Source organism: Euleptes europaea, chromosome 1, assembly GCF_029931775.1.
Source record: "Euleptes europaea isolate rEulEur1 chromosome 1, rEulEur1.hap1, whole genome shotgun sequence".
In the NCBI taxonomy this organism is placed as follows: domain Eukaryota; kingdom Metazoa; phylum Chordata; class Lepidosauria; order Squamata; family Sphaerodactylidae; genus Euleptes; species Euleptes europaea.
The window spans coordinates 173738330-173809917 of NC_079312.1; the positions used below are offsets into that span (position 1 = coordinate 173738330).

At 47.5% G+C, this 71588-nt stretch overlaps 1 protein-coding gene across 1 annotated transcript; it reads right to left on the bottom strand.

Annotated features, from left to right (window-relative positions):
- Positions 1–9621: 9621 nt before the first annotated feature.
- LOC130483142 (methyl-CpG-binding domain protein 1-like) lies at positions 9622–59766 on the bottom strand. The gene is made up of 19 exons (XM_056856013.1): positions 59620–59766; positions 56185–56299; positions 55491–55532; positions 53564–53895; positions 51859–51944; positions 42307–42347; positions 40236–40379; positions 39962–40096; positions 37687–37737; positions 36451–36522; positions 35151–35234; positions 33566–33631; positions 31373–31429; positions 28245–28331; positions 24113–24277; positions 14862–15107; positions 13806–13916; positions 11512–11631; positions 9622–10097 (listed from the first exon to the last, which is right to left on the bottom strand). Exons 1-19 carry the CDS (start codon positions 59727–59729, stop codon positions 9636–9638), a joined length of 2526 nt encoding a protein of 841 aa, XP_056711991.1. The 5' UTR covers positions 59730–59766; the 3' UTR covers positions 9622–9635.
- Positions 59767–71588: the final 11822 nt, after the last annotated feature.

Consider the following 71588-nt stretch of genomic DNA (forward strand, 5'->3'; position numbering starts at 1 on the left):
CCAAATCCCGCTTTCTGTTTGATGAATGAGTGAGAGGGAAATGAAGGTAGAAGGAGAAGAGTTGGTTTTTATACCCTGATTTTTGTCTACCTTTAAGAAGTCTCAAACCAGCTTACAATCTCCTTCCCTTCCTCTTCCCACATCGGACACCTCGTAAAGTAGGTGGGGCTGAGTTTGGAGACAGCTGTGACCAGCCCAAGGCCACTCAGCAGGCTTCATGTGAAGGAGTGGGGAAACCAACCGCGCTCACCAGATTAGAGTCTGCTGCTCATGTGGAAGAGTGGGGAATAGGGTTGCCAGCTCCCTCTTTGCCACCAGAGGGATGTTTGGGGGGCAAAGCCTGAGGAGGGTGGGGTTTGGAGAGGGACTTCAATGTCATCGAGTCCAATGGCCAAAGCAGCCATTTCTCCATGTGAAGTGATCTCTATCGGCTGGAGATCAGTTGTAATAGCAGATCTCCAGCTACAACGTGCAGGTTGACAACCCTAGTGGGGAATCAAACCCAGTTCTCCAGATTAGAGTCCACCAATCTTAACCACGACATCATGCCGGCTCTACAAACTGAAGCTGTGCCCCCCCCCCCGCCATCCAAGAAGTCTTCTGAGTCCAGAATGGTGAACAAGAGGTAGCGTTGTGTTCCGCCATCTTGTCTATGCAGCAGCCTCCAATGACTGGTGTAGCCTAATGACAGCCTGTGTTTCATCTCTCTGCTTGGAGGCTACAGTTTGTACCACTTCAGGGACACAGCCTGACTGGAGTTGCCAGCTCCAGGTTGGGAAATACCTTTTGGGGCAAAGCCTGAGGAGGGCGGGGTTTGGAGAGGGGAGGGACTTCAATGCCATAGAATCCAGTTGCCAAAGCTGCCATTTTCTCCAGGTGAACTGATCTCTATTGGCTGGAGATCAGAAGAAGGGTTGGTTTTTATATGCCAACTTTCTCTACCACTTCACGAAGAATCAAACCGGTTTACAATCACCTTCCCTTCCCCTCCCCACAGCAGACATCCTGTGAGGTAGGTGGGGCTGAGAGAGCTCTAAGACAGTTGTGATTATCCCAAGGTCACCCAGCTGGCTTCATGTGTAGGAGTGGGGAAACCAATCCAGTTCACCAGATTAGCCTCCACCGCTCAGGTGGAAGAGTGGGGAATCAAACCCGGTTCTCCAAATTAGAGTCTACAATTTTATAATCCATTTGCTAACAGATTTTTTTTTAGTCATTTCAGACACAACCGTTTTGCCTCCCAGCTGCTAATGGATTTTTTAAAACCTTTTCAGACAACGCTGCTTGTGTCCCACTGGCATCCTGGGGCTCAGCTGTTGTTTATTCAAACTGGTTTCTCCCACTTTTAGTTCTTCCTTCAGCTTCTGAAGTACTGCACTCAGCTGTTTAAAATATTTGAAGCACTTCCCAAAGGACCGCTTATCCCCCCCACAAACACACACCTTTTTAAATGGCGCATTCTTTTTCAGCCTTTTAAAAAACATTCTAAGATTCGTCCTATAGCGCTATAGCACCATAGCAATCCAGTGCATCCAAATGCCGGTGATATAGCAACTCAGTGCTATATCACCAACATTTGAATGCATTCGATTGCTATGGTGATATAGCGCTATAGCACTAATCTTAGAATGTTTTTTTTTTAATGCTGAAAAAGAATGTTCTGCTAAAAAGGCAGAGGAGGAAGTGTGGCACTATTTGAAATGGAGCACTTCAGAGCGCTTTAGATACGGCTCAGAGAAGGATGGAAACGATCTGTATGAAACACCCGTCCCTGTATTGCTCTACTCAGAATTGAGCCAACAATGGATAACATCCAGTTTAGAACAGAGTTTCTGGCAATTGCTAGAGCTACTCTTGTCACTTTGAGATAGCTCTAGGAATCACCAGGAAATAAATGGTCGGAACTTCCAGTAAATAGCCAAGGCCTTATTTTTTTTAATTTTTCTCCCAGGATGCTGCCCCCCCCCCAACCCTCCCACTGGTTGTGAGGCAACCTTTGGAATCAGCCACAGTAACATTCAGCAGCAATGACTCCAAGACGAGCAGTTTGATCTGTCCTGTATTTATTTCTATGATAGCACAGCTATAGGGCTAAAAATTAGATTTCTCTGTGGCCAATGGAACTACAAACATTAATGAAAGAGGAAAACAGCTAATTTCCATTTCCACCATCAGAATTTTCTGCAGCTGGTGAGGAAGGAAGAAAACTTTGCTTCATTTCTAAGGCCTCTGTGGGCTGCTGGACCTCTCTTTGGTTTCTAGGGCAGAAAAACACTGAGAAGAAAAAGGCCACGGCAGCAACCAAAAGGATGACCATTCCAATAATTTAGAAGAGAGAGAAGAAAGAGAAGCATTAAAAAATAATCCCGTGTCTCCTATAAATATCAATAAATTGAGGTTCTGTATTGCTGGTTATGACGGAGGGGGTTATTTTGAATACCAGATGGTCGCTTGAGAGGCATTTTCAGGTAAAACTTTTTTAAAAGATTTTATTTGTCTCTGCCATAGAGGGAAAAGGGTTGTCAGGTCTCTCTTTGCCACCGGCGGGAGGTTTTGAGGGTGGAGCCTGATGAGGGCAGGGTTTGGAGAGGGGAGGGCCTTCAATGCCATAGAGTCCAATTGCCAAAGTGGCCATTTTTTCCAGGGGAACTGATCTCTATCAGCTGGAGATCAGTTGTAGTAGCAGGAGATCTCCAGCCACCACTTGGAGGTTGGAAACCCTAAGTTCGAAATATTACAGCCTTTTATGCCTGGCCGATTCCCTAGCGGTCACCCCTCCAATGACTTGAGGTCTTTGTTTTGATTATGCACGCCGTTCCCGACCATCAGAAGTCGCCTCGCTCCCACCCTCCGTTTCCCCGCATTTTACCCAAGTTTTCAAATTTGAGATAAAACAGGTCCTTGAAAACGTGGGCAAAATGTGGGGAAATGCAGGGGATAGTGAGGTGACCTCTGGCGGTCAGAAACGGCATGCATAATCCCAACAAAGACCCGAAGCTGTCGGAGGGGTGACTGCGAGGGAAACAGCCGTGCATGAAAGACCTAACACACCACTCCCGTTTCTCTCTTAAACTGGGCTGGGGTCACTCTTTCACTAAAGCCATCTCCCATTAAACTTGTAGGAATCAGTCTATACGTTTTAGAGCTATTTTCCTTATATTACTGGTTGTGGATCCTGTCCCGATCCCAAAACCCAAAATGTGTTCCTTTTTCACTCCTGAGGAGAAATTCTCCACCAGACAGCTTACAGCTTCCCTGGCTGTTTCCAAGCTCTCTCGGTTAACCTTAGGGTTGCCAGGTCCCTCTTCGTCACCCCAAAAACCTCCCGCTGGTGCCGAAGAGGCAGCCCTTAGGGCAGATCCCTCCCATGGGCAAGTGAAATTGTTCACCACCACTCTGATTCTTTACAAAACTTGCTGGTTTAAAGAAGTTTGACCCTTGTTTGTTACAACATAAATATATTGAAAGGGATTTCACTTTTGTCCTTCTTTTGGCCCCTTTTCAAAAGCCACATTTAATCTCAACTTTGTTGAGTCTGGAGGCAAACGAGCACCAGTTCCTCTGGCATTTTATAACAAGCTTCGTATGTCAAAACAAACTCTTACCTGAGACACTACATAATCATCTTCCTCTGTATAGCCTCTGGTGCTGTTTCCCCTGGCCGCCCTGTAGGCACACTGAAAGTATTTTCCGTCGAAAAAAAGAATCACAACCCAAATCAATGATGGCAAACAGACCCGCCAGAAAATTTGATCGCCACAGCTCCTTGTACCAGTTGACACATTAAACATATGCACTTCAGCATACCAAGTCAGAATCAGCAAAATAATTGCCGGAACGAGGAAATACAACAAAATGTAGGCAATTTGCAACGTTTTAGCAGGAGGGCATTTATATCCCAGCTCCAGTAGTTCCTCGATCCCAATCAAAGCAATGGTACCAACTACTTTTGCAACTATTTCCTTATACACTTTCACAAATTTTAGGACTCGTTTCCCAGCCATCTCTGTACGCAGTGTTAGAGGGGAAAACCTGAGATTAAAAAAATGTTCTGGCTATTCATTTGAAATTGTTCGAACTTTATCAAACACCCTTGCAAAAGTGAAAAACGAAAGCATTTTCTTCACATGCAGCAAAGACAATTAGATAAGTTATCTGTACGAATGTTTGTCCCCAAGCTTGCACAATGTATAAAGTAATTTTAAAGCAATAAATATCTATTGCATGTGACCAAAGGTTGGCCTAAGGGGGGAAGGGAAGGGTTACCAACCATACTCTTTTAAGAGTGCATGAACTCTTTTGGAGGTAGTAAAAAAGCGTACCCTTACTCTTCACTTATCGAAGCTAAATGTACTCTTTTTGAAGTGACAAAATTAAAAAATTAGATTAGCTAACCTAACTTAATTTATTATTTTATTTTTACTATTTATTTTTTTTAAATCATGTTTGTACTCTGTCTTGCCCATGGAATGATTCTCATCATGCCTCTGAGTTTATTAAAACCCGACCTACCAAAATCTAACAGACACACAACTTATTAACCAGCAAACCAGACAGGACACCTGCAGGAACTTTTATCTTTTATTGAGAAAAGAAATGACTCTTTTAATTGAGCAAGACAGGAAGAAAAGGCACAAAAGAATAAAGTCCTCCAAATAGTCAATATCCGATGTGCCCAAAGAGTCATAATGAAGCAGACATGTCCGCATATACGTAAACGAAATCTTTGAAAGAATTGAAGAGTCACTGTAATAATTTGAAAGTCTCTGAAGTAATAGAAGAGCCACCACAATAATTTGACAGGGATCTGGTAGTCTGCCTGTTTCGCAGTGTCTTCTTCAGAAGTGACAAAAAGCAGTTTGTGCTCATAAGTCTCTGATGGTGGCAAATGATGGTTGTCAGGATAAACCTATCCATTCTTCTCCAGGATTGTCAGTCCCTTTATGACGACATTTGGTAAGCGTTTATAACAGCTGCTTGGGCACAGCATCAGAAGCTATAGAGGAGGTTTCCTCTCATAGTGTAGTGAGGCATATATTTGCAAATGTTATTGGAAGCCATACCTTTCTCAGAACATCATTCCGTCCCTAAAAGGTAAATTGCAGATAGGCAGCCACAGTCCAGATCAGCCACAATCCAGTGGTGGCGGTAGATAAACTGCCAAAAAAAGGTCTGATATTTAGTCTTAGGGTTGCCAGCTCCGGGTTGGGAACTACCTGGATATTTTGGGGGCGGAGCCTGAGGCAGGCAGGGTTTGGAGAGGGGAGGGACTTCAATGCCATAGAGTCCCATTGCCAAAGCAGCCATTTTCTCCAGGGGAACTGATCTCTGTCACCTGGAGATCAGTTGTAATAGCGGGAGATCATCAGATAGTACCAGGAGGTTGGCAGCCCTAAGCCTGACCCTTCCCATAGCCCAGGAGCAAGGGTTAGCCTCCTAGTGAAGCTGAAGGCTCAGAGTAAGTGGCCATTTTCTCCAGGTGATCTGATCTCTATCGGCTGAAGATCAGTTGAAATAGCAGGAGATTTCCGGCTCGTACCCGGAGGTTGGCAACCCTAGAGATGAGGCAGGTTGTTTATGCATGGGAGTTTTACCTGAGGTTTCAAACTACCCCTATAATCCATTTGCTAATGGATTTTTTTGGGTGTCCTTTCAGACACAACCATTTTGCCACCCACCTGCTAACAGTTTTTTTTTTTTTTAACCTTTTCAGATGAAGCTGATTGTGTCCCATTGGCATCCTGGGGCTTAGCCACTCAGCTCCTCCCTTTGGATCCCACCTCTCTGTATAACTAAGTACAGAAGCTCCTGCAGTTAGGTGAATGGAGTGGTACGATCCACTCCTTTGTGTTTCTCAGTCTTATGTGTGGAGGAGACCAGTCAAGCAGAACCTTTCACTTTCCTCGTACCAGGACTGTTGCAAACATTCAATTGCTGTCAAGGTCATTCTTGCAAGAGATGAGAGATTGGATACTGTGGTTACCCAAAATGCAAGACTAGGTTCCCCCCCCCCTTGGTATGCTGTAAACAAAGAGGGGGTTGTCTTACATTTGCACACAAGGAATAAGTTTTACACCTAGGGAAAGAGGACTGCATTTATCCCCACTTGATTTTTTCCTATGCTCAAACGTTATAGCCTTTTGCTGTTCAGCTGTATGTTTTAACTTGTGTCCAAGGACTGCTTATACATTAACTTGCTTCTGCAAATGAAATTATTTAGCCTTTGCAACTACACTCTCTATTTGGCTCTCACTGACGAAACTATAAGAGCAAAGAAGAGAAAGCCGGCTTAGTCGGGAATATCTCTAAAAGTGAAATTTCCTCTTTTCTCTTACCTGATAGCAGATAGGAGAAGGGGATTCTGGATCTGAACAGAAGGTCTGATATCTGGACTATCAGACAGACACCCCTCTTTCTGCCCGGTGGGAGCAGCAGCAAGCAAATCCTACTTAAGCAAGGGAAGGGATGGAATAAACTGGAGAAGAAAAACCCAAGTTGAGGTCTAGTCGCTTGAGACCTGGGCCAGCTAAATAAATTCGACATTCCCCATGGTAAAAAGAGAAGTAGTTTCACCACAGATACAGTAGATTCTATTAATGTAAGGAACATCCCGTCAGGAGGAGGGTGGAGATGAGACATTCAGAGGCAGGTGAGTATTAAAGTAGATTGGGCATGGTGGAAATAGAGTTTCGTGGTGGATGTGGTCAAGGAAGTCCAAAGTTTGCTGCTTTGTTTAGGAATTACCCGTGATGTTTTACAATTCTGAGTACTTCTTGACTTTACCCTACCATCTTACTAAAGGTAAAGGTAGTCCCCTGTGCAAGCACCGGGTCATTACTGACCCATGGGGTGGAGTCACATCTCAACATTTACTAGGCAGACTATGTTTACAAGGTGGTTTGCCATGGCCTTCCCCAGCAGCCTACATTTTACTCCAATCAAGCTGGGTACTCATTTTATCAATCTTGGAAGGATGGAAGGCTCAATCAACCTTTAGCTGGCTACCTGAAACCGATGTCTGTCGGGATTGAACTCAGGTCATGAGCAGAGTTTTTGACTGCAGTACAGCAGCTTACCACTCTGTGTCACGGGACTCCATCATACTAGAAGGGGGCTAATCCCACCTCTTGCTTTTCACTGTGTAGACATCACAGATCTGCTATGAAGATACATGAGCTGATATCTGGCACAAGAAGTCAGTAAATCCCCAGGAGTTCTGAGCTGTTTGTATGCAGCTTTAAGGCTTGGGAAAGTGTGAGAGATGCTAAAAGGGAGCTGGACGAAGAACTTTCTTAATTTGGTCCCCTTAAGCAGGAGGAATCGATTTTTACTGGTCCTTATCACCCTGGTCCTTATCATACCTGGTGGGTACACACTGTCAGCAGGAAGATGCAGACTCCTGTTATGTGTGCGTATCGGTAATGCTTTGGAGTCTGCATCTCCCTTGCTTAACAAGAATGAATTAACACAGGTTGGGGTTTTTTTTTTTTTTGCTTAGCATTGCAAAACCAGGTTAATGGCATGAAAATACATCTTATGTAGTCCTGTAGGTACTTCAACGAACGTGTAGTCGAATATTCTTTGGCGCCATCTCGTGGCAGTTCTGCCATCCAGCCATGTCAGGGTTGGGAAGGAATTAAAGATTCCCCTACAGCCTCTCCTAAGTCAGAGAAAAGGAGGACTATATTACAGGCGGGACAAATGTTGACAGGATCCTGATATATCAACACTTAAGAGGAATAGTTGTTTGTAGCCAGAGCGAGTCTGAGTAGCCGCAGCAAGCAGAGAGGTGCACAGGGCTGGATCTTGGGGGAAGTCTGTGGGGGGCACTTGCCTCTGGGGCAAGGAGAGGGGGCGCCAGCATGGTCATGGGCAGAACGAGGGCCGTTGCATTGTGGGAGCCACTCAGCCGCTGCTCTCCCTCTTTTTGTTTCTGAGGGGCCGGCCACCGTTACCCACCCTGCACGCTTAGCTCCAGTGTGCGCATGGCACCCCCTCCCTCCCCCCTGCGCGCCTTCCCCCGGCTCCATGCTTGGAGGTGCAGAACACAGGAGACAAGGCCCAGAACGGAGCTTTAGAGGAAGAGGGGCTGACCACGTGACAAGCTACACGCTGGATCCAGCAATCTGCAAGAAGGATTGTAGATCTTTCCCACATTCCCCTCTCCCCGGCAGTCCCTTCCAACTCTGGGAAACTCGATTACCTGGGTTATGGGACCCATGCAGGACGGCAGGCTGCACTGACAACAGAGTTAGGGGGAGAAATCATCCTCTTCTCCCTTTTCCATCAGTGTAACTGTGCAGGGAGGTTTTGTACCCTCCCGCCACCAGCCCACATGGTTATTAGACCACAGCAAACCCAGAGAGGACCACTGGGTAAGGGAAGGTAATGAAGGGAACATCTGCAACTATTGGCCACCTCCTCCTGACAGACTGCTGGATCTGTGCTTATAATCTGTGTGTGGTTATCTCTGCTAACTGGGCAGAAAAGCCTCGGTGCCCGAAGAGAGAGAGAGAGAGAGAGAGAAACGGACAGCGAGGCTGTGTTTGCTCGTTAACCTTTTTAATACGTTAAAAAAAAATATAGAGACCAGTTTTGATTTTGAGGGTTTCACTTTCGTATGAGGAGGGGAAAGAAGCACCCCCCCAAAAAAAAACAAAAAAACGAGAGCGCCATGAGGGAAAAGGCTCAGGAGGGTGTTTGCTGCTGTCGCCGCCAACCGCACAGAAGGAAGATGCAAAACAAAACCACGAGTCAGCAAGGGACACACGGCTATGGCTTCTGGAGAACGTCCCTGAACAGGACACGCTGGAACCTCTCTGCAAATGGGAGGGGCAGCCAGCCAGCCGCCTCCCCCACCCTTCCAGCCAGGTCTGTTTCACCTTCCCTGTGTCCCAAAAACAAAAAGCTCCTGGTCCTCCCAATGGAATTAACCGTCCAAACTCAGAAACAGAAAAACATGCCTGAGGTATTGGGGGTAAGAAGGGCTAAGTCTTTGCCAGGCGGTGTTCCAGTTGGAGAAGGAGATGCTGGTCCAAAATCCTACCCTTCCTGTATTCGGAGAGGGTCATACTGCAGATCTAAATGTCTTCTGGAACTGTGCTAAATTCAACATCACGAGGGGGTTAGGCAAGCAGGAAAGGATGCCGATAGCAACAGAGAGGAGAGTCCAAGCCGGACGCGTGAACGAGTCCCGCACATTCCAATCCGACCAATGTCTAGTGCTACTTTGCCGAACGTCTGAAGTTTAAAAGTGCAGGAAAAGTGGTGATCGAGACCGTTGACTGCGCCGCGCTGCGGTTTGCAATGCAACCCTCTTGGCAGGAGGTGAGCAAACAATCAAAGCAAGACCGGAGTCTAGTCTCTGAAAGGAACTTTTCACTGTCTGTGATAAATTCAGAACCAGCTCGCGGGGAGGGGAGAAAGAGAGAGACAGAGAAGACAACAAGAGGAAAACAAAACAGACCTTTTTGTGTCAAGCTACTGAAGAGGAGGGAAAAATATAAAGCTATTTCTGGCAAGGAATGATCCTTTCAGATACCCGAGCCGTTTCCAGTGTCAAAATAAAAACTTCTGCCCATTTGCCACCCTGCAGGGCCAGGTCCTGTCCCCAGATTCCCCCACCCCTCCAGCTCTCAGCGGGTCCCGCTTCCTGACGGCCAAGGGTTAAGCCGGCACTGCGGGCAGCAGCCCGAGTACACGAGAACGTCGCAGGCCTGGGACCGTTCGCCGGCATGCCAGCCTGCCGGCCATCCGGGACAAAGACGATAGGCCTCCAGGTCACCGATCAGTTCCACCACTTCGTCGACCGTGGTCAGGCGGGCGGGGTGGCTGGCGTAGAGTTCGTGCTCAGGGGGCACAGGGAGGTCCCGCACCACCACGTGGAAGAAGAGGCCCGGGCGAATGTGGATGACCGCCGCCGACATGGTGGAATGTTTTGAGCGCTGCACCAGGCGCAGGTTCGGGCCCCCCAGCAGGGGCAGCACCTCCCAGTGGGCGGGGAGAGGAATCTCGTTCAGCTCGCCCAGGAACTCTCGCAGGACGCTGTCCAGCTGGCTCAGGGGCTGCACCCCGCCCAGACTGTAGATCTCCATTATCTAGGGAAGGACAGACAGGAAAGATGCAGATTAACACATGGCATGGACAGAGGGGACAGGAAGAAGAGTTGGTTTTTATATGCTGACTTTCTCTACCACTTAAGGGAGACTCAAACCGGCTTACAATCGCCTTCCCCTCCCTGTGACAAACACCCTGTGAGGTAAGTGGGGCTGAGAGAGCTGTGACTAGCCCAAGGTCACCCAGCTGGCTTCATGTGTCGGAGAGGGGAAACAAATCCAGTTCACCATGTTAGCCTCTGTCGCTCATGTGGAGGAGTGGGGAATCAAACCCGGTTCTCCAGATCAGAGTCCGCTGCTCCAAACCACCACTCTTAACCTCTACACCACACTGGCTCTTTTCTCCCTCTCCCGTAACACTGGAACATGGGGCATCCACTGAAGCTGAAGGGTGATATGATGACATCTTCAAGTACTTGAAGTGCTGTCATGTAAAAGATGGTGCTGAGTTGTTTTTGGCCACCCCAGAAGGTTGAACCAGAACCAACAGGTTGAAATTAAATCAAAAGAGTTTCCGTCTAAACATCAGGAAGAATTTTCTAACAGTTAGAGCGGTTCCTCAGTGGAACAGGCTTCCTAGGGAAGTGGTGGTCTCTCCTTCCCTGGAGGTTTTTAAGCAGAGGCTAGATGGCCATCTGTCAGCAATGCTGATTCTGTGACCTTCAGCAGTTCATGAGAGGGAGGGCATCTTGTTCATCTCCTGGGCATGGAGTTGGGGGTCACTGGGGGTGTGTGGGGGTTAGCTGTGAATTTCCTGCCTGTGCAGGGGGTGGGACTAGATGACCCTTGAGGTCCCTTCCAACTCTATGATTCTATGATTCAGACCAAGGTCCATCAAGTCCAGCAGCCTGTTCGCACAGCAGCCAAACAGATGCATCTAGGAAGCCCACAAACAAGACGACTGCAGCATCATTGTCCTGTCTGTGTTCCACAGCACCTAATATAATAGGCATGCTCCTCTGATCCTGGAGAGGATAGGTATGCATCATGACTAGCATCCCTTTGGACTGGTAGCCATGGGTAGCCCTCTCCTCCATGAACATGTCCACTCCCTTCTTAAAGCCTTCCAAGTCCAGCAGTCTGCTCACACAGTGGCCAACCAGGAGCCTCTAGGAAGCCCACAAACAAGACAACTGTGGCAGCATTATCCTGCCTGGGTTCCACAGCACCTAATATAACGGACATGCTCCTCTGATCCTCAAACTTTATTGTGGTTCCATTATACTACTACTTAACACATCCTTCCATTGTCTAGCACCCAGTCCTGACTCCTGCTGCCACCCAAAATGTGGGGTATACCAGCCCCCTTCACAAAGTCACCCTTCCTCCATCCCCCGAGACAACAGAGAACACCACAGGATGTCTGAAGACTGCCCCGGACTCGTTCATCACTCACCACCGGGGGGCGTATTTGTTGCAGCTGCTCCACTTCATCGTCCTCCTCGTCATCCAGCACAACCACCTCGCTGCCTGGGGTCTCCCTGGCACTCTTCGGCTGGGGCAGCCCTGCCAGCACCTGCAGCAACAAACAATCATCAGTAGGTCCAGCATGGCAGATTTTATCTTTCATGCTTGTAGATGTATACACATCCTGAGAAGCTTGACATCATATACAAGGTGTGAGCTGTGGGCCATGTGTTAATACACACGGAATGAACATTCCTACACAAAGCCACACATAATAGAAGGGTTTTGCATATTTTTTACCTCGTAGTGGTTAAGAGCAGTGGTTTGGAGTAGTGGAGTCTGATCTGGAGAACCAAGTTCGATTCCCCATTCCTCCACACGAGCGGCAGACGCTAATCTAATCTGGTGAACCGGGTTGGTTTCCCCACTCCTACACATGAGCAGTGAAAGCTGATCTGGTGATCTGGATTTGTTTCCCCACTCCTACACACGAAGCCAGCTGGGTGACATTGGGGGCAAGTCACAGCTCTGTGAGAGCTCTCTCAGCCCCACCTACCTCACAGGGTGTCTGCTGTGGGGAGGGGAAGGGAAGGTGATTGTAAGCCAGTTTGAGTCTCCCTTCAGTGGTAGAGAAAGTCGGCATATAAAAACCAACTTTTCTTCTTCTATTACGATAAAGGAGATGCCAGGATGTGTATTATATAATAATTTCATGTTTGACCACTGAGGAAGGCCTAGATAAGGTCGAAACGTATCTTAGTTCGGTCACTGAATAGATATACATCAACTGTGAATGTGTTGTAAGTAAATGTTTATTGTTTTTAGTTAGCCTCCATTGTTTGCCCTGTGTTTTTAACATAATTGTGCACCATAACAACAAAACAGATATATTTGTTGATATTTTCAATAGCGTTTAGCTCAACCCCTTTGGTTTCGTTCTACTTTCAGGTTGAGTTTCTTTTCTTCCCCCTCCTTTTTTTTTTTTTTTTTTTTTTTTTTGCAGTTTGATGTCACACAGGCCTTGGGCTTTTCTTTTGTTATGTTCACATTTTTAACAGTTCGAGTCAAGGGGTGTTATTTCATCAAAACGGGGGTGTTAAAGTAACCTTGTGCTGAGTTTGTCGCCAGTGACTTGATGGGGCTGGGCACTGAATGCTGTAATCACACAGCTTTGTGATACATTTTTTAAACTCTTTATTTTAAGTTTATTTTATAATAAACAACAACAAAATAAAAATACAACAGGTTAAACATCGTGCAGTTGAGATACGTTTCAATACTTGGTTCCAATATATGTTCCAATACTATACATCAGTATTTTTTACAGAAATCGTACCATTTGTTGTATTTGCTTAGCAGAACTTAATAAATGCAAATCATACAATAGTTTCCTGGGCATTGTATACTTCGTGATGCCCCCTTTCCCACATATTCTAGAAAAGGCAGCCATCTATTTAAAAAGTTTATAGAGTAAGGTAAGTTATTTGATACTTTGAGTTGAGAAGATACCTTATCTAAAATTCAAAGGTTCCACACCTTCTCATACCTCTGCCCAGTAGAAGGCGTCTTTGCTTTTTTTTCCCCCCAGGATGAGGCAATCAGAAATTTTGCTGCCAGTAGCAGTATTGAAATCAGTTCCCTTTTTTGGGTAGAGAGTTGTTGTATGTCAAATTTTTCTAGTAGGACAAGGCATCATGATGGCTATTGGAGCAGGAATTTTAGGGTAAGGGAGCCCAGATTTGCAGTACTTTGCAGCATTGTGCGATAGGGAGGTTCTCATTTTGAGCCCTTCTTCAAGCTTCAGTGTTATTGATTACTTCACATTTGCTGCCACCATCTTTCTGAAGTATCTCCGTTTCACTTTCAATCCAGAAGCTTGAATCCATCGGTTTGCCGTTGATGGAAGGGCTTCTGCCTGCAGAGCATGACTCTCGCCTTCTCCCTCCTGCTGCAGCTGAAAATTCCCCCAGGAATGCTGCTCTTGGGGTACAGAAGATTCTGCACTTTATTTCAGAAGGCAGTTTTGGGCTGCGGTGGGAGGGGCAGGGGGAAAAGGTCGCTTTCCATGGGCAGAAATCTTTCCATTGGATCCAACCCACTGTCTACCATCCTTTCTTTGACAAATGAGTACAATTGTTCTGTCTTCCTGTGCCAAGTTTCTTAAATACTTGAAGTTTTATTTCCCAATTGGGTGGCCCCATGGCAATACTAAACAGCAGCCAACAACAAGAACATTAGGGTATGTTTCTTCCCCTCCCCTCCCTGCCATGACCCCAAACTTACTGGAGAGTCACCCATTGGGCGATGGTCTCCACCCGGTTCTGCATGCTCTCGCTTGACCTTGGGAGATGTGGCAAGAAGGAGGTTGACGGCAGGTAACCTGGTATCTGACTCCTGTGAAAATTAATTAAACAGAGCCCATTAGGAACATGCCATAGATGTTGCAAGAACTTAAGAAAAGGCCATGCTGGATCAAATCAAGGCGCAATGGAAAATTTTTAATGAGCTCTGGGGGCGGCGGCATTTTTGGAGATGGAGTTCCCAAATTTTCAGGGTAGCTTTAAGGGACTCTCCTTGCATGAACCCCGACATTTGCTGAAGGCTGGGTCAGGGGGTCCAATTTTATGGGGTCCCGAATACGTCACCCCCACTCCTTCATAGAGAAGCATTGTAAAGTTTACAATGTTTCTCTATGGAGGAGGGGGTGACGTCTTCGGGACCCCATTAAATTGAACCCCCTGTCCCAAACTTTACCAACCTTTGAGGTTTATGCAAGGAGAGCCCCTTGAAGCTACACTGCAAATTTGGTGACTCTACCTCCAAAAATGCCTCCACAGCATTTTCAAAAAATATAGTTTATGGGGATATTTTGGCTTTATTTCCAGGTTTACCGGAAAAAATCAGGCCCATTATAGTCCAATGGGCCCGAAGTTTTTTCGGTAAACCCGGAAATAAAGCCAGAATACCCCTTTACCTGTCTAGGTATTTGGCTTATTCCGGGTTTAGCAAAAAAGTCAGGCCCAATAAACCCGAACCCGAAATTTACCTAATTTTTTTCGGGCACAACTCAAGTAGCTACTTGTCGACCACAGTAGTTGGTGCACAGGGATATACGGAAGGAGATGGTTTGTTTTTATTCCACTTACATGCTTTTTTTATTTTGTGAGTCACCTGGTAAAGTATGGAAGACGGCACGTAAAAATAGCGCCGCTGCCCCCCCCAAAGTACAGGACATCAGTATGCAGTTTCAGTGCAAGACACTTCAGCCACCCAAGGACAACTCAACTGGTCAAGCACGGGCACCTGCAAGTGTAACTGGGCGTGAGAATTTTCACTCACCTTCCCCAGTGTCTGGGTGGGTGGGTTGGGTTGGCAGGGGGCTTCTGGATCCTCTTTGACTGGCTGTTTCACTGGTGGCTCCGCTTTGACTTCTTGTGGCGCAGCAGGAAGGTCCCTCGCACAGACTTGGGCCAACTCTTTCGCTGCCTCCTCCTCCTTCAGCTTTGGCAGCTGCTGATCCCACATCTCTGGCTTCTGCGGCTTGGACAGGTCGAGCGGTTTGCTGCCAGAGGGCATCTCCTCCGTCTGTAGTAAAATTGGGAAGGAGGGAGGGGAGTGCGATCAGACCTCTCTGCATCTCGGAGCGTACTACGAAAGACACAGGATGTGGCACCCTGTGCAGAACTTGGCATCTGGAGGAACATAAGGCCCCCCCACCCATGACTGCTGAGGAGCTGGAAGCCTCAGGTGTGTCTGGTAAAATCTCAGAGGACAGTCGGGAATACAATTAGAGCTTCCAGGAAAGGGTGGGGTTTCCTGACATCTCTGAACTGCCATGGAGAAACGGTGAAGTTAATGTGAACCAAAATGCATTTGAGTAAATTATGCAAATAAAAACAGGATTGTTGTTGTTTTTCCCTCCCTAGTATAGAATCTGGACCCTTGGCCTAAGCAAAGTAACTTATCACGGGGCTGCACAAAAAAAAAAAAAATAACAGACCAACATAAAGCCCCAGTGTACGTTTTAGCTTCATGCAGTTTAACACAACTGACATTTTCATGAATGAAGTACTGCTCCTATTTCAGAGGAATCTCACTAAAAATCCTTTCCACCGAAGATTAAATACATTGAAGCTCTTCAGTTCTGATTGAAACAAAGGAGTGTTTATAGCGTTCCATTTGCAGGCTCGCTCCTAGCCTATAGATTTTTCCCTCCACATTTTCTTCCTAGGAGTTGCTGCAACCATGAGGACTAGAAACTTGTTATTTGACTATACCGTGCCAAGACTACAAGGATTCTGAGGGCTCTTAAAAAGTTCTTTTGCACGTCGCTTGGGATTAGGACATGCGTACACAGGGTTATGCAGTGGGGGAAAGAAGAGGCCCTCTAGAGCAAAGCTTCTTAAACTGTGGGTCACAACCCCGGACGGGGTCGCTTAACTGAATGTGGGGTCAAGAAACAAGCACATCCATCTCATTAGCATGCAAATTTGCTTTTGTCTTTAATGGTAAAATTATATGTATACCAAAGAATTGTTTTAAAATAAATTTCTTTATAATTTATTATCAGTAAATTTGTATACCTATTTTATATACCTATATACCCGTGGTCACGTAAATATTTCTCGGGCAAAAAGGGGGCGTGAGGGGGGAAAGTTTAAGAAGCCCTGCTCTAGAGCACTGATCAGGATCTAGAGTATCTGGTTCTCACAAGCCACATGGCGCTCTTTTTAAAAATTTATCTACATTATTCATAGTCCGCCTTTCTCACTTGGACTTAAGACAGATCACTCATTAACTGCTTGCGCCAATTCCCAAGGAACCTGTACAACAAGCAGAAAGCTCTCAGCGCCCGTCTGGCACAGGTGATAATGGGGAAAGCTATGCAAACGCTGTACTTTTCCTGTGTGCCCGTTTTATGCAGTCTAGGATGAAACAATGATCTGGGAGCATCAAAAGCTCCCTGAAAACATAACAGGGGTGGGGGTGGGGGGCGGGAGAAGAGAGTCCTGATTTCCGTTGACCAGACAGCACCAGGGATATGCGCCAAGCTGCATGTTGCGGGTGCCTGGGTGCAAAAGCTTGCTTCCCTTATTGAACACCTCCTCGCAAAAATTACATTGAGATCATCAACTCACGCTTTACAGAGGACTCCAACGAACGGGGGGCGGAACGAGAGAAGACCCTTACCAGGTACCAATCTGGGTTGATGGACAAGTGCTAGATTTCAAGGCCAACTCACCATCTATCATTCAGAACCCACTGCCGGGTGCACACAACTGTGTCTATTCACAGACTCCGGTACCCAATTTTGTACTTTGTCTGCCTCTACACAGCCTGCTCTAGCCCTGTGGTTTGATCTCTCACACATACCCCCCCATACCAAAAATGCTTTTAACAGAATTGGTCCTAAAATGCTTGTAATCCATCAATTACATGTTAAGATGAACCTCACCACAACTACTAGCACTCTAAAGGACTTGGGTGATTTTCAGGAGGGAGCTCTCTTCTGGGTGCTCCTGAGACTGGAGGCAAGAAGAGCAGCAGGGCCTTCTTGGTGGCGGTCCCCTCACTTAGGAATCCCCTGCTTGCTTCAAAAATACGGTTAATGCTCGCTTTTTTTAAAAGTACCATTTCATCCTACAATTATGTTCCTTGCCTCTAAGCTGAACATGATTCTTATGTACCTTTGGGCAGACAGGCAGCTGCTGGTGATACATATTATTTCCCCAGACTCAACATACCTCTAGCCATTCTAAAACAACATTCATCTCTAGACGGACAGGGGTAAAAACATGAGAAATAACCATGAGCTCCCAGCAGCAAGTCACGGGTCTGTGGTCGAACAATCCTGGACTAGCCCCCGCAAGGCTGGAAAAGCTTCGGGACCCCCCTACCTTCTGAGCCTTCAGCTTCTACCTTTCCTTGGCCACAACCACCCCAGCAAAGCACACGGGAGTCCACGGCAGAGAGAGAAAGCAGAGAGGAAGAAGAGACTAGTAGACAGAGGCGGTCCTGGCCAGGAAGGTGGCGGCTGATTGGGCCAGAAGGAAACATAAGGAGATTGGAGGAGGAAACCCAGGAGCGGGGGGTGGGATGCGTGCGAAACATGTGGAAAGTGACAGATTTCACCCAGGACACTCCCCGCGGTCCGTGACCTGGGCGGCAGGCAGCACAGACGTGATGGAAGAGAACAGGGCAAAATGAACGAGGAAAGCGAGATGCGGCCCGCAGTCCGGCAACATTACCCAACATCCAGAGAGATACATGACGGCAGCGGGGCTGGCCAAGGAAACCACCTGGTGGTGTTGGGGAGGGGGGCAGAGCATGGTGGCTGCACCCGGGAACGCGTGAGGAGGGGGAGGGCAGTTACCTCCGGCTGGAAGCTGGCTTTCGCCCGGCGCTTCTGGCCACGCCCCTTGGCTCCCCGCCGCCCCACCTGCTTGATCCTGGCTGGCTTGCGGCTGCGGCCGCCGAAGGCGTTCCTCCTCCTCCTGACCTTCCAGCCCGCTGCCGCCACCGCCGCCCCCTCCGGGCTGCTCCACTCCTCGGGAAGCAGCCGCTTCTAGGGAAGGGAAGAGAAGAGGGAGAGACGAAGAGGAGCCGGCTGTGGAGGAGGCAAAGCGGCCGAGCGCAGAAAAAGGAGCTCCCACCGCCCCGTCCCGAAGCAAGCAGCGCCACAGCTTGGCCTGCTCCTTCCTGCGACCGTGGCGACCCATGCAATCCCCCGCCCCCACTTCCTGTGCCCCACAAAAGCTTAGCCCCCTGGCAACCCCCCCCCCAGCTTCCCAAGCACATCCAAGGCCTTCCCCCGATGCAGCCCAAGGCACAAAGCAGCAGATCCTCCCTTCAGCCTCCCATGAGAAGGTGCACGGCTTGGACACAAGCACAGCGAGGTAACCCCACCCCCCACCCCCCGAGGCACAGGAAGAGTCAGCAGAGAGGAAAGAGACCATAGATTGAGACCAAAGTCATGAAGACAACTCAGATCAGTGAGGGGGCTGTGGGCAGGGGCTTTGAAAATCCTTTCAATAAATAAACCCTACATTCGGCACCCCGATCCGGATGGCCCAGGCTACCCTGATCAAGTCAGATCTTGGAAGCGATGTAGGGTCACACCATTGGTTAGTAACTGGATGGGAGACCGCCAAGGAAGACCGGGTTTGCTGTGCCGAGGAAGGCAATGCCTGTTTGTCTCTGCCGTGCCCTAACCCCGTCAGATCTCAGAAGCTCAGCAGGTTCGGCCCTGGTTAGTTCTTGGGTGGGAGACCACCAAGGATGTCCAGGGTCGCTACAAAAAGGCATGCAGCGGCAAACCTCTTCTGAACATCTCTTGCCTCGAAAACCCTAAGAAGTGTCGCCATAAGTTCTCTGCGATTTGATGGCACTTCCCACCACTAAAGACAGCAGCCTGGAGGCTAAGGTCTCTTCCTGCTCACACCCCTTTGTGAACTGTGGAGCACGCTCTCCTAGCGCCGGGCACGCTCCGGCTCATTGAAAGACTGGTGCCTCATGCCCCCAAACCTGCTCTGCAGCAGAGAACTGCTTTTGCAACGGAGAAGGGCTCTGCACAAGCAGACAGGTGGGTTAGGAGCCGAGTCAGCAACCTATGCAGGGTTCAGCAAGTTTCTAGCCCTCAGGTTGCACAAACTTCAGCCGATTTTGCCGAAAACTTGAAAAAAGAAAGATAATGGCAGGGGAGGGGAAACTAAGTGGTCAGGACTACTCAAAGAGACTTGAATGCCAGCCATTCAGCACAGCCCCCGAGCCATTTCCCCCTGCTCTCGTCCTCAGCGCTTCCTCCCGCAGCGACAAAGCTGGCTCCGAGGTAGAGCATCTGCTTGGCATGCAGAAGGTCCCAGGTTCAATCCCTGGCATCGCAAGTTAAAAATGACCTGACAGCAAGGGATGTGAAAGCCCTCTGTCGGGAGAAGCCCTACCAGTCTGAGTAGACAAGGCCGACCACGATGGGCCAATGGTCTGATTCAGTATAATGCAGCTTCGTATTTCCCAATAGAGGAAGTTGGAAAAAAGTTCTCCAAGCCAGTAGCTGCACAAACATACACACTATGTTAAGCAGACATGTGCAAATTTTCTAATCTCGCATGAATTTACCCCACGGCTAGGTTGAGCATAGGAGCCCCGTTGCACAGAGTGGTAAGCTGCAGTACTGCAGTCCAAGCTCTGCTCACAACCTGAGTTTGACCCTGACGGAAGTTGGTTTCAGGTAGCCAGCTCAAGGTTGACTCAGCCTTCCGAGGTCGGTAAAATGAGTACCCAGCTTGCTGGGGGTAAAGGGAAGATGACTGGGGAAGGCACTGGCAAACCACCCCATAAACAAAGTCTGCCTAGTAACCATCGGGATGTCACCCCGTGGGTCAGGAATGACCCAGTGCTCACTCAGGGGACCTTTACCTTTTACCTTAGGTTGAGCATACAGATCCCTGGCTCCCCTGACTATACATTAAGAGACAGATAACGACAGATAGCCATGTTAGTCTGTCTGTAGCAGTAGAAACAAGTAAAAGTCCAGCAGCACCTTAAAAATTAACATTTCTGGTGGGGCAAGAGCTTTTTTGAGTCACAACTCACTTCTTCAGATATCTCATGAAAGCTCATACCCTGCCAGAAATTTAGTTAGTCTTTAAGGTGCTACTGGACTCTTGCTCTTTTCTGCTGCTATAAATTAAGAGAAGTGTCCAGAAGTGGTGTTAGGAGGCCAGTTTTGTTTACAGAAAACTGGTCTGATGCATTTCGTTACTAATCTTCCATAACCCCTTTCCGTTATTTCCCTTTTTGTTTTGCTGCAGACGGGTGCAGTTTTCTTGTTTCCGGGCTTGGACTGTGCACACGCAGAGAGCAGCACACGAGCGGGCTGGGAAGGGGGAGCAAGCCAGATTTTAAAGACCAGAGACAAGAAGCACAACGCATCAGGTCAAAGACGAGGATAGGCACGCACCATCCACGAAGAGAACAATAAGAAACAAGGGTCCTGGCCGAAAACCAGGCCACACAGTGAGGCAGAGTCTTGGTGTGAAATATTTACAGCCTTTGTTACCCTTTCTGCGCCTGTCCGCCTTCACTTCTGCAGACAAGCACAGAGGCCTCTATACTTAGTTGTGACTCAAACATTTTGCTGCCTGAAGCAACTGTCTCGGCACCTTACTGCCAATGCCCCCCCAGTGCACCCCCATCCTCCCTCTAAAACCAGCATGGCTTCTCCAAAATTCTCATGACATTCATTCACCCCACAAGAATGCAGGAAGCCCAATGGGAAATGCACTCTAACCTGGATGGCCCAGGCTAGCCAGATGCCATCAGATCTTGGAAACTAAGGTGCTAGGTATCATACCTGCAGAACTTCCTACACGTTTTAAAGAAATATTGAAATACGCCACCACCACTGTGAGGGTGGTTTTAGCGAGGAAATGGAAACAACCACTCATTCCGGACATAGAAAAATGGAAGGTCAAATTAATGGAATACTCCACTATGGCAAAAATGTCCGATATGATCAATAACAATACCGCTTTTGAGCAGCATTACAAGACATGGAAACCATTTTACAATTATGTCGAGGCTCATGGTTAACTACGAGAAAGTAAAAGATGAGATTTCAGTTGACTGTACTACAATGCAATTCTAACTATTTATAGATATTCATTAATCATTAGGTTTGTTAACATACTAACCAGACATAGATAGTGATTATTCTCTGCATATGTTATTTATATAATCTGCCCAAGTGATGAAAAATTATGGTAATGTTATTTGCCTGTGCTGCGCTAGAATTTTTATCTTCAGGGTTTTTTTGTTACCGTATGTTCAATGCTCACATTTTACTCCTTCCCCATTTTCCTTCTGTACCATTGTTATATCTTATATAATAAAAACTTAAAAAAAAAAACCAACTAAGAAGGGTCAGCCCTGATTAGTATTTGGACGAGACCACCAAGAAAGACCAGGGTCACTACACAGAGGCAGGCAACGGCAAACCACCTTTGAATGTCTCTTGCCTCGAAAACCATATGGGGTCGCTGTAAGTCAGCTGCGACTTGATGGCACTTTTTACCACCAGAGGGAACGCACAGCTTGCTGTGCTGGTTTGAGAGGCTTGGGGGAGAGGAGCATTGGTCCCTCCAACTCCTGGACAGGTGTGGAGGAAACAGTGAGGCTGGCAGGGGGTTATATCATCCCCTCTCCCAAATCTGCCACTTCAGGTGACCACCTCAACTTGCACACACACATACAAAAAGCGTCACAGCACCCCCACTTTATTTTTTGCGCATGCCTGTAATCGATATATCGATATCACAGCGGCATTTTTAAAGGCATTAAAATACTGTTCTATCGATATGGTATTGTAATTATAGGTTTAGCAAGTTCTCTAATCCCAGCTTTCATTTCAAAAAAGAAGTAAGTCTCTAGTCCCATCTTTTGCAAAGAGATAAGGAAAAAAGCGTATCGCCACAAGGAAACAGCCTAGAGACTTACTTTTTTTAAAAAAAAAAAGAAAGCTGGGAATTAAGAAAACCTGTTAAGCCTATCATTCCAATGGTATATCTATATATTGAAATATGGGTTGCAATTAAAAAAACACTTGTCTTCAGGGTTATTAAGGATTGTCAGCATTTCAAGTGAGAGACCAAACTCTTCCTGACCACATAAAGTCGTAACCCAAGAGTTCCTTTCAGTTTCTGGACAGCCGCCTAGACTCCGCTGAAACTGCTTTTCAAAACCCAGACCCAGGTCTTGCGTCTCTTGTACGCAGGGGAATAAAGCAGGTGCTCCTCAAGGGGAAAGCAGGGGCACTGAGTTCGAGGAACAGTAAAAACATTTACCCCTTGCTGCACTTTTGACAGGCTTCTTTACCAAATGCTGCGATCCCACACCCCTTTCTTGTATCTTTCCCTCCTACAGGCTGTTCAAAAGAGGGCAGAAACTGTCTAGTCTGAACAGAACGAAGTGGGCAAATGTGTACCTCACCGCAGGTTCTGCTGCAATACCTATCCATCCCCAAGCTGACAGCAATTAGCCTAAAATGAAGGGCACCATGGCAGCGAATTGAAAGTTTGGACTGGTTTCTGTATCAGGCAAATCTGGAAGGCCTGATCAAGACTGACCTTTGGCAAATTGGGCCCTTAAAGCTTCTTAATGGCTAACTCCTTTTCCAGTTTTATTGAAAGATTATGTCCACAGCGGCTAAACAGCAAGGGAAGAAAGAGGTATTATGATCGTCTAAGGCCCTGGCTCCATATTCTTCCCCAGCCCCTTGAGGCAAGGTACATAGCCATGAAGAATGGAGCCTTAGTTGTGGTTGCACCCAGACTTCAGAATGCACTTTCTGGCTTCATGTGTCAGACTCCTACATCATAAGCTCCTATTCATGATCACATCTGCTTTCAGTGATGTTTAATCTGACTGGCCAGCCGCCTACTCCTGGTTCTTACATATTATTTGTACAATCATTATTATAAACTTTATCCAGCCATCTTCTCTGGTACAATGGCAGGATATAAATGCTTGAAATAAAATATCTCAGGTGCTTCAAAATCCAATTCCATTTTTCCTGTACTAAGAGCCAAGAACACAAAGATTACCCTGACTTTAGGACTGGGAAAAAGATACAAGGAGGAGCCAGCATGGTGTAGTGATTAAGAGCAGCGGACTCTAATCTGGAGAATCGGGTTTGATTCCCCACTCCTCCACATGAACTCTGCTGGGAGACCTTGGGCCTGTTGCAGTTCTCTCCGAGCTCTCTCAGCCCACGCGGAGACAGGCAATGGCGAACCACCTCCCAATGTCTCTTGCCTTGAAAACCCTACGGGGTCGCCACATCTCAGCTGTGACTTGACGGCACTTTTCACCACTTATAGTACAAAGGGAGAAGATGACATGATAACGATTCATTCATGTTACAATTTAATCAAGTTACAAGCCACATAAGAACTATGTACCACTCCCTCAGTGCCAGGAATGGAAGTCTCCCAATCAAGCTGGCCAGCAAGAGGTTCAGGAAACACAGGAAAAAAGTTCTTCAGCTAACGCATATTTAACTTAAACTATCATAAGATACTGTGTGCTGTTGACCAGACCTATGACAGCTCACTGGAACTTACATACAGAGAGGCAGCATGCATCGAACTTTCAGATTCCGGGAATGAACTGCGAGAACGAATATATTGCATACCCAGCTTGTGAGATTCCTAAAAGTATCTCGTCCTGGCTCCTGGACTAAACAGTTCTTGATTTGAACCAGCAAAGCATTCTCTTACAGGATCATTTTAGATGCACGGTCGCACAACATGCATAAGAGAAGGCAAGACAACGGGGGAGGGAAACACACCATCCAAGCAGATTACCACTACAGGCACATGCTGGGGTGAGATCCGAGACATGCAGGGTTCTCGGGGCTGGCTGGAAAAGTAGTCTAGCTCCTAACGTCTATGGCAAAGATCAGGGGTTGTAAGCGGCTAAAGTGCAGATTGGATGCAAAGCAAGCTGTCTTGCATTTACGCAGGAAGAGGGAGAGAAGGCAGGACAGGGAGACGGGAGAGAACCAAGAGAGCTGAACGAGGAGAGGGACCAACCATCGCAAAACGCAGGCACTGTCTCCAGCGGCACTTCTGGCGCTTGAGGTTTCCCCCGCCAAACTTGGGCTTGTCCCGGCAGAAGTCGCAGCGGCCGCAGTCGGTTTTCAGCTGGCAGGCTTCACACTCGCCACACTTCCGGTTCCGCCGGCTTTTCGAGGCGTGCTGTGGGGACGGGAGAAAGTGATCAGAACCAGAGGAGCTGCAAAGAGCCTCCTGTGATGCTCAGGGGCACAATCTCAAGAGCTCGTGTGGTTACTGAAACATGCAGCAGGAACCTTGACAGAATTAAGGGGTGGTAGCAGTGAATGCAGAACATGTTTGTGATGTTGCCGAAACACACAGTGGCTGCATTATCCATCTTACGACCTTTTGCCTGTGGCAGGTGGGCTTCCTAAGGGAGTTGCTAGAGATAGCACCGAGCTGCTCCCCAGGATGTTGGTCACCCCCAGGGTTTCTTGTGGTGCTGAACATACACTGATGGGAGCTGTGTTGGCGGTGACAGACCAAGAAAGGGATCTTGGGGTGGCAGTGGGTAGCTTGATGAAGATGTCAACCCATTGTGCAGCTGCTGTGAAAAAGGCACATTCCATGCTGGCCATAATTAGATGATGAATAGAGAATAAAACTGCTGCTATCATACTGCCCTTGTAAAAATCTATAGTGAGATCACACTTGGAATACAGTGTACAGTCCTGGTCACCACACCTAAAAAAGGATACTGCAGAGCTTGAGAAGGTGTAGAAAACAGCAACCAAAATGATCAGGGGGCTAGAGCAACTGCCTAATGAGGAGCGGTTAAAATGCTTAGGGCTGTTTAGCTAGGAAAGGCGGTTAAGGGGAAATATGATACACGTCTATACAGTTATGCATGGTATGGAAAGAGTGGACAGGGAGAAGCTTTTCTCCCTCTTTCATAATACTGGAATGCGGGGTCATCAGAAGCTGGAGGGTGAGAGATTCAAAACATATAAAAGGAAGCATTTCTTCACACAACGCATAGTTAAATTGTGGAACTCCCTGCCCCAAGATGGGGTGATGGCTGCCAACTTGGAAGAATTGAAGAGGGGAATGGATTTGTTCATGGAGGCTAGGGCTGTCCAAATGGATACTTGTCATGATGCATACTTATTCTCTCCAGGATCAGAGGAACATGCCTATTATACTAGGTGCCGTGAACCACAAAGTTTCTATGGCAGTTTACAAGAAAAGGTGAGAGGAGAGCCCTTTGGAAACAGAGTGGGAGAAGACAGACAAGCCATTTGGATGAACTGCAAAGGGACTGATGTAGGGGGTGAGCCAGGTACCACAACAGTGACCTGTGCAGCTCTGGCCAGGTGGGAGCGGAGAATTGGGCAGCAAGCACAGAGAGGCTGGAGGGACTGAACCGGAGAGGAAGCCATTAGGACAAGGCTTATCTGTTCTGCAGAAAGAACAGTATGACCCCATCACCTAAAACACGCTGACTTGATAACGTTACATTTAAAAAAAAAACCTCCCCAAACGTACAGTAATACATATGCCAAGTCCCATGCTGTGGAGAAACTTATTTTGCTTTGGAGGTTTGAAACAAGAAAAAGTTTTAAAAAGTTTTAAAAAGTTTTAAAAAGTTCTGTCTCTTAGTGGCGTTCGGGTGGAGGAGTTTAATGGCCAGCCAGCCTCACCCAACAAGGCTTCAGAAATGCAAATGGTAGGCATGGCTAGATACAGTGAGATGGTAAAGTCTCACGCACACACAGCTCTAGCTAGAAAGGCGACACCCAGCAGAAGACACAAATTTGGAAGATTTAAGATGCTAGAAAAAGCTCCGGAAAACCTTCCTGGAGGGTTCAGGGAAAGCTTCTTTGACCCGGCTTGACCCAGCCAGTGGGAGGAGAAAGAGAGACAATAAAACTTCAGGGCACGAGGAGGAGGATCTCTTTTGGGCTGATTCCCTTGGGGCAGGCAGAGCTGGAGTCTGCTGGAGGCAGTCATTGCCATGTGCAGGACTGCAGGCTCCAAGGTAATAGGTACCCTTTAGAACCACAGTAACCTTTGTAAGCCAGGGGTGTCAAACATACGGCCAAGGTAATGGGAACCCTTTAGAACCACAGTAACCTTTATAAGCCAGGGATGTCAAACATACGGCCAGCTCAGGAAGCTCCCCCCTCCCAAGTCCCGATCTGGGCTGGTGAGGCATGGCCTGGCCCGACCAAGTGACACTTATGGCCTTGTAACAAATGAGTTTGACACCCCTGTTAATCTAAAGAGCCCGCCTCAGGTTAACGTCCATTAGGGCAAAGCTTCTTAAACTATGGGTCGGGACATCATATGGGATCGCGTAACGGAATGTGGGGGTCACGGAAAATTTGGCAACAGTAAATGGTAAAATTATATGTATACCACAGAATTTTTTAAAAATAAATTTATGATTTATTATCAGTAAAGGTTTGATCTGTATACCTGTTTTATATAGCTATATACCCGGGGTCACATAAAAAATTCTCAGGCGAAAAGGGGACGAGAGTGGAAAAAGTTTAAGAAGCCCTGCACTAGGGCATTTATAGAGAGAGGGACAGAGAATTGTCCTCTACACCTTTTTTGTTATCCATTGCTCAGTCTGTTGCTGTGCTGAGAGTATGTGTGTGGACATTTCCTTTTTAATCAATGCTTTATAACTTTGAATGCTGGTAGCAGTTCTTTGTGCCTCGTGGATCTCCATTGCTCAGGGGACGCTATTTTAAAAGGAATGCCAGGAAGACGGGAAGGGACAGCCAGTTGGCAAGTGGCGACTCCCCCAATGACACAAAAGGCAGTAAGCTGTCCCCATGGTAAGCTGGGAGTCCAGGTCCTCTCAGCAAGTAATTCCTACAAAAGCCAGGGGGTGGCAGTGGTCAAACTGGAAGAGGGAGAGAAATGCCCCTCCAGGTGGTGGGGAAGCCAGGTCGGTGGCACGTGCCAGGATGAGACCTTCGATGGCCATTGGCGCCCAGACGCCTTGGAAGGCCGATGGAACAGCCCCTGTAGGTCAGAGTGGGGCCGTTCCGTCACACATGCATTCCGAGAATTGCTAACTAAATAATCTGATCTCAGGGGAAAGAGGTAGAGGAGACATCAGTGAATGCTTACGGTCACTATTGGAGCCTGGGGTGCTGAGGAATGAGCTGCCAAAGCCCCCCCTCTCTCGCCTGCTCCCAACGTGGATGACTTTTTGCACATCACTTTGAACGCGGCCTTCTCAGCAGACTCAAGTACTACTTACTACTTTCCTTCCAAGCTCCCATGACCCACAGGTTTCGAACAGTTAATGGAAAAAAAAATTCCTATTTAAGGAAAATATGATGGAGAGATACTTGGCCACTGCCAGTGTTATACTTGGATCTCCATCCACCAGCAAAAAGGGGACTATTTTATCGCCTCTTACAGTGGCAGGTAGTTTAGTTAAAATAGGAGTAATCCACACTGGAGTTTGAAATGGGGACACTCCAGCATCATGTGAGAAAGCGTATTTTCCTCATGTTACATGAGCAAAATCTTGCTGAATAGGGTAAATTACCATACCTTCCATTTAGCACTGCTGAAGGCAGGGGAATTCAGACGAGCAAGCGTGGTGTAGTGGTTAAGAGAGGTGGTTGGGAGTGGTAGACTCTGATCTGGAGAACCGGGTTTGATTCCCCACTCCTCCACATAAGCGGCGGAGGCTAATCTGGTAAACTGAATTTGTTTCCCCACTCTTCCACATGAAGCCAGCTGGGTTACTTTGGGCTAGTCTCAGCTCTGTTAGAGCTCTCTCAGCCCCTCACAGGGTGTCTGTTGTAGGGAAGGGGACTGATTGTAAGCCAGTTTGATTCTTCCATAAGTGGGAGAGAAAGTCAGCATATAAAAACCAACTCTTCTTCTTTAAGCATAAAGGCTCTTCAGAAACCTGCGACTGTTAAAATACTGAAATATGGTGGACAGACTCAACTGGTTCCCGCCACGCAACTGGCGAAGGGGGAGAAGTGCCTCAACCATTGACCCTCGTGCACACATAAATTAAAGGCTTTCCAAGAGACTGCCTCAAGTCACTTATTTTTTTGGGGGGTGCTCCTCAGAGTCACAGTTTAGCCCTTCCCAAAACAAGCCCCCATGAGAAAGCTGAGGAAGTATTTACCACGCTATTCTTGACTTTGGCCACAGGATGCTTTGGCGGACGGCCAACCTTCTTCCGCTCTTTCACTGTACCCAACTGCATCTTTTGCTGGAAGGAAAGAGATGAGCTAGTGACAACCGAGAAGGCGCTTGGAACAGACTCAAAACTGTTCCTCAGGAAGAAAAACTCCAGCTCTGCAACGTTTCCATGCTGGGGAAAGGCGCCGTGTTTTTCTTCCTTCCCCTCCCCTGCCCCGCCTATGACACATACACGGCAAATTCCTCTGCATAGCTCTTCCAGCCACTGTGGAACTTGCGTGAGAGCGCACCCCAGAACAATAGCCAAGGCACTGCTAGGGATTAAGATAAAAAAGGCAGGAAGCCGCACAATGGTTTCAACTCAATTTGCCATCAGAACTGTAGAAAAGGTTGGACATTCAGACCCAGGGAGTGGGCAGTGTTCAGCCCTTGTGAAGTAGAAAGGGGCTCCGATTTTCCAGGAGCTAAGGTGCAATGTACCTGCAGTTTTCCACCACGGAGCATTCATACATTCACTTACAGCATGTAGCTGTTAGTGTAACTAACAACGGCAGGCTTTTAGTCTCCAGCTATGATGCAGTATACACTGGGTTTTATTTTTTTTAGGTGAGCGGTAACACTGAAAGCAGGCAGCACGGATCTGCCTGCGTGACGGCTCAAAGGGTCTGGTTTTCGGATCAGTCCGGATATGGGATGTCCGGATAAAGGATACTCTACCTGTATAAGAGCATTAGAGAATTCTGGACTTACAAGCAATAGATTTTCCTATTTCCTTTTCCTCTCCCCCACTGCCTAGCCCTTTCCCCCCATTCTGGGGAGAGATCAGTTCCATCAATCGTACTGCAGACAGCTTTTTGTGATTTTAGCACCATGGGGGGGAGTATTACTCCCCTATTTATTGAATCTGATATGAGTTATGTTAAATGCATTTAAATTATATTGAAGGTTTTACTGATTTTATTTCTGGGTTTGTAAGCCGCCCTGAGCCTGGCCTTTGGGCTGGGGAGGGTGGGATAAAAATGTAATAAAATAAATTTTAAAAATAAATGAAGAGAAATTTGCCATTTATGGACCAGATCCATTTTTCAGCCTATTCGGACAGGTCTGTCTCCTCCCCAAAATCTCTCCCTATAACCCACTTCTTGTTGAAGGCTTTCTGGGATCACCGAACTTCACCTGTTTTTACCAATTGTCCTACCCTTCCTGCTCATTTATCAAAACTTGGATGTACCTTCTACCTTTGGCCCACCTACACTTCCCATGGCATTGTAAGCCTCTTAGACATAAAGCAACGGATGGTACAAAGGAATAAAACTGAATGAATGAAGCACCCCCCGTGCATTTCGCAAGAGCTTCTTCATCGTGTTCTGACCATGAAAAACAAGAGGTGGGAAGATGAGCATGAAATCAAGAGGCAGGCCTTGAAAACTGTTCTTTTTCCTGCCATTTTTCAAATAAATTAATTAAAAGCCTGAACTCTAAAGTGGCCGGGGTGGACTGAGTTCTCCAGATCTGAAGGGGCTGAGGCTCAGTGGTAGAGCCTCTGATTTGCATGCAAAAGGTCCCAGGTTCAATCCCTGGCATCTCCAGTTAAAGGGGCTAGGCAAGTAGGTGATGTGAAAGACCTGAGCCTGAGACCCTGGAGAGCCACTGCCGGTCTGAGTAGACAATACTGACTTTGAGAAGGGGCTGTGGCTCAATGGCAGAGCATCTGCTTGATATGCAGAAGGTCCCAGGTTCAATCCCCGGCATCTCCAGTTAAAGGAACTAGGCAAGTAGGTGATGTGAAAGATCTCTGCCTGAGACCCTGGAGAGCCACTGCCAGTCTGTGTAGACAATACTGACTTTGATGGACCGAGGGTCTGATTCAGTATAAGGCAGCTTCATGTGTTCATGTATTCAAGATGCTGGGCATGGGAATGTTGGATTGGGGCAGATTCCTACAGGCTTTGCTCTCTTAGCTTATCCTTAGCTTGGGTTCTCTTCCTGTGTAGTTGATTGCCAGTCTGTGTAGACAAAACTGATTTTGATGGACCAAGGACCTGATTCAGTATAAGGCAGCTTCATGTGTTCCCATCTTTCACCTGCCTGGTGAATGGCACCCTGTGTAGCAGACTGCTGGGGAAGCTCCTGCCCCCACCACCAATTGACCAGGTTGTAAGTGCCAGGGGTTGAGCAAGGGGCAAGACTGAGCCCGGTTCTTCAGGCCCAGGTCTGTGCCTCGGACCCTGCGCTGGCTTGGCAGTAGAAGGGCATTTCCTACCCATGCCCAACACCTTGACAGGCCTCTTGTCAAACTGTAAAACCAAATCCAGAAAATACGACCTAGTAGACCCCATGAAATATTGACAATCTGATTTGAGAGAGAATCTGTGGTTGTTGGCTGCAAGGGGAACTCTGAAAAGGGCAGCTGAGCGGGAAGCCAGAGGGATACCAAGAAGGACTTCCATTGAGCACAAATAAGCATTTGGCACAGTTCAGTCTTTACTCTGCCAACCTGTGTACCCTTTTTCTGCCCTGGTCCCTGCCTGGAGGAATCGTCTCCCAAGTGAGATCAGGGCCCTGCGGGATCTTCAAGAATTCCACAGGGCATGCAAGATGGAGATATTGTGTGGGGCTTATGGTTGAGGCGAGCGACAGTTCTCTCTATAAATACTGGCCTCCCTAATCCTCTTCCCTTCCCCCACTGCTGAGCCCTTTCCACCCATTTTAGGGGGGAGGTCAGATCCATCTATCGAGCCGCAGACAGCTATTCTGTCATTTTAGTGCCATCGGGGTGGGGAGTATTATTCCCCTTATTTATTGAACTGAATTGGGTTATTTTAAAACATCTTTAAATTATATTTTAATGTTTGATTGATTTCATTATTCTGAATTTTGTAAGCCGCTCTGAGCCTGGCCTTCGGGCTGGGGAGGGCAGGGTAAAAGTGTAATAAAATAATAAAATAACACTTCCCATCCCCACATGGCCCTCCATCCTCCTTCCAATCCCTCTTACGCATGCATTCAACCAAGCCGGTCTGGGCTTGCCAAAGTGGTATTTAGGTCATTGTTAAAAGCCAAGGCAGACCTCTTCATTGCAGAAGGCTTCTCCCTCTACCATGGACTCACCCTATGCCGTATTGGGATGACACCTCCAGGATCCCGTTCCATGGTGGGCTTCCATTTCTAGAGTGGGGGGAGAGACAAGGGGGAGTTGTAAGTTAGCAAACAGAAACTAAAGCACCTGGGTTTTGACACAGAAGGGACCCCAATTAAATTAACGAAACACAGAAGTTGGAAGAAAGATGGGATTGAAACAGAGTTGAGATTGTTCCCCAGCCCCAGCTCACTTCACCAGAGAAGGCAAACATAATCCTTTCCAAGGAGATTCAGCTAGGACAACACTCTTCTGTGCTACGAAACGGGAAGGCGGTAAATGATAAAAGCCCTCCAAACCAAGCACCCCACAGAGTAGACCCTCGTACATTCATGAGGCCGCGGAATTAACTCGAAATCCGTTTGTAAGTTTAGAAGGTGTCGGAAACATTCGGCCTCCACTTTTTGGTCTTAAGGGAGAGGGGGCAGGTGTTTTTGAGCAGATTTATAGTATGATAGACCTCAGTGGTCCAGATTGTTGCAGAAACGCCGACAGTGAGCATCTGTCGGTGCATCCTCACAATAAAAAATTTTCAAGTGGCAACAAACATATCTGAAAAGTCAACAAGGTATAAAATACGTTGTACCCTGACAGGATAAGAGTAACAGAAATACTTTATTACTCAAAACATTAAGGGGGTCACACCAAGTTACACGATGTTTATATAAATTTTATTCATACATGTAATATGTAATTTTTAGGCTTAGATTATTTGTAGTAGCTGTTGTTTTTTTATTAGCTATTGTGGCTGTTGTTTGGTTGGTTGTTTTTGCTGGTCAGTGACCGTATTAATAAATTATTATTATTAGTCAACAAGGTATTTGTTACCCAGGATCCTAAGTCTAAAGAGACATATATTAAGACACTATGCTAGGAGAGGGTGGAAAGAAATCAGCACAAGCGGTAACCCTCCTACCAAATGGTGTACCCGTGTTCATAAGTAACCCCCTTCTCAAAAAAAAAATACCTTACTGTGATGGACTAAGGGTTAATGTCTGTCAGTGACTGTATGTGAGAGGGACATACAAGGAGTGGGAAGAGCTTAAGAGAGAAGACCCTGAGCTGCTGGGGGGGAGGGAAAGGGGTTTTTTTACTCTGGGTGCCGGTGTGATGGGTTGGGCCTAGAGTGACGGGGGAAAACCAGAAGGGTGACAAAAGAGAAAGTTTGGGAGGGGAAAAAGGTCCCTACTCTAGTCACAGAGGGGAGGAATAGTCTCTGAGGAAAGAGGTATTCCTGGCCCAAGTACTGTGAGAGAATTACTTTAAGCGCTGTGAAGTAATTCCACAGAGAGAAAAAGGAAGGAAGGGAGAATCTCCATACTTCCTAGTTTTAGGCACCAGAGTATACACATGAACCTCCGTGTGCAGGTTCTGGGAGTAAGCTCCCTTAAGACTTGGAAACCTGGGTTAAGTCATATAACATCTGTGCTGCACTTGTTGAGCAACTCATTATTTATATAGGAAATGTGTACCTTTCCTTAATACTAGGTTTTCCCCCAATACCTTTGCCTGTGAAGTATAATAAAATTCAGTTATTTTATAGCCTCTGGCGTCTCTGTTATCTGAGGTAAAACAAAACAGGAGACAAGGGGATATAACCCCCCTCATCACACTCACCTTATCTGAGGTAAAACGAAGGAGACAAGGGGAGAGATTTCCCCCCTCATCACACTCACCTTATATGAGGTAAAACAAAACAAGAGACAAGGGGAGAGATTTCCCCCGTCGCCACACTCACCTTATCTGAGGTAAAACGAAGGAGACAAGGGGAGAGATTTTCCCCCTCGTCACACGCACCTTATCAGAGGTAAAACGAAGCAGGAGACAAGGGGAGAGATTTCCCCCATTGTCACACTCACCTTATCGGAGGTAAAATGAAGCAGGAGACAAGGGGAGAGATTTTCCCCCTCGTCACACTCACCTTATCGGAGGTAAAACGAAGCAGGAGACAAGGGGAGATTTCCCCCCTATTCACACTCACCTTTGCCTTGGCAGAGACAGAACCAAAGAACCGACTGTACAGGCATATATGAAATGCAACCCAGCACAAGGGCATTGCCCTTATCGGTACAAACTGGAATTCATCTTTTGCCTACGCATGGCCCCATGTGTCCTCCAAAGCCTGCACCAACACCCCTGCAGGAGAGAGCATGCAAACCACTCACTGTGGTGGCAGAGTGCCTCCGACGGCGGCAGCCTGGGGCCAGCTGAGCCTTGGGAAGGGGCCCGTCCTGATAGCCAGAGAGACAGAGACAGAGAGACAATGAAAGTAAAGAGTGAAAGGGTGAGGAACAGTCCATATGTTCCAAGACGGCGCAGGGGCCAGAAGGCAACTTAGGTGTGAAAGCTTGGTACAAGAATATCAGAAGCGTTGCCGACACAAAACTCTTGTGCGCTTAAGAACACATGAAGCTGCCTCATACTGAATCAGACCCTTGGTCCATCAAAGTCAGTATTGTCTACTCAGACCAGCAGCGGCTCTCCGGGGTCTCAGGCAGGGGTCTTTCACATCACCAACTTGCCTAGTCCCTCTAAACTGGAGATGCCAGGGATTGAACCTGGGACCTTCTGCAGACCAAGCAGATGCTCTAACACTGAGCCACAGCCCCTCTACCACTGAGCCACAGGGAGGCAAAGCAACATCCCTGTTACAGCAGAACCTCAATTCGTTCGATCAAGTTAGTTACATGCAGTAGAAAGATCACAATGGATAGCTGTGTTAGTCTGTCAGTAGCGGTAGAAAAGAGCAAGAGTCCAGTAGCGCCTTAAAAGCTAAGTGTCCAGTAGCACCTTAAAAACTAACTCACAAAAGCTCATACCCTGCCAGAAATTGTGTTAGTCTTTAAGGTGCTACTGGACTCTTGCTCTTTTCTATTGCAGTAGGAAGGAACTAGAAAACTAAATCCAAGATACACTGGAATAAGGAACAGACAATGTACGAAATTATTATATAAACAATATACAAGGCTTAGAGAAAGGACTCTGCTAAGATCCGAGTTTCGTAAACTGTGCTCAAGCATAGAAGCACTTTGGGGAAATTTGAACTCTATTTCTGATGCCACAAGTAACAATCTCATAAAATATACATCCTCTATTCTAAGCCAACTGAGAATACACACTAAGGTAAGGGTGCACAGACTCATTGCAGAAGAAGACGAAGAAGAGTTGGTTTTTATATGCCGACTTTCTCTACCTTTTAAGGAGAATCAAACTGGCTTACAATCTCTTTCCCTTCCTCTCCCCACAACAGACACCTTGTCAGGCAGGTGGGGCTGAGAGAGTTCGGAGAGAACTGTAACTAGCCCAAGGTCACCCAGCTGTGTAGGAGTGGGGACACCAATCTGGTTCACCAGGTTAGAGTCCGCCCATCATGTGGAGGAGTGGGGAATCAAACCCGGTTCTCCAGATTAGAGTTTGCTGCTCGTAATCACTACACCACGCTGTGGTGTGCATTAGCCCGTTGCTTTAGACCTGTCACACACTTGGCCAAAAGAGACTTGGCCATTCCTGACACAATTCTGCCACAAATATCAACTCCGAACCCTCTGCAGCAGAAAGCAAGTGCCACCAAGTCTGCATTCCTGGAAACTGCATGCATGTCACTGCCGTCTCACTAAATAGCGTGAGCACTACCAACAAATTGAGACCGGGAGCCTGGGAAGACGTGTGATGGCAGGTTATGCTACAACTTCCTGCAGTTTAGTTCAGCCAGCTTCGAAGGGGGCTCTGAGCCCATTATTTCACACCCACACTCACTGCGGGCACCGGTGGCGCTGCTGACAGTCTCTTGCGGTGCCGCCTGGGGGCCCGTTGGGCCGCGGGAGGGGGCCCGTCCTGGCAAGCGGAAGGAAAGAGGGAAAGAAAAGAGAGAGGAGCAGAAGCACTAAGCAGCCGGAAAGTTAAACGCCAGACATACACTCCTAACAGGTTATTTAGTAATCTCTTGCATTGGTATCCCTGCCTCTAAGGAGTTCAGGGCGGCATACAAAGGGGTTATCCCCGTGTTATGTTCATGATAACCCTGTGAGGTAGGTTCAACAGAAGAGACGCAAGATCAAAGTCACCCAATGGGGTTAACAGCTAGTCAGGTCGCTGTGGTTCACTCTCTCATGATGACCCCCCCCCCATAGCCACAATGGTTTTTTATATCCACAATCCTAGGGTCTAGGGTTCCCATTTGCCTACTTATGGCGGGAGACCTCCAGGTAACCGCAACCCTTACCCACCGATGGTCACCTGGTCGGCAGGCAGAAACTGGGGGTGGGGGGGACATGATGGTCCTGGGTTAAAAAGAAAAATAAGGCCTTTACGCAAAGGGATTTCTGACCATAGAATTCCTGGTGGGGAACAATAGTAAGCTGTAGACTTTTATTCTTCCATTGTATTGAATCATTGTTTTAAATCTGGAACTTCTGTTAAATCTTGTTATAACTTTTGTTATACTGGTCAAAAACCGAAATACATTTTTATGGTCCTGGTGGTTCCTAGAGATACCCAGAAGTGGCAATGATAGCTCTAGGAATCACCAGGAACTCTATGGTAAGAACTCCCTTTAAGTAGACAAGGCCTTGCTTTTCTAATTTTTCTCCCAGGACACTGCCTCCCCTCAACCCTCCTGCCAGTTGCCATGCACCGCCTGGCAGTCTTACTAGGGCCTCATCTAACTTCCCTCCTAGGAGCAGGGCATTATGATGCCCACTAGCTAGGGTTGCCAGGTCCCTCTCTGCCACCAGCGGGAGGTTTTTGGAGTGGAGCCTGAGGAGGGCGGAGTCTGGGGAGGGACTTCAGTGCCACAGAGTCCAATTGCCAAAGAGGCCACTTTCTCCAGGGGAACTGATCTCTATTGTCTGGAGATCAGTCGTCAAAGCGGGAGATCTCCAGCTAGTACCTGGAGGTTGGCAACCCTACCACTAGCTTACTCTGCCCTGCAACTTTATGGTATTGGGGGTGGAGAGAAAGAAGAAAAATTCAAGCCCCAGATTACGCTGCATGCGCGCGCGCGCACAGACACACCCCGATCTGAACCACAGGCACATCCGGAGCCACTCACTGTTGCTGATGCCGGCCGCTTCTGCCGCCGCCGTCGCACTTGGGGGAAGGTATCCTTTGGCAGGGAGGCTTCCTGGTGTTAACCGGGAAAGAGCCAGGAGAGGCTGTTAAGGCACAGCACTCCTGGGGGGGGGGACGCACACACAAGACCACGAGGCGACTCCCAAAGACCACCCACAAAATTAGACTGGGCCATGCACAAGCCTGCATCCCCGCATCACTGCCGCTCATGTCAGCCGCTGAGCCAACAGGTCAGGACCCTACTGCTCTAAGAAGGGACCTTTTATAGCGCGCTGCAGGAAATGCTTATTCCTCCCCACGTGCTAAATCATGGAATCATAGAGTTGGAAGGGACCATACAGGCCATCTAGTCCGACCCCCTGCCCAATGCAGGATCAGCCTAGAGCATGGGTTCTCAACAAGGGGGGAATTTCCCCCTGGGGGGGAATTTTAGGGTTCCGGGGGGGGGGATTGGGACCACTATTCAGCAAAGTGTGATGTCCTGTAGATTATGTACAATCTGGAAAATTGTAGTTTGTTTTTCATTTAATCTGCGACATTCAATAACGTTTATGACTATCTTGGGAAGGGGGGAATTATATTCTGAACAATGGTGAAAGGGGGGAATGGAGCGAAAAAGTTGAGAACCACTGGCCTAGAGCATCCATGACAAGTGCTTGTCCAGCCTCTGCTTAAAGGCTGCCAGCGAGGGGAAGCTCACAACCTCCCTAGGTAGCCGATTCCACTGCCAAACAACTCTTACAGTAAAGAAACTTTCTCCTAATATCCAGCCAGTACCTTTCCTCCCGCAATTTATACCCATTATTGCAAGTCCTGTCCTCTGTAGCTAACAGGAACCGCTCCCTGCCCTCCCTGCCGTTCAGATACTTAAAGAGAGCAATCCTGTCCCCCCTCAACCTCCTCTTCTCCAGACTGAACATTCCCAACTCCCTCAGCCTTTCCTCGTAGGGCTTGGTCTCCAGGCCCCAGATCATCCTTCTCACTCTCCTCTGCACCCGCTCGACTCTGTTTGATCAAAAGGGAAAGGGAGCAGGAAGGAGGCCAGAGATGGATTCCCAAAAAACAAAGAGGGCATGTGTGTACAGCACTACAAAACCACAGAGAAGGAGAGAAGAGCAGGCAGAGGTTAACAGTACAGAGTTAGCAAGAAGATGCCAAGAAGGGGGGAGATGCCGAACCGGAGGGCGGGGGAGAGACACACATTGCATTCACTCACCACCATAAGCTTCTTGGAGCTGTAGCCATCCTTCTTAGGCGGGATCTTCTTCTGGAAGGAAAAAGAGCAGCTTACTGGCAGAGTCGGGGGCGCAAGCCGCAAAACGCGTCCCAGGATGGGGCGACCCACAGAGGCAGAGAGCAGCAGTTGTGCTAAACAGCACCTGTTGAGGCTTAGATTCCTGTTCTAGGATAGGGGAGATGGGGCAGCATTGGTTGGGGCTGAGAATTGCTAAAAAAAAAATAGCTCCAGGTATATGATGATGATGATGAAGAGGAGGAGGAGGAGAAGAAGAAGAAGAGGAGTTGGTTTTTATATGCCAACTTTCTCTACCACTTAAGGGAGACTCAAACCGGCTTATAATCACCTTCCCTTCCCCTCCCAGCAACAGAAACCCTGTGAGGGAGGTGGGGCTGACAGAGCTGTGACTAGCCCAAGGTCACCCAGCTGGCTTCATGGGTAAGAGTGGGGAAACAAATCCAGTTCACCAGATTAGCCTCTGCCGCTCAAGTGGAGGAGTGGGGAATCAAGAAAGTTCGCCAGATCAGACTCCACTGCTTCAAACCACGGCTCTTAACCACTACACCACGCTGGCTCTCAGGGAAAGTTAGCACGCACTGTTAGAAATATCTATTGGTCGTAATACTGGACAATATGGAATGTGGAAATATTAGTAGAAACGACAGAGGAGAATTATGTAAGCTGCTTTGTGTACCAACTGGAGAGAATGGCGGGTTATAAATGAAGTAAACATATCATTAAAAAAATCTCCTTCTGCCCTGAGGTATCTCTCCAACAATGGGGAACCTTATGGATGAAAGATAAAATTTACAGCAAGTCAAATATTAAGAGAAAGTTGGTATAAGATGTATTATCGATGGTATATTACCCCAAAGGATATTGAGAAGATGGATAAGAATTATACTGGGAAATGCTGGAAATGTAAAGAAATGGATGGTACCTTCTATCATATGTGGTGGACGTGCAAAAGACCCAAAAAAACTGGAAAGAAATACATGGTGAAATCCAGAAAAATCTTAAAAATAAAATTTGCTATGGAAGCCAAGAGTATGCTATTGGGCATTTTGCCCAAAAACATTCCAAAACTGTTTAGATACAGAAGAAGAGTTGGTTTTTACATGCTGACTTTCTCTACCACTTAAAGGAGACTCAAACCGGCTTACAATCACCTTCCCTTCCCCTCCCCACAAGACACCCTGCCAGGTGGGTGGGGCTGAGAGAGCTCTAACAGAGCTGTGACTTGCCCAAGGTCACCCAGCTGGCTTCGTGTGTAGGATTGGGGAAACAAGTCCAGTTCACCAGATTCCCCACTCCTCCACATGAGCAGCGGAGGCTACTCAAACCCAGTTCTCCAGATTAGAGTCCACCGCTCCAAACCACTGCTCTTAACCACTACGCCACGCTGGCTCTCTATACGATAATGGCGGCCAGTTATATTTGAAACAATATAACTTGGGCACCATGTCAGGGACCTCTGGCCAACTCTGACTGGCAACTGAATACAGACTCCTCTTGTAATTATATCCAAATGTGCACAGAAATTGTGCACACAAATAGTAACTAAATGCTAAGAAGTGTATTATGTATCTTAAATACATCCAATTTACACATAATTTTTTACTTCAATACAATATAGCATCCAAAATCATCAAGGTAAGTTCAAAAAGATCCAAATACTATCCTTTCTTACATTTCAGGGATCTCAGGCGAGTTTCAAGGTAGAAGAGGAAGACAGCTTCTTTCCCTTTTATGAATCTAATAATTCTTCTATATTGTTTCTTACTTCTGATCCTATAGCATTATTCTGGCGTACTTCATGGACCTTCCTAATGCCAGACCTCAGGCTTCAACTTGTATACCCAGTACACACAGTGTCAGTTCCTGGTAAGGATACTGCTATATTGTATTGAAGTACAAAAATTATGTATATATTGGATGTATTTAAGATACATAATATACTTCTTAGCATTTAGTTACTATCTGTGTGCCCTTCTGTGCGCATTTGGATGCAACTCTGACTAGCAGCAGCTCTCCAGGTTCTCAGGCAAAGGTTTTCCACATCACCTGTTGCCTGGTCCTTTTAAGCGGAGATGCCAGGGATTGAACCCGGGACCTTCAGCATGCAAAGCACAGGCTCTTCCACTGAGCCACAGCCCCTCCCTCCTTCCTTTAATTTCCATCCTGCTTCAATTATTCCCTCACCACCACGCTGAACTCCCTCCAGGGCGCACGCCCAGCCAAGACAGGAACACACCTTGCGCCGGAGACAGCGGCGCTTGAGACACTTCCACTGACGCTTCATGCCCGGCTTCTGCCTCCGCACACAGATGTAACAGCTGCCGCAGTCTTCGGTTATTTTGCAGGCCTGGCACATGCCACATTCGAGACCCTGCGAAGAGGGTTGGAAATGGGGACGGACAGTTAAGGCTTCCGACACCTGGGGCTGAAGAAGGGGGCTGAGCATAAGGAACCGCAGAAGAACCGGAAAGGGGACCCGAAGGAGGAACAAAGCAGGGAGTAGCCAGTACCTTTTTGACAATCCTCAGGCATCGTCGCAGCAGGCATTTGATGCCAATGCGGAGCTCGGGGCTCTTGGCTCGCACGACACACACTGTGCAGATGCCGCAGTCCTGAGACATCTGGCAGGCTTGGCACACCCCACAGCCAACTTGCTGCAAGGGCAGAGGGGGGTGGGGTGAGCAAGGGATCTAGGGAAGGAAATTTCGTGACCCCCCTGCTGCTTCCGGGCGGCACGCGTTATAGAGCCCAACCAGCCAGGCTGCTCCCGCCGAGCGAAAGAGACCCCCTTTGCCTCCGTCGCTCCAATTTGCAGTCCTAACTGCCCCGAAGCCACATTATTTTTAAAAAGAGATGCTCGCTGCAGAGTCAGATATTGGCCCAGTTTGGCTTTTCTCAACCTTTTTGCCCTTGCGGAAGCCTTGAAATAATATTCATGTCTCAGAGAACCCCTATGCAGGATTACATGTGATTTACGTATTATTAGCCCATTCATCACTATTTCTCGTGGAACCCCCACGATTTCTCATGGACCCCTAAGGTTCCAGGGAAGCCTGGTTGAGAAACGCTGGTCTGGCTGGACCAGTGCCTAGCAGCAGCTGTCCGGGATCTGAGACCCCCAGAAAGGACTGGCTGCTGAAGGTTTTTTAATCCAAAGATCCCCCGGTACCAGTGCGGGGATCCCTCCCGTGTAAACATGAACACATGAAGCTGCCTTGCACTGAATCAGACCTTTGGTCCATCAAAGTCAGTATTGTCTACTGAGACCGGCAGCGGCTCTCCAGGGTCTCAGGTAGAGATCTTTTCACGTCACCTACTTGCCTGGTCCCTTTCACTGGAGATGCCGGGGATTGAACCGGGGACCTTCTGCATGCCAAGCAGATGCTCTACCGCTGAGCCATGGCCCCTTCCCAAACATATCTTTTGGCACAGTATTATGGCCCCTCCCCTGAAACGTAATCATCCCAGAATTCTGCTGTTACATACAGCTCCCAGCAGCCTCCTAGCCTGGGGACTGATCGTATCCCTACTTACTTGGCTTTCGGCATCGTTTGATCAAGGCCCTTCGCGACACCGCACAATTCCCTTCCTGATACAAAAGTCCGGAGGCCCCCACTGCCTCCCAATGACCAGCTACACACTGTAGTACCTCTGGCTCCCAGCCACAGTATTCAGTACCCATCCCGTGCTGTGCTGAACCAGCTCTGGCATTTTGACTACAAGTATTATTTTTTTCAAAGGGCTGGCTGTTTCCAGGCTAGACAAAGTGGGTAATTATGTCGTTTGAACTGATAAGGAAAGTGGCATTGAAAAGACAACACTTCTTCCACCAACTGGATGTTAAAACCAGCCTCTGAAGCCATTCCCTTTCTGTGTGCACACACAGAGGAGGGTTTTAAAGCACCAATGATGAAGAAGAAGAGTTGGTTTTTGTATGCCGACTTTCTCTCCCACTTAAGGAACAATCAAACCAGCTTACAATCGCCTTCCCCTTCCCACAACAGACGCCCTGTGAGGTAGGTGGGGTTGAGACAGCTCTTATACGAGCTGTGACAAGACTCATAGAATCATAGAGTTGGAAGGGACCACCAGGGTCATCTAGTCCAACACCATGCACAATGCAGGAAATTCACAACTACCTACCCCCATATCTACCCCCCCCACTAGCCCGGTGATGTATGTTTTACACCAAATGCCTCTGGTTAGTTGACCTATCTGTACTTTTAAAATCCCTGCATGACAGCTCCATGAGAGATATACCAGGCGGTGCGTGTGTAATTCAATAAAGAAATCCCATTCTTGCATGTACAGGGTTGGACCCAGACAATCTGCACCAATTCACCGTTTCCACTGCAGATTCCTCCCCTTGTGTCAATTCCTTGGGTCCCCTCCCCGTCCCCCCCAAAGAACAGTGGGGTGGGAGAGGGGAGGAGGGGAGGCAGGAAAGTTCTGTTCTGCTGATGGCATAGTTAGGCTGGATCTGACCCACTGGTAGTCCTTCTGACCAAAGAAACAGCAGGGTTCCGTCTTTCAATGCCAACATTTAAGCGAACAAAATTATGGCTAAGGCCTAGATCTCACCTTGAAATATCTCTGCTCGCGGTTGAAGTCTCTTCTCTGAGCTAAACGGGATGGGAGAAGGGGGAAAGAATTAAGATGTGAGAGAGAACAAGACCAACCCTACTGAGGCACTCAACTACACAGGAAGAGAACCCAAGCTAAGGATAAGCTAAGAGAGCAAAGCCTGTAGGAATCTGCCCCAATCCAAAATTCCCATGCATCTTGAATACATGAACACATGAAGCTGCCTTATACTGAATCAGACCCTTGGTCCATCAAAGTCAGTATTGTCTACTCAGACCAGCAGCGGCTCTCCAGGGTCTCAGGCAGGGGTCTTTCACATCACCTACTTGCCTAGTCCCTTTAACTGGAGATGCCAGGGATTGCACCTGGGACCTTTTGCATGCCAAGCAGATGCTCTACCACTGAGCCACAGCCCCTCTCCATAGCTCTCCAGGGTCTCAGGCAGAGATCTTTCACATCACCTACTTGCCTAGTCTCTTTAACTGGAGATGCCGGGGATTGAACCTGGGACCTTCTGCATGCCAAGCAGATGCTCTTACCACTGAGACACAGCCCCTCCCCTGACCTCTCTTGACCTGCTCTTCGCTACTTCCGAGACGCGAAAGATACACGATGTACAGTAAAAATAGTGTTGCTTACCTGTAACTGTAGTTCATCGAGTAGTCTTCTGTGCAGTCCCACATGGGAACTGTACATGAGCAGCCCAGGCAGCCCATGTGGGACTGCACAGAAGTTACGACAATGAAAAACAGTGTTGCTTACCTGTAACTGTTGTTCATCGAGTAGTCTTCTGTGCAGTCCCACATGGGAATTGCGCATGCACAGCCCAGGCAGCCCATATGGGACTGCACAGAAGCTACGACAATGAAAAACAGTGTTGCTTACCTGTAACTGTTGTTCATCGAGTAGTCTTCTGTGCAGTCCCACATGGGAACTGGACTTGCGCAGCCCAGGCAGCCCATGTGGGACTGCACAGAAGCTACGACAACGAAAAACAGTGTTGCTTACCTGTAACTGTTGTTCATCGAGTAGTCTTCTGAGCAGGCACACATGGGAACTGCACATGAGCAGTTCCCATTTGGGGCTACACAGAAACTGTGATGATGAAACACAGCTGCTGCAGGCTGACACTGCCAACATCCTTTATGCCAACCAGTTAAAAACTGGTGTTTTTATCTGAACGTAGAGCCTGGATCTCATGACAACAGACGGTTTTGCCTGTAGCCAAGCAGTGGACCTCCTCCAAGCCTGTGCTACCTGGAGATACGTGTTACCGCCATTAGACAGGAGTCAAGCCCAGACGTTATGGACAGAGGCCCCGCACTAGCAAGAAGGAAGAACCAGAGGGAATCCATTTTCTCTCTGTGCCCAGATCGTGTCTCAAGCAGCTGTCATTTTGCAAGAGAAGACCTGACACGTACGCAGTCATTACCCCACCCTCCACCCCTCCATCTGCATGACTAACGACTCATCGGAAGCCTCTGAGATAGCAGCGGCCAGAGATCGCACCTCAGGCAACCAGGAAGTGATTCACCCCGGAAGCAGCTGTTTCCACCTTTGTGTCAAACTCAATAAACCCATCAACGATTGTCTCCCGGACCTCCCAGAACTGCGCAAAGCCCATAGGTTCTAGTTAGCCCGTCTCAATCACCCCCTGCCCCACCCCAGTAGCCGACCATTAGAGTCATTATCACCTTTTGTTCACACTGGGAACCACCAGGGGGAAAACCCAACTTCCCCCACCCCAGAAAGAGAGTATATCTGGGCTCACTCTCATCCATACACCAGCTCTCGCTCTCTCCCTCACACACTCGCTGTTATTCTGTCGGTCTGGGTAGCAATGCCAGACCACACAGCTCCCCAGCCTCGCTGGTTAAGCCAAGGGAATCCCTACCCCTTCCCCCTCCTTTAGCCGCATGGAATCTCGGAAATCTGCTTCTGGACCAGGTGCAGTATTACCCGTCTGCAGAAGGCCTGACACATTGGCAAATGTCTCTACTCCTTTGACACCTTTGATTTCTAGACTCTGTATGTTGAGTGCGTGTATGTTATTTTTGCATGCGTGTGTGAACATATAATTTGAGTAAAATTCTTTTAAACCTAATTCCATTGCTTCTGCCTCATTTTCTGGTCATGGTATGGACTCTGGTAGACAAAGGTTGCATCCTGCTTAAGTTATGTCCAGTGCCGGTTATTGAATGGTAATTCCCCCATATAATAATTCGTAACTGGGCATTTTGGCTAACAGATTGATGAAGGATGCGGGCAAAACTGCACGTCTGAATGCAACGCTAGCTGACACGCGGGCATTTCAGGAGCGCAGACGTAGAAGAAAGTCCGTGACCTTAAAATTAGGTGTGTATGTGTGTTACTGTGTAATTGGCTCTAGCGAGCACTATCTTGTGGGTTGGCTCTTCCCCTCTTTACCACCTTCAACTGAATGATCCAGCTGCCCATCGGAGGCCAGATTCTCTGAGTTTTCCGACATTGCAAGGGGGTTGTTCAGTGAAGTCCTGGGAACCACCTCTCAAAAGAGACTCCCTTCTCCGAAATCTATCTGGTTGGGTTTTGCAGTGTAGGGAACGCACGTAGACAACTTGCACCTACACATAGGCATATATAAAATCCCTGTCTCATAGGGACCTCTTCGTCGTTTTTGAAAACTTTTGCGATAGATTTTTGGAAAAAGGTTTTTGTTCACTTTTAAAAACCTCTTTAAAGAGTGGAGTCAAGCTCCGTAATTCGGTATGGCACCGACCCTTCGCAGAGAAGGAGAGCGATAACTCAATAATCCAGGGAATCCTGCACTCTTCTTTCCTGGCAGAGGCAAGCTCTGGCCGTGACTGTCTCTCGCTCCTGACGAGGAGTGTAGTTTAGGTGAGTGGAAGCATCTAGTGTGAGGACTAACCAAAACCTAGAACGAAGGAAAGGCCACTCCCGCTATGCATAGGCACGAAAGGATAAGCTTTCGTTGCCTCCGGGTCTGATTAGACACAGCTGCTATTCAGAACCCCCACTGGGACCAAAAAACAGGGCTGGTATTTGGTCCGGGGAACGTAAGACAGACAGAGCTGCTGCTTGCCCCCTCCCCCCGAATGCTGACAGAGCTTCAGCACAAAAAAACCCGAGGATCACAAGTCAGACAGAGCTGCTGCTTGCCCTCTGAAAACTAACAGAGCTGCAGTCAAATTGCAGACAGACAGAGCTGCTATTCAGGAACCCACCCACCCCAACCGGGATCAAAAAAAGCAAGCTCGGCAAGACACCGTCCCCTCAGAGCTAGGGGGAGCTACCTATATTTTGATCCTGGGAGAGCAAGTCAGACAGCGCTGCTGCTTGCCCTCCAAAGACTGCCAGAATCGCAGAAGAAACCCCCCTCAAAACCCAGGGAACAAGAAAGCCGGAATGGAGCTCCTGGTAACCCTCAGTCAGGAAAGGATCAGAAGAGAAGGAGGCGCAGTAATCCCTCTCCCTCTCTTGCTCCTGTTGAATCAAACGGGCCCCGGGTTGTAGAAACACCCGGAGAGGGAAAAGGGTGCTTGCGAAAATATCAAATTTGGAAATGTAGTGATTGTAGCTCAGTTTAAACTCCCGAACCTCCCTCCCTGCTGAGCTGCTAACCCACAGCCAGCAAGGGCATGCCCTTGTGTTAATTTCCACTTGGATCCCAGAATTGTGTGCGAATGCTAATCCCCCAAAGTTCTGGGAGGGCAGAAAAATCTGTTGTTTTATTTGCATTATGGTTTAAATATAGGATATAAGTTCTGCTATTTTTCTTTTGAGTATTACTGCGCAGTAATGTCTGCTCCGTTTACTTCCTTTTAGCGCATCTTGAAAACTGTTGATTGTGTTTCATAAACTGTATTTGAAGTGGCCCTTGCCACCTTTCTCAATTTTGAAATTCAAAAGGGGCTGGGAAGAGTCCCGTGGGCTCTGCTCTCCACCCCCACCCCCCATCCTTTGCCTGTATGTTGGTGGAAATTGAATGTTATAGTATGTAGAAAGGGGGTATGGAGAAGAAAGTATTTGGAAAGTGGTAATTAAAGGGATGGCTACTGCCTGAGGCTGCAGCTCAGAGCACACATGCCACAGAATGGGATGTCTGATAAGAGAATCGGTGAAAGGTTTTTGAATTGCGCTAGAATAAGATGGTCTCAGAATGGTGACTATGTGTTAGTTTTCCAGTCTTTAAGTAAAATTGTATTTACTTGCTCTATTGAAAATGATAGGAGTGTACCTACACACCCTGATTCTTCCTCTTTCCACCAATGATTTTTCTGCTCTATATGGGTAATGTGGGGTCTCACACCTCCTATTGCTCCCCAACCTCCCTTTACTCTGGGGAATAGTTGCTCCTATCAAGGGCAGACTTTTCCTTTGGTTAACTTCTATTCTGATTCTGGAGTATTACAGATTAAGTTCTTGTTCCAATTTGGTAAATGATGAGATTTGTATAGCATGGGACTTAAAGCAATCCCATGGAAGTTTTGTCTGTTTGGTTTTTGTGTTAAGCCATTGTAACTTATCTGGATGCTTTCCCTTTAAAATTACAGAGTGCTCCAATTGTGCTCTAATTCTTCAAGGTATCATGAAGGAGGGCAAGCCCCGGAGCTTTTGTCCTGCCCCCCTTCATGCTCAGGTTTTGCCTCATTACCAGGCGCTATGTTTGCCTCACGCTGCAAAGCTGGGGGATTTTGCGTGTGCATCTCGCTGTCCAACGACTCTCTGTACATGCGCAAAAACACGGGTCCCTTTTGCCTTTCACCTTCATTTTTCTATAGGAGTTTTCATGCTTGGCTGACCCCCCGCATGTCCCTGCAATATCCCCATGGATTTCTAATGTACATGGGGCATCATAGCTTTATTTTGGAAGTTAGTTTTTTTGTTTGTTTTTTTAATGGGTTTAAAGTTTTCACTAAAATGGAATGCAACCCTTGAGCCCCTGGACTCAAGGAATTTTCATGGCGAGAGACTTACCCTGTCTTTGGTCTCTCCTCCTTACTGGCTGTGTCACAATAGGATCACACAGTTCTTTTTTTGTATTGCTCTATTATTATTTTTGCCAAATGTTTTGAACATTACAATTGTAGCTGCCTTGCCATATAGCACTCTGTACATGCACAGAGGAATCATCACCTTTATTGTCCCTATTGTGACCGTTTAACACTTTCATTTCCTGATGCTATCGCTTGTGTTTAGGCCCCCTGGGGCTTCTACTCAAATTTATTCCAGCATGTTTCTTTCCTCCTTTTAAGAGACACCCTGCCAGTCGTTCCCTCTGCTAAATCCTTTTTCTCTGAGCCTTATGTCGCAGAGAAAAAGAGGGGGGGGAGACATCCTTTTTTGTCTTATTCCACTTCGCTCTATTGTCTTATCTTAAGTCAGTTTCAACCATTTTTGGGAACACTTCCTTCCCTTTTGAATTATGGGGTGCCTCTAAAATTGTAGTCAACGGGTGTTTTTATATTCTTCAAGTATTATGGGAAAGGGGACAAGCCCCAAAGTTTGCTTGTCCTGCTCCCTTCACTAATTGGTCCGGTCCTCTTTTGCTGCCAAATCTGCAAAATTGTCTCATTGGAAGTTTTTTTGGCACTGTTCAAAAGCGTATTTAATTTTTGCCATTTGTCCCTTCTCATCTACTTAATTGCTCTTCTTCACTCTAGTCTGTCCGCTGTAATGCTATCTCCATTTCTGCAAGCCTGTGTGTGGATTACTTACCCCACATGTGGAAAAGACCTCTAGGATTTAACTTGTCTTACATGAACTTTGATATTACCTATCTCTCTACCTAATCTAAATAGCCATGTTTTTCTCTGCGACTCGGCCCCCCCAGTTTGGGCCTGAGCGCAAGCGCACTGGGTCGCCCCTTTACCCTTCTTCAGCTCGCTTTTTAACTAGATGGACGCCTCGGCTGCAGCCTTGTCTAGGTTGCACTTTGCACATGCCCAGTGTCACCACACAGCCTCCCAGCGTGGGACGCATCTCAAGAATGCACTCCACCGCCACTCAAATCCTATCCTCTTCACGCATTCAGAGGAAATAAGGGGGGGAGAGATACCCGGTTGATACCCGATTTTGTTTTTATAATTTTAATTTTTATTAGATAATATCCGAGTTTGGTTTTTTTTTTTTTGGGAAGCCCTGATTTTTTTTATTGCTATTGATTACTTTGGTTTTATTGTTATTACTTCACATTCACATGGACTGCCTGGACCCAGCTCCTTCATTCCCTTATGTGCCAGCCAAATGGCCAACAGGGATATGGAGAGGGCGGGAGAAAAGCAACCCACACCTGGAAGTTCCTTCCCCTCCCGTCTGTTTTTTATGCGAGCTTAGCAATTTTTTTGTCCGCCAACAGCCCAGGAAAACGGGAAGAGGAACTCCTCTTCCTCTATATACAGCGATCAGTTTTATGTCTGTTTAATACAATGTGTACTGTTTTTTGTGAAGTTATGTCAATCCAATTAAGGCTGCTCAGTTATACTGGTCTTTATCATTTGGACATCTGCCTGCTTTTAGTAACCAAGCAGCATCTCTCTCCTTGGGAAGCAAGGGACGGAGAAAAACAACAGTTCGTAATCAGGCTTTAGTTAACTGTACTACTCTGTTCTCAGCAGCCGCTGTTAATTATGCATGCCTCGCTAGCCCATTCTTCTGGCTAGATTTCTCCCTGCAAAGGTCCTTTCTACCCAAAGAATGGATTGCATTAAGCTATCTCCGCATCAATGATTTTTTTTGTCTGCCCTGCTGCAAAGCAGAGCTCTAGTGAAGAACCTCTCCAGCCACTAATGTGTCTAAGTTCTATCCTTTAGCATGCAGGTCTCTGCTCTCAGGCCACCGCAGCTACTGATGGACCTCCCTGCTGCATGCTCCTCCATTGTTCCTCTATGCCATCTCCTGAAGGGAGACTCCAGGTCTGCAGGGACACTGGTCAAACTCCTGCAGCCACCCTGCTGGCTCTGTGCTCTTCCAGGCTACTTGGGGAGGGAGGACAGTCAACGTTGGGCTTACAAGGACACATGTGGGAGGGAACAACTGAAAGATCCATCATAAGTGACTTTGTATTTCAATGCTGATCGGGCATGTTTAGTCTTTGTATTTCTGTTTTAAACAAGTATCTCACCTCCCACAAAAGTGGGCACCGGACCACCTCTCCCGAAATTTTTCTTTGTTCATTTGTTTTGTTTCGTTCGCTTGTCTATAAACCAGAACAGAAATGGCCATAGAAGCGCCACTGGTTTAACGTGTTTTAAACTTGTAAAATGTTTTTTTTTCCATCTGCGCCTCTGTACTGTTACCAACATGCATTGCGCCCTAATGATCTGCATAAGACATTCCCTCCTGGGAGACTCCAAAAATCTGGATTCCCTACACTCACTATCCCCTTTTCAGGATATAGCTAGCGTTGCATTCAGTTCTGTGTAACCCTAATATATGCGCGCTGCTGTAATTGGTTCAAGCGAGACCCTGTGCTGACATTCTTATCCAGGGCTCCCCCTTTTGCCAACCTCCCGTTCAGACCTGAACACTCCAGGAAGACACCTGCTGATTGAACGGCTGTTGCAGTTCCAATAGCCCTCGCCTCCAAGAGAGACCATTCTCTATGTTGCCTACTCTCTCACCTATTAAGTTACGTGGGGGTGGTGGCCCAAGGAGGGTGCTCAGAGGGAGTGACCGGCTTTATCATACTCTCTGTGCAATAATGGATTGCGAGGGACTGCCCCTCACAATCAGTGGATTCCTGTAAATAGTTGGGAACCTAGGGTGCCCCATGCCAAATGTTCTGTATGTGTGTATAAGTTTTTGTTTTGTTGCCCAGAAGCTAAGTTGTGCCCCAGTCTAGACAACTGGAGTATGTAACCATTCAAGCTTAAGACCCTAGTTTGCGAACGACTAGAGACACACACTCTTTTAGGTTTTCATTAAAAAAATTTCTCTCAGCATTTTTTTTGTGTGTGTAACGTTGTCACGTAAATCAATCCCCACGCCCCCTCGGTCTGACTTTCCCATGTCAGCCCCCGAGGAAGGTGAAGGGAGCCAAAAAAACTACACAAGCCCAGCCCGAGCCGCTCGAGACAAATGTTGCCAAGTCCAGCCGGCAGTACTCAAAGAAATCGCCAAGCCCAGCCCTCCTCCAGACGGTGCGCTTTGAGCGCTCTTGGACTCGGGGGGGGGGGGTTAATAAAGCAATCACCGAGAAAACAGTGGGTAGTTTAAAATGTAATTTATTTGTTTTTGCTGTGCTTGTAGTGTATTTTGTTTTGCGAAATTGCTCCCTTTGCAACCGTTGCAATATTGTATGCACACCCCTTTTTAGGATGATCCGTGGTTCCATGCGCTGTCACCGTAATCTGGTCCTGGGTTTTTAGCTTAATAAATGTGGTTCCCGCCACCATGGGTTTGCGCAACCCGGGTCCGGCTTCTCCAGTCAAGATCTCCTCAACCGATGTGTGTCGCCATTTCGACAGAAGTCTCTACGGCGACAAGGGAGGGAATTGTAGCCAAGCCGTGGCCCTCCTCCAAGCCTGTGCTACCTGGAGATTGTGTCTCCAGCAGCTGTCATTTCGCAAGAGAAGACCTGACACGTACGCAGTCATTACCCCACCCTCCACCCCTCCATCTGCATGACTAACGACTCATCGGAAGCCTCTGAGATAGCAGCGGCCAGAGATCGCATCTCAGGCAACCAGGAAGTGATTCACCCCGGAAGCAGCTGTTTCCACCTTTGTGTCAAACTCAATAAACCCATCAACGATTGTCTCCCGGACCTCCCAGAACTGCGCAAAGCCCATAGGTTCTAGTTAGCCCGTCTCAATCACCCCCCTGCCCCACCCCAGTAGCCGACCATTAGAGTCATTATCACCTTTTGTTCACACTGGGAACCACCAGGGGGAAAACCCAACTTCCCCCACCCCAGAAAGAGAGTATATCTGGGCTCACTCTCATCCATACACCAGCTCTCGCTCTCTCCCTCACACACTCGCTGTTATTCTGTCAGTCTGGGTAGCAATGCCAGACCACACAGCTCCCCAGCCTCGCTGGTTAAGCCAAGGGAATCCCTACCCCTTCCCCCTCCTTTAGCCGCATGGAATCTCGGAAATCTGCTTCTGGACCAGGTGCAGTATTACCCGTCTGCAGAGGGCCTGACACATTGGCAAATGTCTCTACTCCTTTGACACCTTTGATTCCTAGACTCTATGTTGTGTGCGTGTATGTTATTTTTGCATGCGTGTGTGAACATATAATTTGAGTAAAATTCTTTTAATCCTAATTCCATTGCTTCTGCCTCATTTTCTGGTCATGGTATGGACTCTGATAAGACAAAGGTTGCATCCTGCTTAAGTTATGTCCAGTGCCGGTTATTGAATGCTAATTCCCCAATATAACAATTCGTAACTGGGCATTTTGGCTAACACGCCATCTTGCCCTATGACTTCTTAGCTTACTGGACAGGGCTGTATACTGCCCCTCAAAGGTCACAAGATGCCTTACAGTGCTGGAAAAGACCACCACTTCCCTCCCCTCCCCTCCGCTGCCCCAGGCACCAACCTCTGCAGTCTGGGCAGAGCCAACGGCAGCGCCTCTGGGATGGAAGCATCACTCCTGGGAACTGGCCTTGACAGCTGGCGCAGCACCTGGGAAGAGGAAAGACGTCGAGTGTTAAGCAGGGGCAACTCCATCGCTCAACAGCAAGGCATTTTTGGCCCTACTGGGTTGGCTGTGCCAAAAGAAAGCTTTGCCGTAACACAGCATGGCCAGATTAAAGAAGAAGGATTGGTTTTTATACTCTGCTTTTCTCTACCTTTTGAGGAGTCTCAAGCCAGTTTACAATCACCTTTCCCTCCCCTCCCCACAACAGACACCTTGTGAGGTAGGTAGGGCTTAGAGAATTCAGTAAGAACTGCCCAATGACACCCAGCAGGCTTCATGTGGAGGAGTGGGGAAACCAACCCGGTTCACCAGAGTCGAGTCGCCACTCATGTGGAGGAGTGGGGAATCAAACCAGGTTCACCAGAGTCAAGTCCACTGCTCATGTGGAGGAGTGGGGAATCAAACCCGGTTCTCCAGATTAGAGTCCGACGCTTTTAACTGCTACACCACTCTGGCTTCCAACGCCATCTAAGACAACTAGCGTGAGTGGGACACTTTCTGTCCAGGTGCTGCCTAATGCGCTTAAAAGCCAGTGTGGTGTAGTGGTTAAGAGCAGTGGTTTGGCACAGTGGACTCTAATCTGGAGAACGGTGTTTGATTCCCCACTCCTCTACATAAAGCCTGCTGGGTGACCCTGGGCTAGTCACAGCTCTCTCTCAGCCCCACCTACCTCACAGGGTGTCTGTTAGGGGGAGGGGAAGGGAGATGATTGTAAGCCAGCTTGATTCTCCCTTAAAAACCAACTCTTCTTCTTAAAAGAACATTAAAATACACACACACATGCCCAAAAGTAACATTTCAACCATTCACAGTGCATTTTGTTTTCAACTAAAGCCGGCTCTGCAGAGCAGACTGGCAACAGCTGACGCTCTTGCTGAGTGCTGCTGAACACTCCTGAAAAGGTAACGTAGGAGTAAACAACCAGGTTCTTGAGGATTATGGGGACTAGGAACAAGAGAGCAGTTTAGCCCTCCAACACTCTTTGCACTTTCCTTTGCAGGCACGGCAGATCAGCGCTTTGTGTATTTTAAAAGCGCCGACTTATGGCGACCCCTTTTGGGGTTTTCATGGCAAGAGACTAACAGAGGTGGTTTGCCAGTGCCTTCCTCTGCCCAGCAGAATACCCTGGTATTCCTTGGTGGTCTCCCATCCAAATACTAACCAGGGCTGACCCTGCTTAGCTTCTGAGATCTGACAAGATCAGGCTAGCCTGGGCCATCCAGGTCAGGGCAGCAGAAAGCTACCGGGACAGATATCAACGAAGCTCTTGTCTGTGGGAGTGAAAGACTGCCAGCAACAAACGGCTCTTCTAGCCTCAGTCTTTCATAGTATAGAATCATAGAGTTGGAAGGGACCTCAAAGGTCATCTAGTCCAACTCCCTACACAATGCAGGAAATTCACAACTACCCTCCCATCCACACTCCCAGTGACCAATATTCCATGCCCAGAAGACAAAAAAAACCCTTTAGGATCCCTGGCCAGTCTAGTCTGGAGGAAAATTGCTTCCTGGCCCCAAAGTGGTGATTGGCGTAAGAACCAAGGAAGGGTACCAAGGGAGGCTACACATTGCGACAAGGAGGAAGAGAGTGACAAAAGACTCACGCAATTGTTTCCTCGGGGATGATTTCTGGCATCGTCGCATCTCCCGTTTGGCCTTCAGTGAGGATGGGGGGAGGATGTTTCCGATACCGTCGTTTGGGGGGTTTGGGGGTTAACGGATCTGTAGGAGGGTTGGGGGTTAACTGATCTGTGGGAGCTGGAGGCTCCAGCTGCGGGGTTGGAATACTGGCAGGGGTCTCAATTGGGATCTCCAGCTCGAGCTTCGGAGGATTCTCATCCAAAGGCGGCTGAAATTCGGGCAAGTCGGAAGGTTTCTTGAGTGGAGGGGTGGCTTCAGCCAGAGAAGGGAGTCGCCTCTTGCTACCCTTCTTGACCTGCAGGCAGGAGAAACAGACATGGCCATCAACCACATGATATGCGTTGGGCGACACCAAGCAACAGATTTGTCCACATGCAGGCTTTTGGTAACGACAGAGATTTGCAAAGCATGTGGCTCTACCTTTTTAGGGGGGTGGAAAGGAAAGGAAGGGACAGCGGCTAGAGGAGATGCAAGTTTCTCCTTGACACCAGCACAACACAGGGGCCAACAGACAGTAGGCCCACTTTATAGAACACATGAAGCTGCCTTATACTGAATCAGACCCTTGGTCCATCAAAGTCAGTATTGTCTACTCAGATAGGCAGCAGCTCTCCAGGGTCTCAGGCAGGGGTCTTTCACATCACGTACTTGCCTAAGTCCCTTTAACTGGAGATGCTGGGGATTGAACCTGGGACCTTCTGCATGCCAAGCAGATGCTGTCCACTGAGCCACAGCCCCTCAATTAACCTCCCAATGTGTTGTCAGCATCAGAGGATGTTTGGACGCCATGTGTTCAAGAAGTGAACTCTTTCCTTTCCAGAAGCGCTCTGCTTCCCTTGAATCCCAGTATAAAGGATTTTCAAACCATTCACCAGACCAATGTGGAATTCCTCCTACCTCATTCCTTTACTACCTCTGCCCCAGGTTAAGAAAAGAAATGCTAACAGACAGGGTAGCTTTGTTCTCTCTCATCTCCATAAACCCATCCTTGTTCTTGGCATTAATCTGAAATACTACCGCACTGTGTACTTAAACTCATCAATGTGAATGAGAACACTACCTTTGCCAATAACTATACATGGGGGAAGGGGGAATCCTGCCCTTTTTATAGCCCCTTTCAACCACGCCAAAGTAAGAGTTATGACAGAAGGCAAGTACATTTCATGCTACGTGTCCTCAATTTGCACCTCCGCAAGATCCATGCAGTGTTGTTTTTGGAAGACTCGGCCACAGTGAAGTCTCAGAAACATGGCTTATGTGGAAGTTTCAAATAGGGCTGTGCATTCAGATATGCTGAATTCCCATCTTCTGTCGGAAACAACTGAAAACTTCATTGGATAGATGGGGGCACCCCCTTTGGGGGCCTATAAAATCAGACCCCCTAACTCAAACTTCACCAAACTTGGGGGGTTCTTCTAAGGAGAGTCGCCTGCAGCTATATGGCAAATTTGGTGCCTCTGCCTTGAAAAACAGCCCTCCCCAGAGCCTCAAAAAAATTCCCCATAGATTTTAATGGACTCAAGAATTTTCAGAAAGTCGAAAAAACCCTGAAAATACCCATTTACTGGAATGGGTATTTGGCTTTTTTTGGCTTTTCCGAAAATTTTTGGGTCCAATAAACCCGAATCCAAAAAATACCGGGGGGGGGGGGGGGGATTGGTGCGCAGCCCTAGTGTCAAACACACTGCAAAGGTTTCGTTACCATAGACGTAATCAGTAGGGATCTTATTTCCTTCTACCCAGCTACACAGAAGCTTCTTCCAACTGTCAAAAGCGCCCACATTTCTGGCATTCTCTCCTCTTCACCCTCACCCACACCATACTGTTTCCTAGGCATCGTTCAACCCAGGCGTCGCGCAGCTTCAGCATCAAACTGTCGACACAACTCACCTTCCGGTGGCTTTCTGCAACAGGCGGAGGGGGTGGAGCGGGCTGCACCAGAAGAAAGAATGCAGAGCAAACAGTTAGGTTCCAGGTTCTATTGGGATCTTGGCTGCTTATCAGTTAATTCTGAGTTCAGAGAGCTAGCACAGTCCAACTGACGAGATGTGAAATCATGGTCTGCACTAATCTAACCGACCTGTAATTCCAGATGTCACAACAAAACGGACCAACAGCAGGCTGGAATGTATCATCAATGCACCAAGTTTCTATAGACACAGAAAGAGGACATCTCGCCCAAGCAAGTGCAGATAACACATTTGGCTCCCTCCAACAGAGTTGAACACATGAACACATGAAGCTGCTTTATACTGAATCCCTTGGTCCATCCAAGTCAGTATTGTCAACTCAGACCGGCAGCGGCTCTCCAGGGTCTCAGGCAGAGGCCTTTCACATCACCTTCTTGCCTAGTCCCTTTAACTGGAGAGGCGGGGAATTGAACCTAGGACCTTCTGCATGCCAAGCAGATGGTCTACCACTGAGCTATGGCCCTTCCCACTGAGCTACGGTTCTTAAAATACATGGTATGACTACAAGAAGTCAGCTGGACATCCGTTCTCCATTGTGAATGCAATCGCAGGTGGCCAATTCACTTATAAAGACCACCTCTGCTACCTCAGCCAATGCTATCTGGAATCAGTACCTCGGCATTCGGCTCAATGAAAATGCCTTTCTTGAAATCAAAGTCGGTCAGGTCCCTCGTACACCCCAGCAACCGCGTCAGCTCCACTCTGCTACGGACCTTCTCTCCTCTCGGGCTAGGAGAAGACAGAAACAGCTGTTAGAGATATTTTAAAATATATGGATGCTTCTAAAAAGTGACAATTACACAGCTCCTCTTCAGGTGAAGAGGAAGAGTTGGTTTTTATATGCTGACTCTCTCTACCATTTAAGGAAGAATCAAACCGGCTTACAATCACCTTCCCTACCCCTCCCAACAACAGACACCCTGTGAGGTAGGTGGGGCTGAGAGAACTGTGACTATCCCAAGGTCACCCAGCCTGGCTTCATGTGGAGGAGTGGGGAAACCAACCCAGTTCACCAGATTAGCGTCCGTATTTCGGATCTTCCCGGATTTTGGAATATTTGCATATACATAATGAGATATCTTGGGGATGGAACCCACATCTAAACACAAAATTCATTTATGTTTTGTATATGTTTTATATACACTTTATGCACATAGCCGGAAAGTGACTTTAAACAATATTTTTTAATAATGTTGTGTACATTGAACCATCAGAAAGCAAAGGTGAGAGAGGCTTGGCAAACTGCTGAGGGCCTGTGAGTAATGCCTGCGTGTCGGCTTGAAACTTCCAGTTTTCGGGCCATTCCGGTTTTTGAATGTCTAGTTAAGGCATACTCAACCTGTATGTTAATTTTCCATTGCCTGGATGGTCTTACATCTATCCAACTATTTAGCATTTTATATAGCATCTCTCTCAAGTGTTCACCAATTAGCATGGTTCAAATGTAATGCAAAGCCACGGTATGCGCTAGCCGAGGCATTTCAAAAGCGCAGAAAGGCTGCAGTTTACACTTATGACCCAGCTGCCTCCAGAATTCCAGGTTGTTGTCCCTGGCCACTGGCAATCCTCACTGTGCATGAAAGTTGTTAACAATGGTTGCAGAAATTCTCTCCCCACATTTTAACATTTTGTCTCCCCCCACACATATTTAGTGTACCGTATTTTTCCATGTATAAGACGACATTTTTTTCTTTAAAATTTTGCCCCAAAATTGGGGGTTGTCTTATACATGGAAGCCGGCTAGGGCCGCCAGCCAGGGCCACCGGCCAAGGCCACTGGCCTCTTTCCCCGCTCGCTCTCTTCTCCGCCCGTCGGAAAAGAGCGAGCAGAAGAGTCTTGTTGCCCTGGCCGGCTGGCGTCTGGCATTCAAACCGGTTGCCACCCACCTGGGCTGGGTGGGTGGTGACCGGTTTGAACGCTGGACGCCGGCCGGCCTGGGCGACAGGATTCTTCCGTTCGCTCTCTTCCCCGCCCAACAGCTGAAAGGCAGGGAAGAGAGTGAGTGGGGAAGAGAGTGAGCGGGGAAAGAGGCCGGTGGCCCTGGCCAGCCAGCATCCGGCGTTCAAACCAGTCACTGCTGGCCCCGCCTGCCAGCTGTCCCCGGCCTCTTTCCCTGCTCGCTCTCTTCCCCACCCGACAGCTGACAGGTGGGGAAGAGAGCGAGTGGCCAAAGAGTCCTGTCGCCCTGGCCGGCCAGCATCTGGAGTTCAAATCAGTCGCCACCGCCCCGCCCGTCAGCTGTCAGGCGGGGTGGCCGGTGGCCAGTTTGAACGCCAGACGCTGGCTGGCCAGGGTGACAGGACTCTTTTGCCCCCATGTATAAGACAACCCCTATTTTTTTCTTAATTTTGGGTTCAAAAAAATAGGGGTCGTCTTATAGACGGAAAAATACGGTACTTATTCGTTTCTGTATTTTATCCTATAAAATATATAAAACATATATAAATATATATAAAACATAAATGAATTTCATGCTTAGACTTGTGTCCCACCCCCCAAGATATCTTTAATCAGGAGAACCACATCTCCAAAATATCTTTAATCTAGAGAACTGGCTTTGATTCCCAACTCCTTTACATGAGCGGCGGACACTAATCTGGTGAACCAGGTTGGTTTCCCCACAGCTACACATGAAACCAACTGGGTGACCTTGGGCTAGTCACAGCTCTCTTTCAGCCCCACCGACTTCAAAGGGTGTCTGTTGTGGGGAGAGGAAGGGAAGGTGATTGTAAACTGGCTTGATTCTCCCTTAAGTGGTAAAGAAAGTTGGCATATAAAAACCAACTCTTCTTCATTATGCATATGCAAAAACTCCAAAATATTCCAAAATACGGAAAGATCCGAAATACAGACCACTTCTGGTCCCAAGCAGTTTGGATGAGTGATACTCAACCCGTCCTATGAAGAAGCAGGCAGCTTATGCAAAACAAGAAGCAGAATGCTTGCTTCCAAGGAAAGCAGAAAGACTCAAGAGTGGGGTGGAAACCACCACTTGGGAGACTCCAGAATTCTCTGTACGTCTCAATCTACAATAACCTATATTATTGTATATTATGCATAATTATAGGATGGGGGAGACTTGTCTGAGCAGTAGTGTGTGTGAAAAGGATCTTGGGGTCTTAGTAGACCAAACACTGAACATGAGTAAGCAGTGTGATGCAGTAGCTAAAAAGGCAAATGCGATCTTGAGCTGTACCAACAGAAGTATAGTGTCCAGATCACATGAAGTGATGGTACTGCTTTACTCTGCTCCGGTTAGACCTCACCTAGAGTACTGTGTTCAGTTTTGGGCACTGCAATTTAAGAAAGATGTAGACAAGCTGGAACGTGTCCAGAGGAGGGCAACAAAGATGGTAAAGGGTCTGGAGACCAAGTCCTATGAGGAAAGGTTGAAGGAGCTGGGTATGTTTAGCCTGAAGAGGAGAAGACTGAGAGGGGATATGATAACCATCTTCATATACTTGAAGGGCTGTCATAGAGAGGAGGGTGCCGAGTTGTTTTCTGTTGCCCCAGAAGGTCGGACCAGAACCAACAGGTTGAAATTAAATCAAAAGAGTTTCCATCTAGACATCAGGAAGAATTTTCTAACAGTCAGAGCAGTTCCTCAATGGAACAGGCTTCCTCGGGAGGTGGTAAGCTCTCCTTCCCTGGAGGTTTTTAAGAAGAGGTTGGATGGCCATCTGTCAGCAATGCTGATTCTATGATTTTTGGCAGATCACAAGAGGAAGGGCATCTTGGACATCTTCTGGCCATGGAGTAGGGGTCACTGGGGGTGTGGGGGGGAGGTAGTTGTGAATTTACTGCATTGTGCAGGGGATTGGACTAGATGACCCTGGTGGTCCCTTCCAACTCTATGATTCTATATCCTTTGCATCTCGGAACACCCATGGAACCTTCCCCATGGCAGGAACAGATTAGACGGCCATCTCCTAGGGTACCCCCTTCCCCAAGGATGAACCCTTATGGGAGTGAAGGCTCTTCCTAACCCCCCCCCTCCGCCAGCTACACACACACACCTCTTTTCCAAATACGACCTACGCAAGCATTACCTTACGTAATAGGTATCCGATTGTCCTGGTCTTGATGCATTTCTGCGCAAGACTTCACGGCGCTGCCAGCCGGGCCCCAGGGAGGGGCAATCCACCCAGCCTTCTGTCATATCGCTGGGCCAGGGCAGAACGCAGGGTGGTGGGACCAGTGCTGAAAAAAGGATGGGAGACAAGGAAGGGTCATCATGGGGGTAATGATCATTCCCTGACAATCGGAAACAGGTACACCTGGAGGTCAAGATGGCAAGGAGATTGCAAAAAGAATCCGCAAATGCATTCCCAGGGGCGCTCGAGCCAGGAAAGCTCCGGAGCTGTGTTCATACCGTGCTCCATTGTATGTCTCCCTGTGCTTACACAGTTTCCAGGCCAATATGGTAACCCTGCCATACCATTCAACGGCTTGAGAACCACCAGACAGTGATTTGTTAGTTTTAAAACGACAAGTTTCTATCCCTCTGAAGAAAGGTGAGGATTCAGATGGGCTAAGTGAAGCCCAAGAAGTTAAAAGAGGCTGGAGCTGTCTTCTGTCAATCCCTGACATCCACCAAGGCTCTAGACCAGGGGTGTCGAACTCAATTGTTACAAGGGCCGGATATGACATAAATGTCACTTAGTCGGGCCAGGCCATGCCTCACCAGCCCAGACTGAGAGTGGAATGGCTGCTTCGGCTGGCTCACGGGCCGGATAAAAGTTCTCAAGGGGCCGGATCCGGCCCGAGGGCCTTATGATTGACACCCCTGCTCTAGAAATTTCCCTCCTCCCATTACGCATGCCTTGTAAACCTACTGCAAATTTTTTGTTTACTACAACTTATTTCTGCGTGACACAGCTTCCTCGGAGCAGGGCACGCAGCCGTGCATATCGAAGACAGGCTGCGCAAGAACAGCTCTACATTTCAAGCCCTTTCCTTAGGCAAGCGGATTCTCTGCCCCTCCTCAAGTTGGAAAGGGGCCCAAGAGTCTGTGTTTACAGGCTGTAACGAATGAATGCCTTCAAGCTTTCGAGACACACACACACACAAGTCTGGATAAACAGCAGAATTGCACGGAGCTGACATTACTAATCCTTGTGTGTTGCTGCATCTGCAGTGAAATCAGGAACGCGCGCAAAGATGTTCAAGTTTGTCCAACGCTTAAGAAATTAGCAGTGTCAAGAGAAGAAAAGAAGTCAGGTCAAGAAATGTTGAAAACATCTGCTATTATTTTTAACAGGCAGTTTTTAATGTATTAGTGAGTTTATTACAATATATTCTGGGTGACAAGGAAGAAAAAAACAAACAAAAACAAGAATTTTTTTGAATGTATTGTATATCATTCTTTTTTATCTTTTCCTAATTTTCCCCCTCCCCTTTTCTTTCCAAATTATCTTTTTCAAAAATAAAAATTTATTTTTTAAAAAATGTCCAGCTGTAGAACATGCCATTCTAAGTGTAGTTACACCCCTCTGAAGTCAATGAAGGGTTTAAAAACTCTGCTTACAATCGCACAGTCAGCTTTGTACATTTGCCAGTATTGACGCATTGCTAATTCTTGAGGTTTTTTTAACCTAGGTGGACTCTACTGTGTTGGTTTGACCCTTGTAAAGCATCTTTTTGTCATTTAAGGTGGTTAATAAAATGGTTTGATCTTGTTTTTTTTTGGGGGGGGGAGAAATTGACAGCGTCATCCCCCCCGGTAGAATTTACAACTCTACCTTAGAAAATCTGTCTGCCGCGACGAAAAAATGAAGCGCACAGTGTCCTGTAGGTCCCTGCACCTTGCGAGAACCAAGTACCTAGAAGGTCAAGCAAAATTCTCTTTTTAAGGTTAAGTTTTGTTTTTCTTCCCCCTCCCCTTTTTTTTTTGGACCTGTTGAGAGAACCATCAGAAGAGAGAACACCCAGGTACAAAAGATTTACCTGCAACATGCAGAAAATTATAAGCTCTCTGGCTCATGGTGCAAAGGCAATCCCGAGAGGCGGCCCGGCGCAAAATATGCACCGTTACAATCAGCCCCCTCCGGCAACAGAATGGAGCGCTGGAAGATCTGTTGCCTGCATCCTGTTCCCAACCTGCCCATGATAACCCCAAGCACTGATAACAAAGCCAAGGACAGGCGAGCTTTTCACTGCAAGGAGGGTCCCCTGGCTTTTTAAAAGTACAGCCGGGAGCCGAGGGAATGCAAGGAAGAGATAAGCACAGCTGCTCCACAACTCCATGCGCCAAGGTCAGCATGAAAGGTTCTCTTTGGTCAAAATGCATGGCTGTTTTGTCTTGCGCTTCTCCCTGGAATGAAGCGAATCTCCCTCGTCTGAACACATGGGTGTCTCCCTCCCGCGGGACCAACCCACTCCCTTGCGCTAGTTTACCAGGTTTTCCAATCCCTCTGATTTTCCCATTTAAAGCTCAGAAGCACTGCAACTCGGAGCGCTTTCTTGTGCGTTTCAACGTGAGCAGGTCGACTCTACCTCTGGTGTCCCTTCTTCCCCAGCCCCTCAGCAGGAGCTCTCCTTGCCGCTGCCACCTTTGCTGCCTCAGCAGTCGCGGCCATGGGAGAAAGACGAAAAGGTGCCAAGAGGAGGTGGCAGAGGAAACGTGAGGCAACAGCCTGGCTGGCAGCTGCCACATGGCCTTACCTGGCAGCCAGGCCCTCTACCGGTCGTCAGATGCCATCAACTGGTGGATTGTTAAAGCACAGAGGAGGAGGAGGAGGAGGAGGAGGAAGAAGAAGAGGAGGAGGAGTTGGTTTTTATATGCCGACTTTCTCTACCGCTTAAGGGAGAATCAAACCGGCTTACAATCACCTTCCCCTCCCCGCAACAGACAACCTGTGAGGTTGGTGAGGCTGAGAGTGACTAGCCCAAGGTCACCCAGCTGCCTTCGTGTGTAGGAGTGGGGAAACAAATCCAGTTCACCAGATTAGCCTCCGCTGCTCATATGGAGGAGTGGGGAATCAAACCCGGTTCTCCAGATCAGACTCCACCGCTCCAAACCACAGCTCTTAACCACTACACCATGCTGTCACAGAATCCCTCTCGTGCATTGTTTTTTGATCATGGATTACAGAAGTGCGAGACATGAGAGGGACAAACCAACAGCTCTCCAGTTAACAGCCCCCGTATTGCAGAGTGGTATCCATGTGTTAGTGTGCTACAGCAAAATAAGAAGCCCGAGGACTCCTTAAAGACTGTATGACTGAATAATGTGCCATGAAGTTACAACCCACTCAAGGTGGCCTCTCATCCAAGTACTAACCATGGTCAACCCTGCTTAGCTTTCCAGATCTGATGAACTCAGGCTAAGCGGGGCTATTTGGGCTGCTATCTTAATGACCGTGCGTCAAGTGCTGTAAAGTCATAGCCAACTTATAGCAACCCTTCTCTGGGTTTTCAAGGCAAGAGATGTTCAGGGATGGTTTGCCCTTGCCTGCCTCTGCATAGCGACCCTGGACTTCCTTGGTGGTCTCCCATTCAAATACTAACCAGGGCCGACCCTGCTTAGCTTTAGATCTGTGCCGGCGTAGGCCAAGGGCTGGGCGGTGCCCGCAGTCCTCAGACGTGCGGGAGGTATCTAGCCCCTTTCGGAGCAGGCAACAAAGATTATGCTATCTACCAAGGTCAGAAGTCAGAGGCGTCGTCAAAGCAGGCAGGAGTCCACGGCCGGAAAGCTCAATCATGAGCGTTAGCAGTAACATAGAGAAACTGCACGGTTGCTTCCGCAAAGTGAAAGCATGCCTGCACTGCCTTTATCAGTCAGTGCACTTCCAAGCTAGGCTTCATCCTGAAACGACTCAGCACCAGTTCTCTGTCTGCTTAGCCTCTCCAAGCGAGCACTTCTCCTTTTACCCTGCAAAATCACACGCTGCCGAGTCCTGATATGCCTATCAGGTTCAGGTGAGCTTGGAGGGCTGCCATTCTCAGCTTCCGCTGCAGGGGTTAGGGGAACAGTAGCGTCTGTCTGCCCTTGTTCCATCTCTCTGCCTAGCTGTGGTTCCTGCTGAGTTGTTTCAGGCTCCTGTGCTACTGACTGCAATGGAGGTACTGAAGGCCCAGAGGCAACCTGTTCCTCCACTTCAGAGTCCTCCAAGTCCTCAGCTCCCAAGGCAGGGCCCATGACAAGATCTGACGAGATCAGGCTAACCTGAGCCACCTGCAAGCCACTCTGAGCACGACTTGAAAGTCAGGAAAGGGCACCATAATAGTCAAATTAATGATGATGACGAAGAGGCTTAAGAGAATTTGCTTCCAGAGCTTTGCATTATTTTGGTCGGTCTTAAAAAAATGTACTGCGGGGCTTCTGTTCTTTGATTCAAAACTGTGCTTTAGAGGCGGAGATCTATGCATCCAAATGTTATCAGGAGGAATTCGAATGCAGATCCTTGAAGGTAAACAAGGTCATCTCTAAGAGACTCCAGATTTGAGGCAGCCTTTCTATATTTGCAGAAGAAATAACCAAGGGCAGAACGGTCAACTCAAACTGTCCATTAATACATGTCTATATTCGTCATATTCGTTACAAAGCCAGGTGAATCAAAAAACACTTGATCAATCAATCAATCCTAATTGTAAATAACAGCACCCACTAATCAATCGTCATACAGTCTTATCAAGACAGTAGTAGTTTACGGGTCTGAACTGAAATACAAATTAAAGAACGCTTAAGAAATGGGATCAGGTGCTTTGTTACAACCTGCAAAGAACACTTTTGGCAGGCTGACATATGACTGGTTAATTATCGGTGGCCTGATAGGCCTATGCTGTTGTACGTGACTTTCCTGCTTCAGCTAAGGGCATAACAGCCATTTCTGGTCTTAACTTTAACTTTAACACAAGCAAAAACTTGTGCTGAAATAAAATATTTTTACTCAAAGGCGCCACTAGATTCCTGTATATTTTTGCTGCAACATGATTACCCTTCAGACGAAAGATAAAGGATAAGATTATTTTTACAGTTTATTCATGCTCCTGGAGAGAGGTTAAGGGGGGGTGTATACCAGTTGAAGGAACCAGGATAAGATTCCCCCTTTTTCTATGATCATTTATGCATGGGAGTTTTACCTGAGGTTCGTCGCTCGCTGGACCCACAAATTCCTGTTGGGAATCTATGCACCAGCAGTCTCCAAGCTCAAATCAAGTCCCCGCCCCTTCAACTGCTGCTTTGTAATTGGCTTACTTGTAGTGCTTACTGTGAGAAAAAATCCCCCCCCCCAAACCCAGCTGCCACATAACAAAGCATTTTAAGACCAACAACAACAAAAACGGAGCAATCTGAAAGGGGGATTTGAAATCCAAGCCTGTTTTAAAAAGCTTTTTTTTTTTTTTTTTGCTCAGAAAGAGCTCCAAGGAAGCAGGAAGTATTTGAATCCCTGTCTCTGGACATGCTGCTCTGTAACTGGCTGTGAGCAAATACAAGCTTGCGCGTCCCGCACTTTGCCTTATGCACAGGATTTCACCCAGGCATTGCTCAGGGAAGATGGAAGAGTTAGGTTAACAGAGGAATGGGAAGACCCGGACATGGCGAGGGCTGGGCACGAGGCCATCTCTAAAGGACGGAAAACTCCTGCATAACTCCCAAGGAAAAACTGATTCAGACTTGGGGCGAACGTGAGTGGAAGTACATACTCGTGCACGTGTCGACTCCAGTAGGGGTCCTTGAGCCATCTGTTCTTGGACCCGTGCACATTACATAAATTCTGTTTTCCATTTAAGGCAGTGGTTCCCAACCTTTTTTTGACTAGGGACCACTAGGACTTTTTTGTTCGGTGCAGGGACCCCAAGGTTCAAAATAAAAATCCCGAGAATTTGAAAATAAACTTTAATCATAACTGTTAGTTAAACATTAAACTTAGAATAATATTTGAATATATATTTTTATAATAGAGAACTTTTAATTGAAAATATTAATTTATTATGGGTTTATAACTTTGTTTTGCGGACCTTAATTTAGTTCTCGAGGACCCCTGGGGGTCCGTGGACCCCCGGTTGGGAACCAGTGATTTAAGGAGTCTCTGGTTTGGGTGTGGTTATTCCCAGGTTCAACCTTTAGGGTGACCCGGCATGCCTTAAAGAAATTCCAGGACACAAAGCCTGATTATTCAGATGGGAGGAGTGCCTCCTCACTATGCAGAGTCCTTTTATGTAGGAGACATGGGTGAGGGGGGAGGAACAAACAACAGAGTCAAGAAGCCATGAACTCTGCCTCGGCTTTTTTCATGCCTCTTAAAAGGTCTGCAAAAAGAGGAGCCATTTGCTGTGTCTGAAGAAGTCCAGGAAAACTTAGGCAGGAATTAAATGTATCAGTCTCAGCGGTGCCACTAGATGCTTCTTGGTTTTTGCTTTGCCTTTCTTGAAACGTAAAAATAAGAGCTGTAAGCTGAAAAGGCGTCTGACGTCTTACGTGCTTCTTTGTTCGTTGAAATTCTGTTCTGCATATTCCCAATGCTTCATTACAAGCAACTTCTTAAGTTATGGAAATGTAAAATAGCTTTTGTTCAAGTGTAGATTACCGTTCTTTGTTTGGGCTCTTTTTAATCCCTCACAGGCTTTTTCATTCTGTATTTTTGTAAGGCACTGACTCGATGTAAAACGGCCACAAACATGCAAAAGAAAGTTACAGATCACACTTGAGGAACTGCTGCCCCCAAATGTTTAGTTGAGTAATCTACTGATTAACCGGACTGAAGCGTAGAGCCTTAACATGTACCAAAATCAGGAAACAAAAGTCGCGTAATAGCGTTATTAGGATCAACCAAAATACAGATAGAATATCCCTTATCCGGACATCCCATATCTGGACTGATCCGAAAACTGGACCCTTCGAGCAGGCATGCAGGCAGATCAGCTTTCAGTGTACGCTCATATAAAAAAAATTTAAAAACAGTGTACACAGCAAAGTAGGTGAAGTCTGAAAGCCAGCCATTATTTGTTTGTTGTTGCTCTTGTTTAACAGCTGATACAAGTATTCTGGTGAGATAGTTACAGCTTTGCTTTCTGATGGTTCAATGCACACAAAATTATTAAAAAATATTGTTTAAAATTACATTCCGGCTATGTGTACAAAGTGCACATAAAGCATAAATGAATTCGGGTTCCATCCCCAAGATATCTCATAATTTAAATGCAAAAATTCCAAAATATTCCAATATACGGAAAGATCCGAAATAGGGACCACTTCTGGTCCCAAGCAGTCCAGATAAGGGATACTCAGTCTGTACCGTATTTGTCCAAAAGGAAGATGTTAAATGTTAAAAAAAACACTAATTTTAAAAATTACCATACATAACTGTAATTAACATGTGAATTTAAGATGGCCCCCTCTTTTTCATGATGGCACGTTGGGGGAATATACTTGATCTTCCTTTGAGGCAAGTAAGGCATCAAACTGACATAAGCTTTTGAGATATTTTCATCAGCCCTATTAAATGATACTGGGTTCGATCCCCCAAAGACTTTCACGGGTGGAAGGAGGCCATATCCCGATATTCCTCTGCCGCAGAAGACTTCCAGCTCTCCTTGATGCTGCTCCGAGGAGGGTTCGTGACCCCCAGGAGCAACATTTCAGGGGCCATTTGGGACTGCAGTGGGAGGGGGGGAAAGTCAGGCGCCACAGTTGGCAATACTTTATAAGGTCCAAGTTGTTAGATGATTTTGGGTTGGGGAGTTTGTGTGCAGATGAGCATGGCCACTTGCACAACTGTAACCTAGGAAAAAATCCTAAGTTGTTTTCCTGCAGTAGTTTATGGGAACTACTTTCAAGGAAACACTTCATTCCTGAACATTAGAAAATAACAAGAGGGGGATCCACGAGTCTCGCAGAGGGCAGAATCCCAATCCTCCCCCTCATCACCGAGCCTGGGCGGTTTCACCACCCACCTTTGAGACCATTTGCAGCAGCAGCGGTACCTGGAAGTCGCTCTGAGCCCAAAATGGCTCCCAGCGTCCGCCGCCATGGACGGGTCTGGAGCAGCTCCCAGCGTCTACCCCCATCGCCAGCTCTATAGGTAAGTCTGAGCATTAGCAGACAACGTTTTTTGGGAGGAATTGAAACCCTCCTATGTATTTGTGACTTCAGATTGTTCTCCAAACCCGAGGGGTCTCCGAAGTCTGCAGGAAAATCTGTTTAGCATCAGTGTGGCTGACCCACAGATTTAGATATCTGCAGATGTGAGCCACACATCACTATGAGATATACAGCTACATCAGGAGATTGAGTGGTGTTAACTTAGCAAAGTTGCACACTAATTGCCATTAGAGGTAACTAACACCAAAACAAGCTACAGGAGGAGGAATAGGAGGAGGAAGAGGAAGAGTTGGTTTTTATATGCCCAATTTCTCTACCACTTAAGGCAGAATCAAACCGGCTTACAATCACCTTTCCATCCACTCCCCACAACAGACACCCTGTGAGGTACGTGGGGCTGAGAGAGCTCTTAAGAGAACTGTGACTAGCCCAAGGTCACCCAGCTGGCTTCATGTGGAGGAGTGGGGAATCAAACTCGGTTCTCCACATCAGAGTCCACCGCTCCAAGCCACCGCTCTTAATCACTATACCACACTGCCTCTCCTATTTAAAGTGGATTGGGATGCTATGATTTGTTTCCCATAACTCATAATGGATTCGATCAGGAAAATTCATTACAGCTGTTTGGACTGATATGCCCACATGCATAACCTGACCATAGACATAAAATTCTTACACATAACGTAATTACGAGCATGCGAGTTTGCTGCAAAATGTCTTTACGGGAGCATACAAACACTGTCCAATCTTCTAACTGGGGCTAAACTGATCTTCCCCTTTTCAGAGCTATTACCCTGTGTGAACTAATCTTAACATTAATCATGGTTTGCAAATTTTAGCTTTAAGGTCACCAGATTTCACATTCACGTTAATGCTAACCATGCGTAGCACCGAAAAGGGAAGAGAGGGTGCACCGAAAAGGGAAGGGAGGGTGCAAGCTCCGCGAGAGAGAGGGAGAAGGAGCACCGTGAGCCTACAGCAATTATATTTTTTTTCTTTTTATTATTGCGTGTCCTTAAGGCTCAAATAACCTTTCTTCCTTAGGAAGCGAAGGACTGTCCACAGTAGACAAAACTGTGGGAGGATGGGAAGGCGCTGTGAATCCTGACACACTCAGCAGGAGAGAAGCTTTGTCCAACAGTTTGAGTTTATTTAAGCTGTCAGCTCTTTGGGGCAGAAACGGCCTCCCGCTGAGTATCACGGCCCGGCCCGATGCAGAAGGATACCAGCTCCAGGCAAAGCAACCCAGGCAAACGACGTCATGAAAAACAGGCACCACCACTAGCAGAAGCACGGGAGTTAGCAGAGCGTAAGCCCAGGGCGCGTTCAAGGTCTCGCGGCCTTTTTTGGCATGTTGCTTTTGAAAGGAACCCGTCAGAAGCTGCAGCGACGGCTAAGCCTTGCAAAAAGACAATCCACACAACTATCGCCAAAGAAAGACACAGAGAACAAAGCAACAGAGGAAGTTTCATGACCTGTCGGTCTTGTTTCCAATAATAGTAGCAGAGTTCATGCATCATCCAAGGTAAATGGAGGTTTAGACCAAGACTTTCCCCTATTCTGGCCACAAGTTGGCAAGAGAAAGCGGACAAGGGCTGTCAGGAGCAGTGGCGGCTACGTTAGGAGACAAAGGCTTTGCTTTTGTCAGCAATAGAGAGCCAGTGTGGTGTAGCGGTTAAGATCGGACAAGTGCCTAGGAGACCCAGATTCAAATCCCCACTCGTGTCATGGAAGCTTGCGGGGTGACCTAGGGCCGGGCACACTCTCTCAGCCCATCACACCTTACAGGGTTGTTGTGAGGATAAAATGGAGGACAAGAGAATGACGCAAGCCTCTTTGGGTCTGCATTGGGGAGAAAGGCGGGGTATGAATGAAGTAAAATAATTCTTTAAAAATTCATAACATACTAGGCACCACAGGATCTGTGCCAAGCCCTGCCAAGCCCTGCCTGAGGCACTAGTGAGACTCCCCAAAACCACACAGCCACTCTTAATACCTTTCAAGGTAACTACGGAGCTGGACACAACCAAGACTGAACCCAACACAACCTGCATCTTATAACCTGTTCTTAGAAGAAGAAAAGTTGGTTTTTATATGCCGACTTGCTCCACCACTTAAGGAAGAATCAAACTGGCTTACAATCACCTACCCTTCCCCTACCCACAACAGACACCCTGTGAGATAGGTGGGGCTGAGAGAGCTGTGACTAGCCCAAGGTCCCCCAGCTGGCTTCGTGTAGAGGTGTGGGGAATCAAACCCGGTTCCCCAGATTAGAGTCCGCCGCTCATGTGGAGGGGTGGGGAATCAAACCCAGTTCCCCAGACCAGAGTCCACCACTCCAGACCACCACTCTTAACCACTTCTTCTTCTTCTACACCATGCTGGCTTAGATGCAAGACTAAGGCCTGCAGGACAGCAGAAGCTTCCCTCCCTACCAAGGCTCTGCTTTAAACAGAATACCTAAATATAACCCAGTACAGTGGGACCGTGCTTCTCCCCGAAGGGCAAAGCTCCCCTCTCTCAACCATATCCAAAGATGGTCTACAGCGGTTTAGTCTTTCCAAAGGGCCTTCACACCAAGCCTTCCAGGGCCCATCAGATTCTGGCTTACACACACACACACAAAAAGTTATTTTGATTCATCTGGGAAAATTTTATTTTGCTTCTCCAGAGCTGGAAGAAGCTCAGGTGGACACTTAAAGCCAAACTATTTACAATAAAACTTACCCCCATCGCGAAGGAAACAATTGCGAATGCAAATCAAACAAACTCACACTGACAGCAGACAGTCCCCAGTGTCTTGGGTTTTTACGTCAAATGCTCTGCTGAACATCACGTTTTCTGCAAAAAGCAATCCATGAGGAAGCAGCATGCATTTCCTCCAGCGAGCTGCTCCAGAGCATGAGCACCATAACTGCCAGGAAGCACATCTTAACAGAGGACCTCTGAATGTGGTCTTTTGATGGAAGGTCAACAAAAGTCTGTGGGCTAATCCAAACTGGTTGAGAAGGCATGAAGAGGGAGAGGTGGTTTCAAGCAGACAAGACGACACACAAAGGAGGAGGTAGTCCCAAAAGGCACACTTCCGAAAAGTCTGCTGGATTTACCAACTTTCACCCATGTTCCATTTTTATTTTATTGTGCTGATTGTTGCAAAAAAAACAACAACACACACTCCAATTTATATAGATAGATCCAAAAGTAACTGTTCAGGGCAATTACGTAGCCACTGAGTGCGTATCACTGGTCTCGGTATACAAATAAGTTGCAGAGTTGAGTCCTTTTACCTAGCTGGAATGTACTAGCGTGGACCTACTTCACACACAAAGTCCCTTTTCTCCCCATAGTAGGATACAACCTCTTTTAGGAGCTGATCTGAGAGAGGCTTTGCACAATTTCAGAATCACGTAAGTGTGTATACACCACTGGATCCAGCCCCCCGGCCTTATGTTTGACACCCATGGCCTAGAGAATTGGATACTAAATGATACTTTAATCATCAATAGGTGTGTTGCATCCCAATGTCAAAACCACATTTAGTTACCGTATTTTTCCGACTATAAGACGCCCCCATGTATAAGACGACCCCTATTTTTTTAACCCCAAATTAAGAAAAAAATAGGGGTCGTTTTATACATGGGGCTTCTTATAGGGCGAAAGAGGCCGGTGGCCCTGGCCGGCCAGCGTCTGGCTTTCAAACCGGGCGCCGCCCACCCAGCCCGACAGCTGATGGAAGGGGCGGCGGCAACTGGTTTGAACGCCGGACGCCAGCCGGCCAGGGCCACCGGCCTCTTTCCCCGCCCACTCTCTTGTCTGCCCGTCAGCTGTTGGGCGGGGAAAGAGAGCGAGCAGAACAGTCCTGTCGCCCTGGGAGGCCAGCGTCAGGCGTTCAAACCGGTCGCTGCCCACAGTTTGAACGCCGGATGCCGGCTGGCCAGGGCTACAGGACTCTTTGGCCACTCACTCTCTTTC

What these genes read in the sequence shown, in the direction of transcription:
- LOC130483142 (XM_056856013.1), bottom strand. Translation starts at nt 59,729, where the DNA reads ATGACAGAAGGCTGGGTGGATTGCCCCTCCCTGGGGCCCGGCTGGCAG. An exon ending in GGAGGCACTCTGCCACCACA is followed by an intron (nt 31,430 to 33,565) that starts GTGAGTGGTTTG and finishes CCCCCACTCTAG; the next exon opens with AAATGGAAGCCCACCATGGA. An exon ending in CCACCCAGACACTGGGGAAG is followed by an intron (nt 13,917 to 14,861) that starts GTGAGTGAAAAT and finishes TAATTTTCACAG; the next exon opens with GAGTCAGATACCAGGTTACC.